The sequence below is a fragment of the Coffea arabica genome, chromosome 1c (genome assembly GCF_036785885.1).
Source record: "Coffea arabica cultivar ET-39 chromosome 1c, Coffea Arabica ET-39 HiFi, whole genome shotgun sequence".
Taxonomy (NCBI): domain Eukaryota; kingdom Viridiplantae; phylum Streptophyta; class Magnoliopsida; order Gentianales; family Rubiaceae; genus Coffea; species Coffea arabica.
In genome coordinates, this window is record NC_092310.1 from 38,886,206 (window position 1) to 38,958,294 (window position 72,089).

Sequence of the window (72,089 nt, forward strand, 5' to 3'; positions counted from 1 at the left end):
ACAGGTTACATTCATGTATTCAACTAGATGCATTTCAAGTATTAGGCAACAAATCATACACTTGACACTCACCAAGTCAAAACAAAAGTGAGTGAGTGACCAATTAAGCCTTTAGACGTCCTCTTCGAGATTCTCTTGAAGATCTCCTTGAGTGCCTGAACAAATAACAAGCACTTTCATTCACAACCATGTATTAACCAATATCGACACTTATTTAGACCAAGTCCATGTCTCAAAAGAGAACCTTAATCATTCAAAATTGGGGTTCAAAAGTGAAGATTTATTAACGAAAAATAAACTGATTTCCTTCATGAAATCAAGTTTAAAACGATCAATCAATATCAAAGGATAGGGAAAAGTTTTCAAAAGCTCACTTCTCATCAAGTCGGAAAATTTCACTTTTTGAAAAATCAGATCTTGCACTCGATAGGTCCAAAAATGGAAAACTCTATACCGTTAAAAACTAAATCCAAAGTACCAAAAATTCTTAGAAGACACTTTTCCAAGATTCTAAACGGAAGGCATTCATTTTTCAACTCAAAGTGGCTGATCTGAACAAGCAAGGCAGTTTCAGTCATGTTTTTTGGCAATATTTGGAAATTCGGCAAAATTCACAGAAAGTGAACTAACCTTTGAAATTTGTAACACAATAAGAGTTCCAAACAAGGTTTCAAACACGATAAACGTAACTAAATTCGGAGTCTTGAGTATCAAGATATAGCAGTCCAAAGCCGGTAAATTTTCACTACTAGAACATTGAATTTTCAGATTTAAAAAGCTATCTTTGTAGCATCATTTGGATATCGAAAGGTTGTTGAAATAACAGCAAATTTGGTACAATTAATCCTCTATATATGGGCTACCTCTGTATCAAATTTCACTGAAAAAATTATGTGGGAAGGCAGTTAACAAAATAACTAAAGTTTGTAAAATGTTTCAAGGCTAATCTGTCTTCTTGCTTTTATTTCTTTTCCAAATATTTTGCACAATGAAATCAGTCCAAATTTGATCCATTTTTGAAACCAAGGTCCTAGAAACCTTTAATAAACACTTGATGGTTGATTGACATCAAAATATTTTGAAATAAAACATCCCACAATAAACTAGACTAGTCGGCTAAATAAACTAGACTAGTCGGCTAACAAGAAGGAAAAGCTTTCCAGTTTTCCAGCTTTATTACACTTTGAAAATCAGGCCATATCTCATTCAATAAAAGTTCAAATTAAGAATGGTTGGTGGTGTTGAAAACTAGGTTCAAAATTCTTCATTTCATCAAAAGAAAACATTTCCAAAATCAGTCCACAAGTAGTTCAAATTGAAGCCACAAGTTGCAGCTTCTCATGTCCATTCAAATGGAACAAGCAGACAGAACAGAACAGAATAGCCGACTTTATCAATTCACTGCAGTTCACTTGGATCGAACTAGCAAGTCATTTTTATACTGTTAGAAAGCTATGGATGTCTAGTTTCAAATGCCACAAACAGCATTCAATTTTAACTTCCGTACAGAGAGATATGTTCAATCAAAGAAACACTGTTTGGTTGCCCTGAACTCATTTCCAGGTTTCTTCAAATTTCGAAATTTCAAGTTTTGCTCAATCAAATCAAATGATTTTTGGTAGACACTCTCTATACACAATATACAACATATATCAACCAATTTCACAGCCAAACAACAGACAATATTTTGAAATACAAGCAAGGAAATCACTGGACAGATTCGGCCAACTCTCTTGCACACTTTCCTTCGATTTTCTCTTCGTTTTCTAACCATAATCAACTCGTATAACACGTAAACAACACAAACCACACAACAAATCCTCAAGGCAGCTACCTAAAGGACTCCTCAAGGCCACTATCTTAGAGTTTAAAGCAAGATAAAGTGAGTTCCTCAAGTCCTCTACCTAGTTTCATGCTTAGGGTTTCAAACCTATGCACAACCAACCGTAAAATCTTGATGGAAATGGAAAGATTGAAGAGAGTGACGTATACCTCTTGAATCTTTGAAGAGACCAGAAAATTTCACCACAAAACCTCCAAAAAAAGTCCACTAGATGATGTCTTCCTTTAAGCTAAGATGGATCTCTAAGAAGCTGGATGATTGGGTGAGATTTTGGTGCAAGATTGGAGCTTGAGATGAAGAGTTTTTCTTTCCTTCTTTTCCTTTGCTGGTTCGGTCGAGAGAGAGGTTTGTGTGTTATCTTGTGAGGGAAGCTTGAATGATGAATAGCTAGCAAACTGGAGCCAAAGAATGAAACTTTTCTTTCCTCTTTTACCCTTGTCTGGTCGAGAATGAGAGATGGTGAGGGAGTGGTTGTGTAACAGCCCCACCTTCCCCTAAGGCGAACCAAAGAGGTTAGCGGACTGCCTGCCCAACTCTCGCCAGGACTAACGGTGCAGTATAGAGCGATCTTTCACGTTTCGGAACTTATAACGAGCGCAAATAAGGCAAAAGGGCAAAATAACCCAAAATAAAAGAAAATGAAATCCGGAGTCGGCCATGAATAGTAACCGACTCGTCCGAACCCAACCAAACATCGAATTACATATACCACATAACATTTAGCCTTTACAAACCAAAAATGACATTTAAAAGTGATACAAAAGTCACTACATATATGGTTTGCCAAAACAAAAGTGAAAACGGCCCTAATGATACATTTAGGGTCCCATTTTATATACAATACAAAAGAGTCATTCATCTAGTTCATTCGGCAACCATTTATCAAAATTCATTCCAAAAGAGTCATATTCCTGTAAGGAAAACAAAAGGAACGGGGTGAGCTAATTGCCCAGTGAGAATACAACTCAAGCAACCAAGTTCATGGATACATCAAGTTTAACAGTCCAATTTACCAAAATAAATAAAGCCACACATTAATAATGAGGATAAAAGGATACGGGTGGCTCTCAAGAGCCCTTTTCCTCGTTTGAATTCTTGATCAGGTCTCATTGACTCTCCGTCAATGTCTGAAAGGTAACCAACCGTAGACTCCTCTTAACTTCCATTCCCTTCCTCCTAACATTCCTCAACCGGGCCCGAAATCCAAACACTTGCATTGTGGTATTACTCGAGTAAACCGGAATCAAGAGTCTCTCATACTACAAGATTCCCTATGATGTTGCCCCAAGACACATTAATTGGCACGACCAAGCCCTCGCCGGCTCGATTGAATCAATAACCAATGGGGTTGAGCTCATGGATAATATTTGAAGTCATGTATTTCATTTCATATAACATTTCATATAACTTTCCAATAACATGCGAAACACTAAGTGAAAGTGATAAAGTACACTCTCACTTGGATCAATCAACATTCAACATCTCAAGTACAAAGATCAAAGCCATGTAATAGCACATAAGTGAGTAGTACACTCACCAAGCTAGCACAATGTGGTTTCAAACACTTTAGTCAAAAGAACGTTGTGCACCACCGTCACACCCTAAAAACATGCAAACAAATACAATGAGACTCGATAACGAGTCATAAACCAAGGCCAAACATGACCCCAATAAGGTTCCATAAACATTTGCAAACAATAGAGGAAACCAGAAATTTCGGAAATGTAACTAGCATTGGCCCGGAAAAATACAGTTTTGACGTCATTTTGCGGTAATAGCACAAATTCCACTACGAGTATCGGATGAGGGTACAAGACCCACCATCTCGAAGCTAAAAGATAGGGATACAACAATGTAGAAGGTCACTCAGTCTAAATCCTAGCACAACTAGGTCAAATGTGCCAAATACTCAACCGGAAACACTAAAAACAGGTTTACAAATCACATAATGCTGTAATTACTATAACTCAGTCTATACAGGTCCAAATGCCGAAATTCCAAAGGCATATGTTAGCTAAGACATCCAGCTACATTTCATCAGAAGATACCAACTTCAAAATCCAAACCAATTCCAGTCAAAACAAACGATTACAAGCGCAGTTTTCACATTCTGAGCAACCCAGATCAGCAATAGTAAAATCGACATATCTCACTCCACACAACTCCGATTGACCTGAAATTTTGTAGGCACCTTTGAAATGTCATTCCCTACAACTTTTATGTTTTGAGCTAAGGCCAATTCGGCCTCTATCTAGTACCTAAAATTTCGGACAGAATGTACCCTTAAGAACCCTAGATTTTCCAATTTTCTTCCAAAACAGAAATTAGTTGCAATTAATCACTTTTCCCACCTCCTTAAGTCATTATAGACCATTTCCATACATCATAGATAGCCACACCATCATGCTTGAATTAAAACAGAAAATTCCCCAAAAATAATAAAAAGTCATCAATTCAACCACAAATCAAGAATTAATCCATAAATTTACATCTTCTACTTCCACTAAGCATGATTTGAGCATCAATTAAAGAAGGAGGGTGGTTCTTCACAACTTACCTTTAAAACAAGAGAGAGAGAGCTATGGACCACCTTAACTTTCCAAATAACTTCACCAATCACCTCAAAATCACTAAGTGGAGGAGTTTTATGGAACAATTGGAAGATTAATCGGTTGATTTGAGAGATTGAGCAAGATTGGAGACCAAAATTGTGAAGAGTTTTCTTTCCTTTGAGCTTCAAGAAAGTCGGCCACCCTTGGAGGAATTTTGATGATTTTTGGGTCATTTTTGGTTATTTAAGTCAATGGTAAGAAAGTCTTAAGGTAGCCCAATCAAATGGTGACACTTGTCACCTTTAATTAAATGCTCACCTACCTTGTCTCCCTTATATCAATCCACTTAGCACTCTGTACTTATCTTTTAACACCCGATAAATTAATTCCAGTATTCAAAACTTAATCTAGATGGCCGAATTTTTCCGGACTTATCGCACTAGTGGGTCCCACGTCCGGTATCTGCTCTTAATTTCTCAAAATCTATTTGATACTAGAAAAATCATCTAAAAATTATATATGCTCCTTAAATTTATCTAGAAAAATTTTCGAATCACGAAAATGCAGAAAACAAGTCATGAAAAATAATAAAACTTAGAAAATGAAAATTACGGGTTCTCACACTCTCTCCCCCTTAAAAGAATTTCGTCCTCGAAATTTCTCACCATGGTTCACAAATAGCTCAGGGTATTGTTTTTTCCACCTCCCAGGTAGCCTTTCCTATCCCATGATTTTTTTTTCTTCGCGAACACTATTCTCTCTCCTACCCAAACCCTGCGATCCTTACAAACCATACCAAGACTCGAACGATGATTTTCCCCAAAGGATTACTACTTTCAAGTAGGCGTGATATCTATTTCGTCCATCAGAATTGGGACTGACAAATGGATGAGTAACACCGGGATCTACTAATGTTTCCGCAGAAATACCGTAATCGTACCTTCCTCAATCTCAGGAGAATCGGGGACCTGTTGTGGCTCCAGTGAATACACTCGAGCTGCTACCTTAGGTTTCGTTCCATTCCCCTTATCCGGTCCCGTGTTGGTCTTTGACATAGTTTGAGCTCCCCTTCCTTCTTGCGTCATAAGTAGGCAGGTAGCAAGCTTGTAGTCTGCGCTTCCACAACGCAGACATTTGCCTCCTTTCTTCCAGCAATTGTCTTCAGAATGATTCCACTTTCCGCAATACCCGCAAGGTCCGCGTGCTGCAGAAGCCGAGCCTCCTCTCTGGCTTCTCCCCAACTGGCTGCCTCGTGATGGGTTCTCTCGTGACACTCCCGGTACCCTTTCTTCCCCAATTCCTCGCCCAAACTTGGAAGGGGTACTCTCATTCCCCTGCCCCAAATTATTTCCAGAAAATTCTCGATTTTTCGCCTGGAAATTTCTTACTTGCAATCTGGCACTCTCTACCCATTGGGCCTTCTCAACGGCCTCGCTAAAAGCATTGATTTGAGCCACTGCGAGATCCTTCTGAATCTCCACGTTTAGGCCCTGGATAAAACGCCTAATTCGCCGTTGCTTTGTCACAATCAACTCAGGCGCAAATTTGGACAGGCGGGTGAACTGGCTCTCGTATTCCGCCACCGATTGAGCTCCTTGGCGGAGTCGGATGAACTCATCTTCCTTCCTTTCCTGAACCAGAGGAGGGAAGAATTTCGCGTTAAACTCCCTCATAAAATTTACCCAAGTCCTGGGCGTTTGTTCTCTCTCCCATTTTTGCCGAATGACATTCCACCAGGAGCGGGCCACCTCTTCTAGCTGGAAAATGGCAAAAGTCACCTGCCGTTCTTCGGTATAGTGCAGGGCGGCAAAAATATCGACCATCTTTTCGAGCCACCTTTCGGCAACATCCGGATCAGGTCCCCCGATAAACTTGGGTGGGGCAAACTTTTGAAATCGTTCCAGAGCTCTGTCTTCGCTCTCAACATAATTGCCAGGGTTTCTAGGGTTTCCAGGATTAGGGTTTGGATTCTGGCCTTGTTGCCGCACCACTTGTGCCAACAGGTTTGTCATTTGCTGCATAGCGGCAGCTATCTGTACATTAGGGTCAACTCTCGGTTCAGGATGGGGTCCAGAGGAGGTTTCTCCAGTACCCCGGTCTGGCGTAGGTTGCCTATTCCCGCGCCCACGGCCCCGTCCACTACGTGTGCCGTCCATACAATCTAAGTCGATCTAGGTCACAAAATAAATATACTGTTAATGGGCAATGGGCACCTAACCCCTCCTTTTCGCAGCCCGAAACAGGAACAAGTAAACAAGAACAAATAACTACTCCACTCCCTCGTCGAGCATTTAAACACATAACACATATACAGAGAACACATAACAGTATCAACATGTATACAGAACAGTCAGTCAAGTACATATAAAGTCATCCATAGAATCACCTTTCTAGTTCACCAAATCCTTTCTAACCTAGGCCTTCATATCTTTCGTATCCGGGTGCAAGAATCTCGTTTAAGATAATTCACATCTCGAGCCGGCCGGTCCCAAGAGTAAACCATCCTTGTTAAAGATTCCTACCCGACATACATACCTAGCTTCCTCGAGTCCCATAATAATGATTCATACACTTATCACATGCCCGGTTCATAACTTACGCTCAAACGAGCACTGAGACATATTCATGAAATTAGGACCACAACACCACTTGGCCCAGTCTCACTCCGCGCAGAGACCACGCGACGTGGCTCTGATACCACTTGTAACAGCCCCACCTTCCCCTAAGGCGAACCAAAGAGGTTAGCGGACTGCCTGCCCAGCTCTCGCCAGGACTAACGGTGCAGTATAGAGCGATCTTTCACGTGCCGGAACTTATAACGAGCGCAAATAAGGCAAAAGGGCAAAATAACCCAAAATAAAAGAAAATGAAGTCCGGAGTCGGCCATGAATAGTAACCGACTCGTCCGAACCCAACCAAACATCGAATTACATATACCACATAACATTTAGCCTTTACAAACCAAAAATGACATTTAAAAGTGATACAAAAGTCACTACATATATGGTTTGCCAAAACAAAAGTGAAAACGGCCCTAATGATACATTTAGGGTCCCATTTTATATACAATACAAAAGAGTCATTCATCTAGTTCATTCGGCAACCATTTATCAAAATTCATTCCAAAAGAGTCATATTCCTGTAAGGAAAACAAAAGGAACGGGGTGAGCTAATTGCCCAGTGAGAATACAACTCAAGCAACCAAGTTCATGGATACATCAAGTTTAACAGTCCAATTTACCAAAATAAATAAAGCCACACATTAATAATGAGGATAAAAGGATACGGGTGGCTCTCAAGAGCCCTTTTCCTCGTTTGAATTCTTGATCAGGTCTCATTGACTCTCCGTCAATGTCTGAAAGGTAACCAACCGTAGACTCCTCTTAACTTCCATTCCCTTCCTCCTAACATTCCTCAACCGGGTCCGAAATCCAAACACTTGCATTGTGGTATTACTCGAGTAAACCGGAATCAAGAGTCTCTCATACTACAAGATTCCCTATGATGTTGCCCCAAGGCACATTAATTGGCACGACCAAGCCCTCGCCGGCTCGATTCAATCAATAACCAATGGGGTTGAGCTCATGGATAATATTTGAAGTCATGTATTTCATTTCATATAACATTTCATATAACTTTCCAATAACATGCGAAACACTAAGTGAAAGTGATAAAATACACTCTCACTTGGATCAATCAACATTCAACATCTCAAGTACAAAGATCAAAGCCATGTAATAGCACATAAGTGAGTAGTACACTCACCAAGCTAGCACAATGTGGTTTCAAACACTTTAGTCAAAAGAACGTTGTGCACCACCGTCACACCCTAAAAACATGCAAACAAATACAATGAGACTCGATAACGAGTCATAAACCAAGGCCAAACATGACCCCAATAAGGTTCCATAAACATTTGCAAACAATAGAGGAAACCAGAAATTTCGGAAATGTAACTAGCATTGGCCCGGAAAAATACAGTTTTGACGTCATTTTGCGGTAATAGCACAAATTCCACTACGAGTATCGGATGAGGGTACAAGACCCACCATCTCGAAGCTAAAAGATAGGGCTACAACAATGTAGAAGTTCACTCAGTCTAAATCCTAGCACAACTAGGTCAAATGTGCCAAATACTCAACCGGAAACACTAAAAACAGGTTTACAAATCACATAATTCTGTAATTACTATAACTCAGTCTATACAGGTCCAAATGCCAAAATTCCAAAGGCATATGTTAGCTAAGACATCCAGCTACATTTCATCAGAAGATACCAACTTCAAAATCCAAACCAATTCCAGTCAAAACAAACGATTACAAGCGCAGTTTTCACATTCTGAGCAACCCAGATCAGCAATAGTAAAATCGACATATCTCACTCCACACAACTCCGATTGACCTGAAATTTTGTAGGCACCTTTAAAATGTCATTCCCTACAACTTTTATGTTTTGAGATAAGGCCAATTCGGCCTCTATCTAGTACCTAAAAATTCGGACAGAATGTACCCTTAAGAACCCTAGATTTTCCAATTTTCTTCCAAAACAGAAATTGGTTGCAATTAATCACTTTTCCCACCTCCTTAAGTCATTATAGACCATTTCCATACATCATAGATAGCCACACCATCATGCTTGAATTAAAACAGAAAATTCCCCAAAAATAATAAAAAGTCATCAATTCAACCACAAATCAAGAATTAATCCATAAATTTGCATCTTCTACTTCCACTAAGCATGATTTGAGCATCAATTAAAGAAGGAGGGTGGTTCTTCACAACTTACCTTTAAAACAAGAGAGAGAGAGCTATGGACCACCTTAACTTTCCAAATAACTTCACCAATCACCTCAAAATCACTAAGTGGAGGAGTTTTATGGAACAATTGGAAGATTAATCGGTTGATTTGAGAGATTGAGCAAGATTGGAGACCAAAATTGTGAAGAGTTTTCTTTCCTTTGAGCTTCAAGAAAGTCGGCCACCCTTGGAGGAATTTTGATGATTTTTGGGTCATTTTTGGTTATTTAAGTCAATGGTAAGAAAGTCTTAAGGTAGCCCAATCAAATGGTGACACTTGTCACCTTTAATTAAATGCTCACCTACCTTGTCTCCCTTATATCAATCCACTTAGCACTCTCTACTTATCTCTTAACACCCGATAAATTAATTCCAGTATTCAAAACTTAATCTAGATGGCCGAATTTTTCCGGACTTATCGCACTAGTGGGTCCCACGTCCGGTATCTGCTCTTAATTTCTCAAAATCTATTTGATACTAGAAAAATCATCTAAAAATTATATCTGCTCCTTAAATTTATCTAGAAAAATTTTCGAATCACGAAAATGCAGAAAACAAGTCATGAAAAATAATAAAACTTAGAAAATGAAAATTACGGGTTCTCACACTCTCTCCCCCTTAAAAGAATTTCGTCCTCGAAATTTCTCACCATGGTTCACAAATAGCTCAGGGTATTGTTTTTTCCACCTCCCAGGTAGCCTTTTATATCCCATGATTTTTTTTTCTTCGCGAACACTATTCTCTCTCCTACCCAAACCCTGCGATCCTTACAAACCATACCAAGACTCGAACGATGATTTTCCCCAAAGGATTACTACTTTCAGGTAGGCGTGATATCTATTTCGTCCATCAGAATTGGGACTGACAAATGGATGAGTAACACCGGGATCTACTAATGTTTCCGCAGAAATACCGTAATCGTACCTTCCTCAATCTCAGGAGAATCGGGGACCTGTTGTGGCTCCAGTGAATACACTCGAGCTGCTACCTTAGGTTTCGTTCCATTCCCCTTATCCGGTCCCGTGTTGGTCTTTGACATAGTTTGAGCTCCCCTTCCTTCTTGCGTCATAAGTAGGCTGGTAGCAAGCTTGTAGTCTGCGCTTCCACAACGCAGACATTTGCCTCCTTTTTTCCAGCAATTGTCTTCAGAATGATTCGACTTTCCGCAATACCCGCAAGGTCCGCGTGCTGCAGAAGCCGAGCCTCCTCTCTGGCTTCTCCCCAACTGGCTGCCTCGTGATGGGTTCTCTCGTGACACTCCCGGTACCCTTTCTTCCCCAATTCCTCGCCCAAACTTGGAAGGGGTACTCTCATTCCCCTGCCCCAAATTATTTCCAGAAAATTCTCGATTTTTCGCCTGGAAATTTCTTACTTGCAATCTGGCACTCTCTACCCATTGGGCCTTCTCAACGGCCTCGCTAAAAGCATTGATTTGAGCCACTGCGAGATCCTTCTGAATCTCCACGTTTAGGCCCTGGATAAAACGCCTAATTCGCCGTTGCTTTGTCACAATCAACTCAGGCGCAAATTTGGACAGGCGGGTGAACTGGCTCTCGTATTCCGCCACCGATTGAGCTCCTTGGCGGAGTCGGATGAACTCATCTTCCTTCCTTTCCTGAACCAGAGGAGGGAAGAATTTCGCGTTAAACTCCCTCATAAAATTTACCCAAGTCCTGGGCGTTTGTTCTCTCTCCCATTTTTGCCGAATGACATTCCACCAGGAGCGGGCCACCTCTTCTAGCTGGAAAATGGCAAAAGTCACCTGCCGTTCTTCGGTATAGTGCAGGGCGGCAAAAATATCGACCATCTTTTCGAGCCACCTTTCGGCAACATCCGGATCAGGTCCCCCGATGAACTTGGGTGGGGCAAACTTTTGAAATCGTTCCAGAGCTCTGTCTTCGCTCTCAACATGATTGCCAGGGTTTCTAGGGTTTCCAGGATTAGGGTTTGGATTCTGGCCTTGTTGCCGCACCACTTGTGCCAACAGGTTTGTCATTTGCTGCATAGCGGCAGCTATCTGTACATTAGGGTCAACTCTCGGTTCAGGATGGGGTCCAGAGGAGGTTTCTCCAGTACCCCGGTTTGGCGTAGGTTGCCTATTCCCGCGCCCACGGCCCCGTCCACTACGTGTGCCGTCCATACAATCTAAGTCGATCTAGGTCACAAAATAAATATACTGTTAATGGGCAATGGGCACCTAACCCCTCCTTTTCGCAGCCCGAAACAGGAACAAGTAAACAAGAACAAATAACTACTCCACTCCCTCGTCGAGCATTTAAACACATAACACATATACAGAGAACACATAACAGTATCAACATGTATACAGAACAGTCAGTCAAGTACATATAAAGTCATCCATAGAATCACCTTTCTAGTTCACCAAATCCTTTCTAACCTAGGCCTTCATATCTTTCGTATCCGGGCGCAAGAATCTCGTTTAAGATAATTCACATCTCGAGCCGGCCGGTCCCAAGAGTAAACCATCCTTGTTAAAGATTCCTACCCGACATACATACCTAGCTTCCTCGAGTCCCATAATAATGATTCATACACTTATCACATGCCCGGTTCATAACTTACGCTCAAACGAGCACTGAGACATATTCATGAAATTAGGACCACAACACCACTTGGCCCAGTCTCACTCCGCGCAGAGACCACGCGACGTGGCTCTGATACCACTTGTAACAGCCCCACCTTCCCCTAAGGCGAACCAAAGAGGTTAGCGGACTGCCTGCCCAGCTCTCGCCAGGACTAACGGTGCAGTATAGAGCGATCTTTCACGTGCCGGAACTTATAACGAGCGCAAATAAGGCAAAAGGGCAAAATAACCCAAAATAAAAGAAAATGAAGTCCGGAGTCGGCCATGAATAGTAACCGACTCGTCCGAACCCAACCAAACATCGAATTACATATACCACATAACATTTAGCCTTTACAAACCAAAAATGACATTTAAAAGTGATACAAAAGTCACTACATATATGGTTTGCCAAAACAAAAGTGAAAACGGCCCTAATGATACATTTAGGGTCCCATTTTATATACAATACAAAAGAGTCATTCATCTAGTTCATTCGGCAACCATTTATCAAAATTCATTCCAAAAGAGTCATATTCCTGTAAGGAAAACAAAAGGAACGGGGTGAGCTAATTGCCCAGTGAGAATACAACTCAAGCAACCAAGTTCATGGATACATCAAGTTTAACAGTCCAATTTACCAAAATAAATAAAGCCACACATTAATAATGAGGATAAAAGGATACGGGTGGCTCTCAAGAGCCCTTTTCCTCGTTTGAATTCTTGATCAGGTCTCATTGACTCTCCGTCAATGTCTGAAAGGTAACCAACCGTAGACTCCTCTTAACTTCCATTCCCTTCCTCCTAACATTCCTCAACCGGGCCCGAAATCCAAACACTTGCATTGTGGTATTACTCGAGTAAACCGGAATCAAGAGTCTCTCATACTACAAGATTCCCTATGATGTTGCCCCAAGGCACATTAATTGGCACGACCAAGCCCTCGCCGGCTCGATTCAATCAATAACCAATGGGGTTGAGCTCATGGATAATATTTGAAGTCATGTATTTCATTTCATATAACATTTCATATAACTTTCCAATAACATGTGAAACACTAAGTGAAAGTGATAAAGTACACTCTCACTTGGATCAATCAACATTCAACATCTCAAGTACAAAGATCAAAGCCATGTAATAGCACATAAGTGAGTAGTACACTCACCAAGCTAGCACAATGTGGTTTCAAACACTTTAGTCAAAAGAACGTTGTGCACCACCGTCACGCCCTAAAAACATGCAAACAAATACAATGAGACTCGATAACGAGTCATAAACCAAGGCCAAACATGACCCCAATAAGGTTCCATAAACATTTGCAAACAATAGAGAAAACCAGAAATTTCGGAAATGTAACTAGCATTGGCCCGGAAAAATACAGTTTTGACGTCATTTTGCGGTAATAGCACAAATTCCACTACGAGTATCGGATGAGGGTACAAGACCCACCATCTCGAAGCTAAAAGATAGGGCTACAACAATGTAGAAGGTCACTCAGTCTAAATCCTAGCACAACTAGGTCAAATGTGCCAAATACTCAACCGGAAACACTAAAAACAGGTTTACAAATCACATAATGCTGTAATTACTATAACTCAGTCTATACAGGTCCAAATGCCGAAATTCCAAAGGCATATGTTAGCTAAGACATCCAGCTACATTTCATCAGAAGATACCAACTTCAAAATCCAAACCAATTCCAGTCAAAACAAACGATTACAAGCGCAGTTTTCACATTCTGAGCAACCCAGATCTGCAATAGTAAAATCGACATATCTCACTCCACACAACTCCGATTGACCTGCAATTTTGTAGGAACCTTTAAAATGTCATTCCCTACAACTTTCATGTTTTGAGCTAAGGCCAATTCGGCCTCTATCTAGTACCTAAAAATTCGGACAGAATGTACCCTTAAGAACCCTAGATTTTCCAATTTTCTTCCAAAACAGAAATTGGTTGCAATTAATCACTTTTCCCACCTCCTTAAGTCATTATAGACCATTTCCATACATCATAGATAGCCACACCATCATGCTTGAATTAAAACAGAAAATTCCCCAAAAATAATAAAAAGTCATCAATTCAACCACAAATCAAGAATTAATCCATAAATTTGCATCTTCTACTTCCACTAAGCATGATTTGAGCATCAATTAAAGAAGGAGGGTGGTTCTTCACAACTTACCTTTAAAACAAGAGAGAGAGAGCTATGGACCACCTTAACTTTCCAAATAACTTCACCAATCACCTCAAAATCACTAAGTGGAGGAGTTTTATGGAACAATTGGAAGATTAATCGGTTGATTTGAGAGATTGAGCAAGATTGGAGACCAAAATTGTGAAGAGTTTTCTTTCCTTTGAGCTTCAAGAAAGTCGGCCACCCTTGGAGGAATTTTGATGATTTTTGGGTCATTTTTGGTTATTTAAGTCAATGGTAAGAAAGTCTTAAGGTAGCCCAATCAAATGGTGACACTTGTCACCTTTAATTAAATGCTCACCTACCTTGTCTCCCTTATATCAATCCACTTAGCACTCTCTACTTATCTCTTAACACCCGATAAATTAATTCCAGTATTCAAAACTTAATCTAGTGGGTCCCACGTCCGGTATCTGCTCTTAATTTCTCAAAATCTATTTGATACTAGAAAAATTATCTAAAAATTATATCTGCTCCTTAAATTTATCTAGAAAAATTTTCGAATCACGAAAATGCAGAAAACAAGTCATGAAAAATAATAAAACTTAGAAAATGAAAATTACGGGTTCTCACAGGTTGTGTAGTGAACCTTGGGGAGAAAGAATGAAAAAAAGCTACTTTAAGTTGTATGCAAAAAATCAACTCTCACTAGTGGTCGCACGAGGGTTTCGTACCACCGTTTTCTCTCGGGTTTGATACACTCGTGCACTAATTCTCCAAGGTACTCCCTTTAATATGGTAATTATTCACTCTTAGTAGTCTAGTATAAATTTCTTAAATCTCCACTTAGTCGATTCGACGCGAAATACGCAAACTTCTGCCTCGCGTGCGATAAAGCGAAATTTAAGGGTAAATCACGCAACTAAAATATAATTAACTAACTCTAGGGCAAATAACTTATAAAATGACTATCTTAAGAAATAAAACATAAGTCCTCAAATCTTCAAGGTCATTGCACTCTCGGATTAAATATTACCTCAAAAATCGTGTACTTGTTATTCCTTACTAAACGAGCCTCCGAAAAATTAAATTTGCTAACGGGACGTTTTAAATATATAAGTGAGACATCATTCCATCTAAATGGATTTAAAATGGTTGAAATAAATTAATCGGAAAAAATAGGTGAATAAATAATTAAATAGGCCAGTAAAATAAGATAAAAATAAGAAAATTTTCGGGTTCTCATAAAAAGGATAACCTATTCTAATTATACTATACTAATGAACTAAGAAAAACTTGTGAAGACTATATTTTTGTGGAGTTTCTCTAACCTTCTGAAGTTGTTAAAACGCTGTCCAAGGCTGCTATTTATAGAGGAATTCCATACAAAAGACAAAGTGTTAAATCATGTTAAGATTCTCTTTGAGTCCATAAACAATCTAGAATTGAGTTCTAAAGCTTCTTTGGCAGCTTTTTTGGTTTGTTTCCGAAATTCTTGTAGAAAAATAGATCAAAAAGCTTGTGTGAACATAGCACAAGTTGTAGAGCTAGTTGCAGCCGAAATGGAAGAATACATGACCTCTAAAACGCGACCTTAGAATACATGACCTCTAAAACGCGACCTAAGGTCGCGTTTGGTACCCCACGTTTTGCCTTTTTGCAGGTTTGCTCATCTCTGGTCAAGTCTTCTCTTTGCTCTATTTTTGTACCAAATTCCCCTGATATTTCCTCGATTATGAAGGCCGAACTAACTCTTGTACAAAACATAAAAGTTGTAGTCCTTTGAGTTAGCTTTCCAATGCAACAAGAATCATTCAATTTAGAGCTTTGTGTACCATGAAATGATCAAAATACCCTTGACTAGTCAAAACTCTATTTCAGATTTCGACAATGAAAATGCACTTAAGTATTTCAACATTTTGACTTATAAAACTCATGAACCGGATTTTGATATCTTCCTAAGAAATGTAGAGCTATGTATTAGATTCAAAATGACATAAGAATCACCTAATCTGATGCTTGTAGTTCAAGATATAGCCAAAATATCAGCAGGTGTCAAAGCTGTCTAACTTTTCCTCTTTCATACTTAATTGCATTTCTTCTCTTTAGTATTTGGCACTTCATATTCTTTTTAAATTACTTCAAATCATCATCAACCATCCAATTATATTTTCATTTCGCTCTATTTGATGATTGAATCATTAAACCTATAAAAACACCATTAAAATCCATAGAAATGCAATTTTTGATACTTAAACCATAAAATGTATATTTTCACTAGAAACTTAGTTAATTAGTTATAAAAATAATTAAAACACTCCAAAACTAAGTAATAAAACACACTAAAAACACACAAAATATGCACTTATCAAGAAAAAAGATAGGTTTTGTTTAAGAACTATGAACTGAATTTTGTTTAGAAACTACAAGCCAAAATGACATCGCATCAATTGTTCAAGGCACGTGAATTGCACAAGGGCCGATGCAAAATTGATTCAAAGCTAAAGAGCTCCTCGGCTCTTATACTATTTATATTGATAATGGTCAATCAACGAACTTAAAAAATCCCTCTAAGATTAATTTTTTTAATGTTACCAAACTAATTTTTCTTCTAATGATTCGTGGATAATTAATTGAAGTTTAATAGTGAAGCAAAAGACTTTGACCTTGGGTACTCTAGTTGATAACCTTGATTTTACACTACGATTGGGATTACCATTTCTGGACATCCAAAAGCTAGAGGATGTAAGTGCTATCTTACTTTACATATGTTTTGATATTGAAAAATCCTCCATATCATTTTTTCCATTTTCGTTTTTGGATTTTATGATCGATGTACTTGAGAATTGTTGAAAACTAAAAGAACTTTGACTAGATAACGAGTTGTATTTTTGCAGATATTTTCAGACAAAAACATGACTTAACTTTTTTCATTTCCACTGATCATTATATTTTTTTTTAGATTTCCTGGCAAACTTTCACAAAATTATAACACTTCTATACATACATACAAAAAAAAAACTAGAAGTCTGGACAGTGTTTGTTTAATTACCCTTCACATTCATACATTAGTAATACTTCACATGTTTTGCACGTGATTTTACTGTCACAAAATATAGTATCATTAGACACTAAATTTTTTTTTTAATATAATTTTGATTGTCCAATGCATACTATAGTATTCTGATAATTTGCATTGTCATTAATCATTTCTTTTGAATGCATTAAGTCAAAAACTGACTTTTTTTTTTTAGATTTCAGAGAATTTTTATCTTTTAACTCTAGCAAACAAATATCAATTCAATCATGTTTTATCAAACTTACTGTACATATTTAATATCATTACACTTAAATTGTAAACGTGAAAATGTAACATCAATTTTAAAAAGGAATAAGAGTAAATGAGTTATTTTATATTCATTATCTAATTCTAACTTAACTATCATAATATAAATTTATACTATCCCTCTCTTCCTCCTATTCCTAACAAACTCACTTTCCAGCCAAAATGTGAATTGGAACAATCAAACTATAACACTTTAAAAAAGCAAGATTTCACTAGAATACAAATGATTTATCATAAGCATTAATATTTCAAACAATATGGCAATATCTATAAATTTGCTTAAGTACTGTTTTTTTGCTAAGACAAACAAATTGTAATAATAGAGTTAGAATAGGGTAATTAAATTATAGACTTTGACATAGTATCAATATTTGAAACAATATGGACAATCTGAACACCTTTACTTACCTATTTGTTTGGGGATTAAATTAAAAAAATTGTTATAGGAGAGATTATAGAGTTAGAATAGGTTGATCAATTTATATATGGAATATATGAACAGTTTTATTTTTCCCTTCGACTTGGGTGCCTAAATTCTCATAGTAAAACTTAGGTCTTGCATAAATATTTCCATGTGCTACCATTATTATTTTCATGTAACATGAGTTGAATTTGTAAGTGATTTAATGAAATGGTTCAATATGAAATTAGATGCATGTTTCTTAATTTGAATAGACACAAATTCTTTGCATATGACTCTTTATATTTTTGAGTGTCATTTTTGCTAATAATGGAATATAACCTATACACCACATCTAGTTGTTCCTGTATTAATTTTTGTTAATTAAAATTTTATTGGGATAGATAGTTACACATACCTTTTTTTCACTTTTTTTTTGTTGATTTTACTTCACTTGTATTTTATTTTATTTTTAGTAGACTTCATTAGAAAAGCACACGTAAAGCACAAGCAAGGATTTCTATGTCCTAAGAGCAAATTTTTATAGTAAAGATAATGATATTTGTATTAAATAAAAAATATATATAAAGTAAAATTTTAGGTGGACTGCAATAGTAGTCAAAGAGTTTTATATTTAGATATTTTATCTTAATTACCATCATTATTTATCATAACTCAAATTTAATGTTACGCTTTTGTAAATATTATTGCAATTTAAATACAATGGGGTGTGATTAATGGATGAAGGGTAGTTTGGATATAATGAAAATTAACACAACTTTTTGCTTACACTTTAAAGTATCAAGACTCATGGTATTTTTATATAGAGTATTAGTAATACTACACGTACTTTGCACGTCATTATATTTTCTAATTTTTTATATTTTTGCTTGGTCATAAGTTAATAGCAGCCATGAATGATTTCACGGATTGCATTTCTTCTAGTGGGTTAAAACCTGTGACGGCCACTGGGAGTCGATTTACTTGGACAGGTATTCACCAAGGTCGACATGTCTGGAAACGCCTGGATAGAGTCCTAATGAATGCAGCATGGCAGCAGCAGTTTCCCAATACGATACTCCACTACCTCAACAGGGTAACATCTGACCATAGCCCTCTATTGGTGAATAATGCAAATGATCGTGCAAGGGGAAGGGGATCTTTTAAGTTCCAACACATGTGGATTCGACACTCGAATTTCTTGAATGTGGCAAAGCACAATTGGGCGCAACCCATGGAAGGCTATGGCATGTTTCTCTTCGCGCAAAAGCTGAAATGGTTGGAATGGGCCCTAGGTGAACGGAACAGGCAAGTATTCGGGAACATTTTTGACAATACCTCGGTAGCGGAAGAGCAAGTCGGGCAAAAGGAGATTCGGCTAGAGGAGGAAGACACAAACCAGATGAGAGAACAATGGAGTCTCGCTAAAGCCACCTTACTTAAGTGCCTGATTGATGAGGAGACTTTCTGGCAACAAAAGGCACACGTCAAATGGCTACGAGAGGGAGACTCTAACACACGGTACTTCCACTCTGCGCTTCTCGATAAGCGGGCCAAACTCACCATCCACCAAATCAAAAATTCGCTAGGTATATGCATTTAAGACGAAGAAGAAATTGGCACTGAAGCGGTTAACTACCTCCGGGGCCACTTGTCTACGCCGGTTGCAGTTGATGAGCAAGCTGCTCAAAGCTTATTGCAGAATATTCCACTTTTGGTAACCGAGGTGACAAATGACAGGCTCTTGCAGGAACTTACCTTACAGTCTCTTCTTTACCCACTGCTGGGATATAATAAGAGGCGATATTTTTTCAAGCAGCTAGAGAATTCATGTGCGGAGTCCCCATCCCGAAAAGCATTGGAAGTACTCATATAGTTCTAATCCCTAAAAAAGACTCGCTGCAATCTTTCTCGGACTTCCGGCTGATAAGCTTGTGCACTTTTATCAATAAAATTTTTACGAAGATCCTTAGCAATCATGAAGGTTGTAGGGAATGACATTTTAGAGGTGCCTACAAAATTTCAGGTCAATCGGAGTAGCGTAGAATGAGATAAGTCGAAATTACTATTGCTGTTCTGGTTTTACCCGAAATTGAGAAGTGCGTCTGTAATGGGTTGTTTTGGCTGGAATTGCTTCCGAATTGGTTGTTGAGGCCTTCTAATGAAATTTAGCCCTGTTTCTTAGATTTCAGCTGGTTTTGGAATTTCTGGATTTGGACTTGTAGAGCCTGAGTTATGATGTTTCCGCTAGAATGCGTTTTGGTGAATCTGTTTTACGTTTTTGATGTAGTATATTGCATTTTTGACCTGTTTGCACTCAAAACTGGGTTGAGTGACCTTCTGTGATGTTGTAGCCCTGTCTTTTAGCTTCGAGATGGTGTGTCTTGTACCATCATCCGATAATCGTAGTGAAATTGGTACCATTACCGCAAAATGAGGACAAAAACTGTTTTTTCAGGGCCAAAGCTAGTTACATTTCCGAAATTTTTGGTTTCCTTTAATGTTTGTATATGCTTATGGAACCCTATTGGGGTCATGTTTGGCCTTGATTTATGACTCGTTATCGAGTCTCATTGTATTTGTTTGCATGTTTTAGGGCGTGACGGTGGTGCACAACGTTCTTTTGACGGAAGTGCATGAAACCACATTTGCTAGCTTGGTGAGTGTACTACTCACTTGTGTGCTATTATATGGCTTTGATATTTGAACTTGAGATGTTGAATGTTAATTGATTGGAGTGACAGTGTACTTTATCATTCTCACTTATTGTTTCACATGTTATTGAAAAGTTATTGGAATGTTATATGAGATGTTATATGAAATGAAATGCATAACTTGGTGTCGTTTGGATGAGTCTCCAACGACTACAAATGTTATCAATGAGCTCAACCCCATTGGTAATTGATTGAATCGAGCCGGCGAGGGCTTGGTCGTGCCAATTAATGTGCCTTGGGGCAATGTTATATGGAATCTTGTAGTATGAGAGACTCTCGATTCCTGTTTACTTGAGTAATACCACAATGCAAGTGTTTGGATTTCGGGCTCGGTTGGGGAATGTTAGGTGGAAGGAATGGAAGTAAAGTGGAGTCTACGGTTGGTTATTGTTGAACATTGACGGAGAGTCAATGACGTTCGATCAAGAAATGCAAACAAGGAAAAGGGCTCTTGAGAGCCATCTGTATCCTTTTATCACCATATTTGACGTGTGCCTTTACTTATTTTTATTATATTGATTGAAAGCTTGATGCTTATATGCACTTGGTTGCGTAAGTGATAGTATCTCACTGGGCAATTAGCTCACACCATTTCTTTTGTTTTCCTTACAGGAATATGACTTTTTTGGAATGAATCTTGATAGATGGTTGCCGAATGAACTAAATGTATATTTTTTTGTATTGTGTATGAAGTGAAACCCTAAATGTAACTTTAGGGCCGTTTTCACTTTCAATTTGGCAAACCTTGTATATATTCACTTTTGACAACTTTTGTATGTCACTTTGGATTGTATTTGCTAAAGTTCAAGATGTGAATGTTTGTTCAATATTTGGTTGCGTTCTGACGGGTCAGTTACTATTCATGACCGACTCTGAATTTCATTTTTTTTTATTTTGGGTTATTTTGCCCTTTTGCCTTGTTTACGTGCGTTTATAAGTTCCGGAATGAGATAGATCGCTCTAAACTGCACCGTTAGTCCTGGCGAGAGTTGGGCAGGCAGTCTGCTAACCTCTTTGGTTTGCCTTGGGGGAAGGCGGGGTTGTCATAGGTGGTATCAGAGTCTAGGTTTGAATTAGCCTGGGTGTTATAGAATTGCTTGATTTGAGGGTTCTTTGTTATGGCCTTTAAGCTTATTTATGCTTATTTACACTTTTGGTGTATGATGGACGGATCTAGTGGATCGAGTGATGGCCCTGCAGGCGAGCGACCCCATGTAGCGCTCCCAGTGATCCCGTACCAGATTCGGCTGAGAGGGGCCGTCTTGCGTTGGAGTCCGGCGAGTCGCCTTCGTCGGTGTGAGTGTCGCCACGCCTACGCCTACCCTAACACCTTAGTGTTGGCCGTGGCAAAGGAGCGGAAGGCGTTGGCGAAAGATAACGCTAGGCTTGAGACTGAGGTGAAGCAGTTGAGGGCAGATAATGAGAAACAAGCTAAGCGCATTCAGGATTTGAAGTACGATGTACTAGAGGTTGAGAATAGAGTTAATGATCTCTGTACCCAGCTTAGGGAGGCGCGTGAGCGCGAGTCTAAGAGGGCTCGAAAGGTGAAGAATCGAGCCGCTGCGATCCTGAACCTCTGCGCCGAGGTGGTGGAGGGAGTGAGCGACGAGGACTCCTGTGCGGAGTCTGAGACTGGGGTTGGATCCACTCCGTCGGGTGGGTCTCATAGCTCGTCATCGGTCTAGATTACGACTCCTAGAGTTGTTGTGGATAGTTTTGGTCTTGTATATAGGGCGGATAGGGAGTAGGGCCTTAGCTAATCATTTTGTACGGCTAGATTAGCTATGTGTATATTTTTTTTGATGAGGCCATTCCCTTGGGGATTGTCCATGCTTGTACTTGACTTGACTGATTGTATATATGTGTGTTATTTGTCTTGTTTGTAATGTATATATGTGTGTTTGGAAAGTTTTGAGTTTACTTACATGCATTGTTTTATATTGGTTTAGTATCATTGCCTAGATCATATAAAGTATGGAAGGAACACGTAGTGGACGGGGACGTGGGCGCGGAAATAGACAACTCACACCGGATAGGGGTATTGGGGAAACTTCTACGGGACCTAACTCTGACCCCAATGTGCAAATCGCTGCCGCTATGCAGCAAATGACTAATTTGCTAGCACAAGTGGTGCAGCAACAAGGCCAGAATACAACCCTAATCCTGGAAACCCTGGTAACCACATCGAGAGCGAAGACAGAGCTCTCGAACGTTTTCAAAAGTTTGCTCCACCCAAATTCATTGGGGAACCTGATCCGGATGTTGCCGAGCGATGGCTCGAGAAAATAGTTGATATTTTTGCGGCTTTGCACTACACCGATGAACGGCAGGTGACTTTTGCCGTTTTCCAGTTCGAAGGGGCGGCCCGTTCCTGGTGGAACGTCATACGACAAAAATGAGAACGGGAACAAACGCCCAGGACTCGGGTGAATTTCATCCGGGAATTTAACGCGAAATTCTTCCCTCCTCTAGTTCAGGAAAGGAAGGAAGACGAGTTCATCCGACTTCGCCAAGGAACTCAATCGGTGGCGGAATACGAGAGCCAGTTCACCCGTTTGTCCAAATTTGCGCCTGAGCTGATCATGACAGAGCAACGGCGAATCAGGCGCTTCATTCAGGGCTTGAATGTCGAAATTCAAAAGGACCTCGCAGTAGCTCAGATCAATGCTTTTACCGAGGTCGTAGAAAAGGCCCAAAGGGTAGAGAGTGCTCGATTGCAAGTCCAAAACTTCCAGGCGAAGAAGCGGGGCTTTCCTGGAAGCAGTTCTGAACAAGGGGACAAAGGTACTCTCTCCAAGTTTGGACGCGGAACTGGAGGTGGGCGACAGTCAGGTTCCGACAGAGGGGCTCAGTCTAGGGGCGGCCCAGCCGGGAGAGGCCAAGGTGGAAACTTCCAGAGGGGCTCCGGTTCGGCATCTCGTGGACCTTGCGGGTACTGCGGAAAGCTGAATTACTCTGAAGACAATTGCTGGAAGAAGGGAGGCAAATGTCTGCGTTGCGGAAGCGCAGACCACCAGCTTGCTACCTGCCCACTCATAACGCAAGACGGAAGGGGAACTCAAACCACGTCAAAGACCAATACGGGACCGAATAAGGGGAATGAAGCGAAACCTAAAGTGCCAGCTCGAGTCTATTCCTTAGAACCTCGACAGGTCCCAGAATCCTCAGAGGTCGTAGAAGGTACGATCCCTATTTTTCACCGTTTTGCCAAAGTTTTAATTGATCCTGGTGCCACCCATTTCTTTGTTAACCCTGATTTCATGTGTGGCATCGATATAAAACCTGCTAGTTTACCGTACGACCTAGAAGTTAGTACACCTACGGGGAATCAACGCTTGGTTACTAGTATGGTTTATAAGGATTGTGAAGTGTGGGTAGGAGAGAAAAGATTGTTAGGGGATTTGATAAGTCTGGTCATTAAGGGGTATGATGTGATTTTGGGTATGGATTGATTAGCCAAGTATAATGCCAAACTGGATTGTAAAACGAAAGTGGTGGAATTCCGTATCCCTGGTGAGGCAACCATAAGGTTGGATATAAGGGGTAGGTTAGCCTCATCTGCTTTAATTTCGGGCATTCGGGCTAGGAAATTACTAAGTAGAGGAGCGCAAGGATTTTTGGCCTTTTTGATTAACACCCCCACGGATAAGTTGAAAGTGGAGGATGTGGTCATAGTGAAAGAATTTCCGCCCCACTGATTTCAATTTTGGTGCTGAGGGTATTTTAAAATACCGAAACCGAATAGTGGTGCCGAAGGATGAATCGTTGAAAACGGAAATTCTAGAGGAAGCCCATCGATCCAAGTATACAATCCATCCGGGTAGTAGTAAGATGTATCAAGACCTGAAAGGAAATTATTGGTGGGACAATATGAAGAAGGAAATTGCTCTGTACGTGCAAAAATGTCTCGTTTGCCAACAAGTGAAAGCAGAGCATCAAAAACCATCGGGCTTGTTACAACCCCTTGAGATACCTGAATGGAAGTGGAAAACATCACCATGGACTTCGTTTCAGGTTTGCCGCGAACGCAGCGAGGACACGATGCCGTTTGGGTGATCGTCGATCGGTTAACCAAGTCGGCCCATTTCTTGCCGGTGAACATGAAGTATTCCATGGACAAGTTGGCTCAACTGTACATGAACGAGATCGTAAGGCTACACGGCGTTCCAGTCAGTATCGTCTCTGATCGAGATCCACGTTTTGTATTTCGGTTTTAGCAAAAGTTTCAGGAGACTCTAGGGACGAAACTCAACTTGAACACGACTTATCACCCTCAGACGGATGGACAATCAGAACGAACCATTCAAACTCTCGAGGACATGCTACGAACTTGTATTCTGGATTTTAGAGGCAACTGGGGTCAACACATGACCTTAGTAGAGTTTGCATACAACAATAGCTACTATTCGTCGATTCAAATGGTTCCATACGAAGCATTATATGGACGAAAATACCGATCACCAATTTACTGGGATGAAGTTGGCGAGAGGAAGGCATTAGATCCAACCACTATTCCTTGGATGGAGGAAACTCGAGATAAGGTCAAGTTGATACGGCAACGACTCCAAACAGCTCAAAGCCGACAAAAGAGCTACGCAGACAACGAAGAAAAGACTTGGAGTTCGAGGTTGGAGACCATGTATTTCTTAAAGTCACACCTTTACGAAGTGTCACAGCAGGCAAAGGAAAGAAGCTTCAACCAAGGTTTGTCGGACCTTACAAGATCTTACAGAGGATAGGTGCGGTAGCGTATAGACTAGAACTGCCACCAAGTCTCTCGAGAATCCACGACGTATTTCATGTCTCAATACTCAAGAAGTACTATCCCGACCCAACCCATGTCTTACAATCAGAGGAGATCGACGTGGACGAATCGCTTGCTTACGAAGAAAAACCTGTCCAAGTGCTTGACCGGAAAGTCAAAGAGCTCAGAAACAAGCAAATTCCGTTAGTGAAGATACTGTGGAGAAATCATGGGGTAGAGGAAACTACCTGGGAAGTGGAAGAAGAGATGCGAACGAAATACCCTAACCTTTTCGTGAGTTAAGGTGAGAAATTTCGAGGGCGAAATTCTTTTAAGGGGAAGAGAGTGTGAGAACCCGTAAATTCCTCCTAATATTTTCCTAGGGTTTTTCCCCTTAATGGCATGTTTTCTGCATTTTCTGGCTTAGGAAAAGTTTCTTGGTGAATTTTATGAGTAAATATTGTTTTTAGATGATTTTTCTAGTATCGAATAGGTTTTGAGAAATTAAGAGTGTATATCGGATGTGGAACCCACTAGGGCGAAAAGTTCGGAAAAATTCGGCCAACTAGGTTAAGTTTTGGATACTGGAATTAATTTACCGGGTGTTATGAGATATTTAGAGGTACCAAGTGGATAGGTGTATGAGAGACAAAAAAATTTAGGCAAGTCATTAAATAAGGTGACAAGTGTCACCATTGGATTGGGCTTACCTTAAGACTTTCTTACCATTGACTTAAATAACCAAAAATGACCCAAAAATCTTCAAAAATCCTCAAGAAGTGGCCGGCCCTCTCTTGCTCTCTTTCTCTCTCTCTTACTCCAAGCACAAGGAAGAAAACACTTCAATCTTGTTCCAAATCATCAAAACCAACCATCCAACCTTGATTTTGCTCCATAAAACACCTTCAAGTAGTGGTTGTGAGTTGTTTTGTGGAGTTGTTTGGAAAGTTAAGGTGGTCAATAGCTCTCTCTCTCTTGTTCTTAAGGTAAGTTGTGAAGAACCACCCTCCTCCTTTAATTGATGCTTAAATCATGCTTAGTGGTAGTATAAGATGCAAATTTATGGATTAATTCTTGATTTATGGTTGAAATGATGAAGTTTTATTATTTTTGGGGATTTTTCTGTTTTAATATAAGCATGATTGTGTGGCTAGCTATGATGATTGGAAATGGTATATAATGACTTAAGGAGGTGGGAAAAGTGATTAATTGCAACCAATTTCTAGTTTGGAAGAAATTTCAGAAAACTAGGGTTCTTGAGGTGGCATTCTGTCCGAAATTTTAGGTCCTAGATAGAGGCCGAATTGGCCTTAACTTAAAACATGAAAGTTGTAGGAAATGACATTTTAGAGGTGTCTACAAAATTTCAGGTCAATCGGAGTAGTGTAGAATGAGATAAGTCGAAATTACTATTGCTATTCTGGTTTTACCCGAAATTGAGAAGTGCGTCTGTAATGGGTTGTTTTGGCTGGAATTGCTTCCGAATTGGTTGTTGAGGCCTTCTAATGAAATTTATCCCTGTTTCTTAGATTTCAGCTAGTTTTGGAATTTCTGGATTTGGACTTGTAGAGCCTGAGTTATGATGTTTCCGCCAGAATGCATTTTGGTGAATCTGTTTTACGTTTTTGATGTAGTATATTGCATTTTTGACCTGTTTTCACTCAAAACTGGGTTGAGTGACCTTCTATGATGTTGTAGCCCTGTCTTTTAGCTTCGATATGGTGGGTCTTGCACCCTCATCCGATAATCGTAGTGAAATTGGTACCATTACTGCAAAATGAGGACAAAAACTGTTTTTTCAGGGCCAAAGCTAGTTACATTTCCAAAATTTCTGGTTTCCTTTAATGTTTGTATATGCTTATGGAACCCTATTGGGGTCATGTTTGGCCTTGGTTTATGACTCGTTATCGAGTCTCATTGTATTTGTTTGCATGTTTTAGGGCGTGACGGTGGTGCACAACGTTCTTTTGACGGAAGTGCATGAAACCACATTTGCTAGCTTGGTGAGTGTACTACTCACTTGTGTGCTATTATATGGTTTTGATATTTGAACTTGAGATGTTGAATGTTAATTGATTGGAGTGAGAGTGTACTTTATCATTCTCACTTATTGTTTCGCATGTTATTGAAAAGTTATTGGAATGTTATATGAGATGTTATATGAAATGAAATGCATAACTTGGTGTCGTTTGGACGAGTCTCCAACGACTACAAATGTTATCAATGAGCTCAACCCCATTGGTAATTGATTGAATCGAGCCGGCGAGGGCTTGGTCATGCCAATTAATGTGCCTTGGGGGCAATGTTATATGTTACCTTCTCAGGAGTTAAGGTGAGAAATTTCGAGGGCGAAATTTTTTTAAGGGGGAGAGAGTGTGAGAACCCGTAATTTTCTCATTTTCTAGGGTTTTTCTAGTTAATGGCATGTTTTCTGCATTTTCTTTATTAGGAAAATTTTCCTGATAAATTTTATGACTAAATATAGTTTTTAGATGATTTTCCTAGTATTAGTTAGGTTTTGAGAAATTAAGAGCGTATACCGGACGTGGGACCCGCTAGTGCGGAAAGTTCGAAAAAATTCGGCCAACTAGGTTAAGTTTTGGATACTGGGTTTAAATTATCGGGTGTTATAAGATAATTAGAAGTTGTTATATGGATTGGTGTGAGAGGAAACAAAGATATATGTATGCATTAAATAGGGTGACAAGTGTTACCATATGGTTGGTTGTACTTTATAACCACTATTCATTTTCTTACCAATTGACCAAATAAATCAAAAAATTACCAAAAATTCATCATTTTTCTCCTCATCTTGGCCGGCCACTTCAAGCAAAGAGAAAGGGAAAAGCTCTTCAAATTCTTGCCTCCATCTTGCTCAAATTCAACTAATCAATCATTTGATCTTGCATTTGTTCCATAAAATCTCTTCACTTAGTGTTTGTGAGGTGTTTGGTGAAGTTGTTTGGAAAGCTAAGATGACTAGTTGCTCTCTCTCTTGTGTTGCTAAGGTGAGTTGTGAAGGAACCCCTCTCCTCCACCTAATGATGTTTAATCCATGATTTGTGGTAGTCTAGAATGTAATTTTGTGGATTATATCTTGATTTTTGGTTGAATTGGTGAAGTTTTATAATTTTTGGTGATTTTTCTGTTTTCATATGATTCTTATTATGTGGTCATGTATGATGATTGGGAATGATAATTAAGGAAACTAGAAGGTGGAAAAAGTGGTTAATTGCAGAAAATTTCTGTTTTGGAAGAAAAATTGAAAGTTAGGGTTTCATTATTTACATTCTGCCTGGCACAGTACCTCATAGTTAGAGGCCGAATTGGCCTTGGGTTAAAACATGAAAGTTGTAGGGAATGATATTTTAGAGATACCTACAAAATGTCAGGCTAATCGGAGTAGCGTAGCCTGTGAAAAGACCGAAATACCTGCTACCCTGGTTTCACCCGAACTTGAGAATTGCTTCTGTAATTGGTTATTTTGGCTGGGAATACTTCTGATTTGGTTGTTGAGGTCTTCTGAGGAAATGTATCCTGATGTCTTAGCTTTCGGATGGCTTTGGAATCACTTGATTTGGACTTAGGTAGCCTAAATTATAGTTCGTTAACCAGAATGTGGTTTGTCCACCTATTTTTGCGGTTCTGGTTTAGTATCTTGTATTTTTGACCTAGTTGTGCTATGAACTGGACTGAGTGACCTTCTTCAATATTGTAGCCCTATCTCTTAGCTTCGAAACAGTGTATCTTACACCTCCATCCGATAATCGTAGTGCCATTGGTGCCAAAACTGTAAAATGATGTCAAAAACTATTTTTTTGGATTGAAGTTTAATTCCATTTCCGGATTTTCCTGGTTTACTCTAATGCTTATATATTCTTATGGAATCTTATTTTGAGAGTATTTAGAATTGGTTATGACTTATAATCGAGTCTTATTGTGCTTATTTGACCATGTTAGGACATGATGGTGGTGCAAGACACTCTTAGGTGGAAGTGCATGAAATATCATTTGCTTGATTGGTGAGTGTACTACTCACTTGTTTGTTTACCATGTGGCTTTGCTATATGTGAACGTGATGCCTTGAAGTCTTAATTGTCCATTGAAATTGATTGAAGTGAGGGTGTACTTGATCGCCCTCACCTCCTCTGATATTATTTATGACTGTCTACTGTTTCACTGTGATACTGGAAATGTTCATGGAAAAACTGGTGTTGGTGTCATTTGGACGAGTATCCAACGACCTTTACTGTACTACTGAGTTCAACCCCATTAGTAGTCGATTGAATCGAGCCAGCGAGGGTTTGGTCGTGAAGGTCGACGAGCCATGGGGACTGTTATATGGAATATTGTAGTAGTGAGACTCTTGATTCCAGTATACTCGAGTATTACCAAATTGCTACTGTTTGGAGTTCGGGCCCGGTAGGGGTATGTTGGGTGGAAGGAATGGAAGTAAAGTGGAGCCTACGGTTGGTTACTTTGTAAACATTGACGGAGGGTCAATGAAGTCCGATCAAGTATACGAGCGAGGAAAGGGGCTCTTGAGAGCCGTCCGTATCCTTTTACCATCTTGTTAATGTGTGATCTTGGTTTATTTCTCTCTTGACCACTTTATGCCTATGTGACTTGGTTGCTTATGTGATAGTATACCACTGGGTGTAAGCTCACTCTGTTCCTTTTGTTTTCCTTACAGGAAAATAAATACTTTTGGACCGGATTTGATAGTTGGTTGCCGAATTGAGCTAGATTTACAGAGCTTTTGTATAACTCATTGATTGAAACCCTAAATGTACTTTTGGGTCCGATTTCTCTTTTGATTTGGCAAACCGTATATGTATAAACTTATGGGATAAATTTGTATGCCATTTTGGTTTGTAAATGTTGAATTTCAAGATGTGTATGTTTGCGTGATGTTTGACCGGATTTTGACATGGCCGGTACTATTCATGACCGGCTCCAATTTTCGTTTTTTTTATTTTGTGATTTTGACTAGTTTACGCGCGTTAGTTTGTTCCGGAACGTATTAGATCGATGTGAACTGAACCGTTAGTCCTGGTGAGAGTTGGGCAGGCAATCCGCTAACCCCTTTGGTTCGCCTTAGGGAAACGTGGGGCTGTCACAAGTATGGCCTCTAACCTTAGCATACTCGTATTCCCTCTATTAAAGGAAAAATTGAAGTCACGCGTGTTAGTTCCCCGCATCCATTATGATGCATTCCCTTAAGTTACGTCTACCTATATATTATAATTTTTCTATTTTTTCAAGTCTCATTATTGCATATTCATGACCTCTTCAAAGAATCACTTTTGGGCGTCATAATTAATGCGATTTGCACCAATTAAGCTTCGAAGAGACATATTGACCCTTCTGATAGCCATTTTGTATCGGTTTGTATTCATATAGTAACATCCAAATGTGATAAGTTTTAGGTTAAAATAAGAAAATTTTTTACTAAATCACGCAACTAGCCTTGGCTAGATTGAAAGGGTGCCTTGGATTTATCCTTGCCTTTCTTTATTTCAACCGTGACTCCCGAACTTTTTTCTCTGATTTTCGAAAATTTGGAGTCATTTAAAAAGGGTTTTTCTCTACTTTTTATTTGAAATTCATTTTAACTCAATACCAAGTGGCGACTCCTATTTTTTATTAAAAACCCTTTTTAAACTATTATTTTTGGACCAAAATCGTCACACTTTAAGTCCCATTTTAGGCCCTTTTTCTTTGTTTATTCTCAACAAATCAAAAATTCATTTAATCAATCAAAAATCATTTTTATAAACCCATAATGTTATTTTTTTCATAAAAATGGGGCGCGACACTACGTGTATACATAATTTTTAAAAGGGTAAAGCCTATGACAACTCGAGTAGTAAAAGCTTTGAGTGGAACAACTTATTAAAGAGAAAGGTAAGGCTCACCAAGGCTTTGCCGTTTCTCGTAGCATGGATAGCAATGTTTGAAACGTCTTCCTCCACCATGTCTCCATCTTTTGGATAGCATCTCTACACATTTGTTTTCTTTCTTAGAGTGTTAGACTTCTGTATTTTTTTCATTTTGCATAGGTCTTGATGTTCTTTGAGGTGGCCGTCTTCTTATTCATTACTTTTATTTTTTGTCAGTAAAATCATAGTACTTTCAGTTTCTAGTTTCCATCATGATCAAATGTCAAATTAGTACTCCCTTTGTCCCATTTTGATAGTCCTAATTTTTTTCACACAGTTTAAAAAAAAGTAGTTAACTTTGTTGGAAAAACAAATTTAGATTGCCATTTTTCTAAAATATCCTTACATTAAATAAAGTTGGCTTTTCATATATCAATATGTTTTGAAAAATCTAAATGCATTAAATGGGATAGGTTATATTCAATACTAACAATCTATATTAAATAAGGTAGTTTATAGTAATAACAACTTACATTAAATAAGGGTATTTTAGAGAAATTAAAAGACAACTACATTCTTCAATTGAAAAGTGGATTACAATTTGGGACAGACGAAAAAGGAAAATAGGACTATCAAAGTGGGACGGAAGGAATAATATTTTTTAATAACTTTGAATATCAACTAATTCTTTTTCAGCTCTTGTTTATTTATTCATTTGGTATAAAAATCAGCAATAACTTAAAAAAATAAATTATCCAAAATCACTACTAAACTATGGTAGTTCCACCACTTAATTAATCCACAAACTTTATATATATATATATTTATTGTGACACTTTCTTCTCTATCTTAAAAAGAATCTCTATCTCTAATAAAGCATACTATTAAAAGTAGCCTATCCTAATAAAATTTATTATTGTAGCTAATTATCAAACAACAAATATAGGCATAAAAATCTTGACATTTATTTCTTTGTAATTGTGCTAAATTACTATACAATTGTTTAGAAGAATAAATTGAACTTTATTAGATGAGGGCATTTTAGGATTTTCATTAAGCTTTTTTTTTACCCTATTTTAAGATTTGGTTACTAAAAGTGTCAAATCAAGAGAGTAAGTGTAATTTATAAAACTTTAAGGAAGTTCAGTGAAATTAATTAAAACCTCAAGGGAGGTTTTTGAAATTATCCCTAACAATAAACATATGATCAAACTCGTCTTTTACTACTGATCAAACAAAAGAGAATATAAAAAAGGTGGCTAGGTTGTGGGCTTTTTGACCAATTTCGACAAATTTCTTGCTCTCATAAGTATAAACAACTTAATTAACCGTAGATAGAGATGAAAAAGCTTAAATAAAAATCATTAGCACCAGAACGAGTATCTCCATTCTACTGTTTACTCACGCATTAATTTCAATTAGATATGTAGTGACATACCCATTAAGTTAAGTTAATTGAGACATTACCCAATTGAAAAATGAAAACATAAAATTTCATAGGGTCTATCTATTATGCACTCGTTAGGATGTGTACTAGATGTTAAATTTTTGAAAAAATAAACTTAATTAAGGAGAGAGTATAAATGCAATAGACAGTAATAATTGTTAGTGCATGTGTTCACATAGTAGGTTGGGTCTGATTAAAGTATGTTAAAAAATATCCATTGGGTACCTATTAGAAAACCAATTTCAAATATCATCAATACATAACCACATGCATATATGTTCTGTGTATAGAAACTATATTAGTAGAAAGTATGAAACGGAAATGGTCAAACCGCAATTTGCAAGTTTCAATCAGGAAATTAAGCGCTTGCAACTCAAAAGATTTTCTCAAAAGAAACAAGATGAAGGAAAAACAATTCCCTTGCAAAAGTAAGGTACTTTTTAATGTCAATGAGGTATAATATTTATTTATCCAGCAAGGCCCTCAACCCTGGTTAGAACAACTGCGTCCGTCTGTTGCTCTTTGTCTCCATGATTTATGTCGTTCTGAGGAGATAGAGCTGGCACTACAGTAGCTGCAGATTCAACTGACCTTTTTTCTACTTCACCGTTAGCACGTATAGTCTTGAATATTGCTTTGGTCTCCTTATTCTTTGCCCAAAGGAAAGCGTACAAGCCCACAATGATAAGGAACATACCAAGCAAGCTACAACAATAATTATAATCTCCAATTAATTGTGAAAAAGAAACATATATATACTCCAATTAACTTATAAACTGATGTTTACCTTCCAATGGTGATTGCTTCCCCAAGGAAGAATGCTTCCGCGATGGCCACAAATACAAGAGATAAGGGGTTGAACATAGAAGGATAAGTTGGGCCTCGTTTTGATATAGCCCAAGAAATCAAGCAAAATGATGCAGATGTGGCCAACGATCCCTGTTATGACAATTACGATACTTAATCTTATACTAGTAAGTATATTTATAATTTTCAAGTCCATAGCCTAGAAAATGTTGGAATAAAAGATTTGATTAGACTCTTACCGAGTAAAAGATGGTAACTAACTCTAAATTCCATCCTAAATGCCAAGCTGCTTTGGATCTATCTATGCACAATCCAATAACTACTTGTTGCACTGATGCTATGATGCAAATATAGAATGTTGACCAGAACTTGTAGGGGAATAGTTGGAATAACTTAACCTAACAGAAATCCAACAAAATCATGTCATCACAGATTATAATTCTTATTACTAATCTACTAATCCTTATAACAGTTTATAACATAACATTTTCTGAAACCATGTAGTTAGGTGGATTACCTGTGATATGAACCACAAACTATAGGATAAGCAACTGCAAACTAGAAATATTGTTCCCCGAGTCCACTCGCGAGGCTTAGTGGTTTTCAGTATGGAATGTTTCTCCACGTTAAGGTGAGGGATGTGGAAGGCCTTGCCCATGTAAAAAGCAATAACCAGTGCACCACCAAGGCATAATATTGCAGCCATAGTCTTTATTTTACCAGCTCTGGTATGCAGCCGCAGTTCTTCTATTCTACAACCACTCAATATAAAGCATGCAGATGGGGAAAATCAAAATGGATGGTCATTTTTTCTTCATTTTCTTTTTTGATGGCAAATCCCATTCAACATGGTTGGATGCCAATCCAAATTTTATTAATATAAATAAAAAACGACAAGGAGGGGGACATAAATCAAAATAGATGGTTCTTTGTGCTCTAGAAAGATGGAAAACAAGATGGTTGCCGAGACTACCTCAGAATTGTTGAGAAGAGAAAAGTGACTATGGGAATGAGGTTGAGGAAGTTTGTTGCGTACGTGGCTGTGGTATCCCCTAGGCCATCGCACGCCATGGTTATCCTGAACAAAGTAGACATGTTGTACATTCTTAGGAAGCAATTAACGAAGGACAAAAAAAGCCCTTGGAGATGATGATACGAAAAGGCATGCATGTTTGGGACATTTATTCCTGAGTTTAATTATGTGACACGCATTCATACATTTCTCACAAAGTAATCTAACAAAGATACAATTTATACCTCCAAAAGATCGTGTGCAATGCACCAGTTGATTTAGTGCAAATTTAAACGTAAAATTAAGTCCTAAGAAAGGTACTACGTATTGGTGAGAAAGGGAAAAGGAAAAAAAAAATCCTAATAATGGGTATGTGCTGAATCTTAATTTCTTTGCCACCAATTATGGTACCATGATCTCGCCTTAACATTTGTAGGGTAATTAAGCCACTAGTCGAATGTCAACAAAATTAGCAAATGACCAAAATCTTGCATCTATTTCCTGCTCAAGGCTTTGCAAACTTGAAAATAGTCAGAGTAAGAAGGTTTCTAAAATTGGAGTTAGGATGAAGAAGAAGAAGAAGAAGCAGATTAAAGAAAGAAATGTAAAGGACAAAAATCTTTTCCTTGGATTCCCATAAAATTCTAATTTTGGTTCCGTTTCACATTTATCCTTATCCCATCCTGATATTCTTAAGTGTGAACCAAAAAGTGGTACCACTTATTTAGCTTTTTTTTTTTTTGTGTAGTGGTTTTACTATTAGAACTACATTTCATTTCCCATGAAAAAGAGACCAGGATTGCACTGTCACTATAATAATGTCTAATAAGAATTGTTGCAACTAATTAACTCCTACACTAGTACATTGTAGTACAACTAGCAGGCCGGAATTTTTAATCTCCACGGAAGCACGAAAGGCAAATTATAATTCCATTGACCGTTTTACCAATTAACTTTTGTAACTATTGAACTTTGGTCCAATGGTCATGAGGAGATTCTTAAAGCTCTCCTATGCACCATGTTGAAAATTCAAATTTCACCTGATATAATAGTAGGCTCACCTTTGGCCCCTATACAAGTTCTGTTGGACTAGTGGAGTAGATTGTATACCAATTTACTTTTGTATACCAATCAAATACTGACAGATTAGCTATCTCGACTGGTATGAGAATTGCTTTTTTTTTTCTTGGATTTTGTGGTGCTTTTAAATAATAATAATCTAATCCTCAAAGCCATTGTGAATTAATTATGGGTAACTGATATTAATCTTGCCATTAAAAGTGTCTCATTGTTTAGGAATTTGCCATTTTGGCAGTGGTCTTATCTTGTGAGTGTAAAATTATCACTTAATCTAGAGAACTGGATTTTAACATTTTCGGGACGTAACAAAATAACTAATAAGAAAGAATATAGCTAGTGAATCCAGGAAATACTTTTAATCCTCAGCAGAAAAAAAGAAGGAAACAAGGTAAATTTTGTTTGTTAATTTTAGCGTTAAAAATGCAAGTTATAATCTCACTAGGTTTAATCTTCTATAATCAAATGCTGACACATACTCGGACAGGCCAACCTAACTAAACAATAATATTTATAACTTGGACAAATTACCCTGCTTTTCAAAAGGTTAGTCATCAATACTATTTGTAGGTTCTCCTTTTCAGGCTTCTACTAATTTATATGGTCATATTCTTGAATAAGTTAGTTTACAATAAGGGCAGCTGAAGCTCACAGTTTCCACAAGTAATTTGTCCATTTGTATAGACTATTGCTCTTGTTAGTTGCTATTGAAAGGAAACACATGATTAATTACGAAATGCACTACAAGAGTAGGGATGCATACCCGGTTAGTGCAACCACAAATAGCCAGAAGAAAATCAACCAGCTCAGCTTCTTTCCATTGCCTCTGCATTGTGGTCCAATTATGAGCATCATTTCATGTCACAGAACAGCATGATTAACAAAATCAGGGATTTTGAACAACAAGAAAACCATCGTTATTAAGGAGCTAGAAAGAAAATTGAAGAGGTGAAGTCGGGAGTGGGAGGAGAGTTAGCAAGGGAATTAATTAACAAGAATCAATCAAGAATCATATAACGTTGGTTATATACTGTTAATTCCCCTGCTAGCTCTCCTCCCACTCCTGACTTCAACTCTTCAATTTTCAAAAACAAGCTAAAAATGTTATCAAGATTGATAAAATGGGACGGAGGTAGTACTAGTTTACGACCTTTCCCAGAAAAGAGCAAAAGGAGCAACACAAATAGCACCCACGACATGCCGATAGAACATGTAAGCGAAAATGAAAGAGCCTTGGTTCAATATCAGTCTTGACAGAAGCTGCAACCCTGTGGCGATTGCTTGTACCATGAGCATGCCGGCAGCAAGTCTCCCACCCTGAATCCATTTCTTCTCCGCCATCCTTCCCCACTAAATGTCTTTGTTTCTTTCTTTCAATGCAGTTTCTCCAACTCTCGTTCTCTCTAAATTCAGAGATCAATCAGTTAACACAGGAACCCTAGCTGTTTCTGTTACATGTACAACGCCATCATCACACCCTGGAAATCTAATCTGAAAAAGAGAGCAGAAGTTAATTATGCATGGTTTCTTGGCTTTCTTGATCAGTTCTATTGCTCCTCCTCGACCATGCTGCAAAACTGGCGATTCAAATGTTTAGGATGTTGGGAAGCTACACACTGAAGAAGTACTAGTAGGAGGTAAATACTAGTAAGAGATTATCGGGAAATAGCTAAGGGAACAAACTCTTTAAAGCCAATTGGGAATGGGTGATAATTTTTATGCCTACTCTTTCGAGTCTTTTCTTGGCTTGTTGAATAGGAGGAGGCAAAATATATGTGTGTGTGAGAGAGAACATTTTGGCTTCTGAGTTTGCTAGGAGTCTAGGACTAGTGTCAGTATTTACGTGTCCAATCTAACATTCTTTTGTCCATTTAGTTGTTACTCATCTTTGCAAGCCTAAATATAAATTGTTTCCTCAGCTTAGACTTCCAAGAAAACAAAGTTCAGAGAACTTTTAGCTAGCTGTTCCAAGTTCCTCATAAATGCACATACAAATTACACTAATTTAAACGATCCACACAAAGTTTAATCAAACACAAAAATATATATATAAGATGAATAAAATGAATTTTCCCCAAAATGATTCAAAACATAACGAAATTATCTATCTACAGTTGGAACATACAAATACTATCTGATTATTTAACTCTACAACAAATAGACCTACAAACTCGAGTTGGGACATGGTGATCAAGCGTTCTTGCGATGGAATGGGGCATCTATACTATAGGAATTCAAGAAAGGAAAGCCAGTACAAACTGCAAGACAAATAGGTCATGTGTTTTAGACTTCAAGAAGGGAAGTTGCATTTTGCATGCTTACATCATAGACATCGTGAGAAACTGGTAACTGGAAATTGTAACAAACTGTCTTGGCTGAATACCCTACATTGAGCAGTTTAGGATAGGAATCGAACTTGATGCTATTGTACCATCTAGGAGAAATTTTCAGTAAGAGTGCCGGGCAAACAATCGATGATTTCTTTTTTTCTTTTTTTTTTAAAAAAAAAAAAAAAAGCGGAGGAAATAAAATATGTGAGAGCGACAAAACAAACGCGACTGCTGTCTTTGGATGTGGTTGATTTCTTGGTTTGATTAGAGATAGTTTTCTGTAGTTGCATCTATATCCATATTCGAATTGACGGAATCTTTAGTTTCGTTCATGTAATTGATGTTATCTTGTGTTTCCTCCGACAAATGGGTTTGTATGACCTTTCCTTCTCTCAAATGGGTTTGTACCATCAATTAATCCTTCCTATTTTTTTTCTACCGCATTTGATTTTCTGATTTCCTAGGATCGGATTCAAGTATAATGGGGTTCCTGTGGTTTTAGTTCTTTTTAATTTTAGTTCACACAAAAAAAAAATTGCAACCAATAAAGCGAAAACAGGGAAATAAGTTGAAAATGTTTAGGTGAAAATGAGCAAGACAAACTAGGAAAGAAAAGAGAAAACGAAGAGGGTAAGCAGCGGGCCCACAAAAATTGATGCCAAATACTTGAGTTTACTTGTGAAGGTACTTTTAACAATTAATGCAAAATCGCTATTGCAAGAAAATTTTTACTTTGACAATATTCCTAGCAATGCACAAAAGATCTCAAGTTGTTCACTTAATGAAGACTCTCTAGACCCTCTGTTCAAGTTATCATGCAATCAAATCTTTTAAGAGTCCCTCTATTCAACTTATAAAGTAATTAAATCTTTAAGGGATCTGCATTTTTTTCAATGGCAATCTTCCATCAATTACAAAATTATTATTTGTGGATCTGCTCCTATATTTTGTCCCTACAATCTATGCTAAAAAAGAAAAAAAAAAAAAAAGCAAGAATTGAGGCAGTAGTTTTATTCATTTCTCCCTAGATTTACAGCAAAAGAGAAAAAAGAGTAAGAATTGAGAGAGTAATTTGACTCAATCGATGAAAGAATTCAGAGTTGTGTACCCTTTTTGTTCCTGATTTTCAGCATCTTTTAGTATACTTGATGTGTTGTGTGAACAGGACCCATTGTCATGCCACAACGCCACCCCTAGCCCCTTCTTCGATCATCGAACTAGCTCTCCTTGTACCAGGAGCCTTCAAACTTTTCGTCACGGTGACTGTGCCCAAACTATATGCACAAAAGATTGTGGTACCTGCATTGCATTTGCTTTTGGTGGCAATGAAGAGTTATGTAACAGTGGAGTTCGGGGAAGGGTACTCCTTAGAGATTGTGCATCAAGTATGAGAGTTATCTGTTTTCAAACTAAATTTTGGAGGAGGCAACAAATGAATAACGCGTCATAATTGCTTACGATCCAACGATCAACTAAGTGGCATTTATAAAACAATTTTTTTTTATTTTGCTATACGATTGTTGTCAAGTGCTATTTTCATTGACATTCGAGCATGACAGAATGGGATGAGTTTAAAAAGTGTATAGTATTTTTATTATTATCTCTACATTGTAAATGCAGTAGTTTGAACTTTGATTATTAATATTGTACTTCTAAAGCTAGAAGTCCATTTAATCCCCGTGGTAAGGAAACCTTTTAATGTACAAATGTGTGAGTCATTGAGTCTCTGTAAGCAGTACCATTCCTTAATTTCAGGTGAGACTAGGGCTGCAAACGAGTCGAGTCGAGTCGAGTTTTGGGCTAATCGAGTCGAGTTTCGACTAAATTTTACCAACCTCGAGCTCGACGAGCCGGCAATTTTCGAGCTCGATCTCGAAAAAAATTTAAAAAAATAATTATTTTATTTTTTAAAAAATAAATAAAATAATATATTTTTTAATAAATAATAAAAATATTAAGGATATATATGTAATTTTACTATTAAAATAAAAAAATAAAAATATATATATACTTAAAAATAAAAATATATATATACTTAAAATAAAAAAATAAAAAATATTATATATATACTTGAGCTCGCGAGCCGGCTCGCGAGCTAACGAGTTTAATATTTTGAGCTCGAGTTCGAGCTCGATTTAGACTCGAGCCACGATTCGAGCTCGATTTTGATCGAGCTCGACTCGAGCTTGACTCAAACGGCTCGATTCGTTTGCAACCCTAGGTGAGACCCAATTATCCCCTTGCTCAAAAATTGATGCCACAAACATTGAATTTATCACTTTGAAAATTATGATTTCTTCTAGGATTATTGGCATGGTAAATCACAATGATACATGATTAATTACAATCTAAAAGCAAACTGCATAATTAATTCCTATTTGTGGTTGTCCAAAATTAATAAGGCACTATGCACCAAGATTACCTTGCGATAAAAAGGAAAGCTTCGATGTACACACAAACATATACTGAAGAACAAGGAAAGGACATAAACAGGATCGACTACATAGATTCAAATAAGAACAACTATATGCAAAATTTCAAATGAAATCATAGACAATGAAACATAAGTAAAGAAGAAAAAAAATACAAGTGATCGTAGACAACGATAAATAAAGCATGATTCTGTTGAGGTCCGGCTAAGAATGGGCTGAACTCGTAGAATTTTTCGAATGTGCCAAATATTCGGGCTCATACTCTATTAAATCATTTTTAACTAAACCTCAACTATAGGCTAAGGAGTAACTGAGCATTGTTTATGCTATTTCTGTAATTTACGCCTTTACCACCATCTTCTGAAAGAAAAAAAAATTCTGTTGACTTGATTTATAGACTAACTTATAGATTATGTGGTGTATTTTTATAGCCACATTGGTATGGTGATATATAGAGGTGTCAAAATCGGTGATTCAAGCGGGTTTGAGCGGATCATAATTAGGTAAATTGGTATAATTGGATCAATCATTTATACTCATTTAAATAAATCAGTATCTATTCGCACTCATTTATTAAATGGGTATGGGAATATCCAGTTATTCACTTATGAGTTATTTAAAATTTTACTTTTTTTTTATTTTTTTTGCATGTTGTTTGACAAAAAATAATGGTATTTTATTGTTATTAGATTAGTAAAAAATTTAAATTTATTTGCTTAACACTCACTAAAAATTGAGTTTAAAAAAATTATTTTTAAATATGTACAAATGGGTCAATGGAATCAATGCATTACCCCCAATTAAATGGGTTAACTGGGTACCCATTTAGACCCATTCAAAATTAATGGGCGAGTTTGGACAGATCAACATAATTAGATTGTGATTGACACCTCTGATCATATTATTATATAGTAGAAATAATATGAATAATAATATATAATGTTTTTTTTTATTTTTTTTATTTTTTTTTTCAACACTAACGCTCAAATGGAAATTAAACGATTAGTTAAGGCACAAAGTCGATCTTTTCAGAATGAAGCGCAAGCTGTTTCTCCGAACAGATAAAGGTACAGAATTATCTAGAATAGGTGAAACTGAAATACCAAAATTCAACATGAACCACTAATCTCAAGTCGAAGTCCAGCAAGAGGGCACTAATAGTAACAAAAATTTGCAAAATCTGATTTTAACAAAATGTTGTCTGCTTTCATGTAAAACACCAAAATCTCTCACAAGCAGTCCTTCCCTAAACCTTAATGGCATACTTTCGCACAGGGAAGTACATCTCCTTCTTTTTCTGTCGCTCTGTCTTCAAAGAGGCCTGATGCTTGGTAAGACGTCTGCGGATAGCCCTTGTTTTCTTGGGGCGCAGGTCGAGGGGCAAGTATTTCTTGTTCTTGTAAGCCTCCCTCAGAGCAGCCTTCTGCTTTTGGGAAATTACAGTCAACACCTGGGCGATGGACAACCTCACTACCTTGATTTTGGAGAGTTTGTTAGGGGCACCGCCGGTGACCTTGGCGACGCGGAGAAGGGCGAGCTCCGCCTTGAGATCCTTCAACTGCGCTAGCAATTCCGTCTTCGACTTGTTACGAAGCTCGTGTACCTTGATTCTAGCCATGGCTTCGGTTCGAGGGAGACTTCCTTCAGAGGCTGCTCAGAAACCCTAGTGGTCCAAATGCAAGGGGATTAATAATAATATATAATGATACAAGAGAATTGTTATAGTTATATTGCATATACGACATAGTCTACAAGTGGACTTAGGGACCAAACTTACACAAGTATTTGCCATCATTTGAAGCTTTACCAACTTGGCAGGAAAGAACTCATTTTCTTCCAATATCAAAAAAAGAAAACTCAATTTCTTCCCTTTTGCCCCTCTCTCTAGAGGAGACCAAAAAAACATATTAAATTATCGTGATCAAGTGCTCTACTATTTTTAGTGTAGACACCAAATTTTTGTTTTAGCTTTGTTTGTTTAATTAATTTGATTTTAACTTTATTTGTTTCGATTTTAGGGTTTTCATTTCATTTTATTTTATTATTATTATTTATTTTATTTATTGTTCTAGTTTATTTTTGTCTTTATAATTAAAATCAAAAAAAAAAACACACAAAGGAAAGAAAAGGTAAAAATGCCAAGTGGAATCTTGCATGTGGGACAAATGTCCTCATTCTAGTTGGACAACAAAGGGGGTTAGGTGTTACACATTCGGGGGCCCAAGGGAAAATCAAAGAAAAAAAAAGGAAAGAAAAAAAGACAATGAGGAAAGAGGCCGACAGGGTTTTTTGGGGGGCAGGTTACAGAAGCAAAGTGGGGGGGGGGCATTTTTTTGACGGCAGCGGCGGAAGACTAAAAAAAAACAGGGCAAGAAAGGCTGAAGAGAAGGAGAAGATAGGAGGACAGCTTCGGCAGGCAGCAAGGAAAAAAAATTTAAAAAAAAAGAAGAAAACAGAGGGTGAGAGGGGCGACGCACAAGATGAAGGCTGGAGCGAGAGAGGGAGCTTCGTGAGGCTACAGAGCAAGAAAAGAAGGAGAAAAACAACAAAAAACAACAAAAAAAGGAGGGAAACGATTTAGAGGGGGGATACGAGAGAAAGGGAAAAAGGGCTTGAGAGCTGAAGAGGACGGCGGCAGAATTTTGGGGACGGAAAAAGGAGAAAACCCAAGAGAGGCTTCGATTGAGCGGATAAATGCAAGGGTTCAGGAGATAGGGGGACTGATTGGAAGGAAAGCCACGGGAAAAGAAGAAAAGAAAAACAAGGGAATCGGGAGAAAGAGTTAGAGGACGAAGCCTGGAGGGGTTCGGAGGAAAAAAAACAGAGAGGAAAAAGACTATCGGGCAAGAAGAGAAAGAAAAGGGAGGCGACGACAAAAGGAAAGCAATAGGAGGCAGGTAGTGACTTCGTCGGACAGTCCGAACAAACCGGTGGGTCTGCTCATCTGCTCTGGCAACCGGAATGTGTTGAGGAGGAACGCGAGCAGGAAGAAGCCGAGACCGGAGCCGCGACCAGAAGCCACTGTCATCCACGAACCTCCACCGTGAGAAATCACTGTAAGTTAATCTTCTCCTTTACATTTCAGTTTTTCCATTCGAATACAAGCTCTGAAAATTTTCAGAGCATGTCTGCCGATGAACATGCTATGCTCGCTGTTAGTTTGATGTTTCAAATTTCATGTCAATTGTTCATTGCCTTTTCTGGGTGTTGATTGGACTGAACTTTTTGGGTTTGCTGAATATTTTGGGGTCAATTGTAGCTTCAATTGAGTAAGGAAGTAGTGAAATTTCCAATTCCCCCCAATCTGTTCGATGAAATGCCCAACCGGGGGTTCAACTTCAAAGACAAATTAATTTCTGTTTTTAACATTCGGCCAGACCACGTTTGTCAAGACAGTTTATTTTCATGAAAGAAATGAAAGTTTTCTCTTTGAAAAATTCGGATGGGCTTGCTTGGCATCTGTGTGTTTGGCGTCTTTTCTGCTGCTCTTTTATTTGGCGTTCTTGTTGAATGAACTCCAATTGATGGCATGAGTTTGTATGAGAGGAGATTCGTGTGGATTTCATTTCTAGAGATGGGTTTTCAGTGTTTTTATTGGCTGCATTTCTCTTGTTGTTTGCTTGTAATTTGCTGAACGTACATGCTTTCATGGACTGATTCGATTAAAATGTCCATGTTCTGAGTAGCTTCTGGATGCTGATTTACAGCAAATTGAGTGAGAATTGGCTGAAATTTTGATGTTCATTCGATGTTAGATGAAATGTCTAACTGAGAGTTGGGTTGTTTTTGGTGTTTTGGGTCATGCACGTTGTCTCATAAACCTCTCTTTCATCGCTGTTTTTCCTTTCGGTTGGGTATATTTGGGTCCTAAGAACCTATTTCTCTTGTTATAATGGAAGGGGGGGATAACTCCGTTGATTTTTTTTTAAGACTAGAGGGCTGCGTTTATGTTTTTTTTCTTTTCTTTTCTTTTTGATTCATCGAGAGGGCATGCTGTCATAGTCTTTCTTTATTTCAATTGCCGTACTTCGTCATTGTGCAAACACGTAAATAGCCATGAGTTGCTGTAACCATATTAACCTCGCCCCTGTGCAAATTTTGTTGTTAAGGCAAGGCCGATACAAGCTCCTTCATTATGTCTCTTTGCTACGTCTTCTTTGTTTTTAAATTTGTCGGGATGTACTTTGAGGTAATGAAATCTGGTCTGTTTAATGGATTGCTCAAGCAGCTCAAAGCTGTTTCTTTTAATTCCCTTTGTGCGTAATCCAGGCTGCTAAAATCATTGGGAATGCGGAGTATAGTATTGGGTCTTAATGATAGAATGCATGGTTGATTTGTTTTGAGTGAAAGAATGCTGTTTGTTTGGTCTTCATTGCTTACGTCTGGCATGACACTAGAAGAATGAAGTTGTAGGATAAATGAAGAAGAAAGCAGGCTTTTCATATGCTTTGCCCGGGAAGTTCTGAAAATCGAAGTTTAAATGTTTTAATCATCTAATATGGCCCAAAATATGGGAAAGCTGAATTTGTTTCATCCCTTAGATTTAATCATCTTTTAATCGTTTCAAATATGTCTTTTGGGTGGATTAATTTTTGATTTTAGGCCATGTTTGTGGTTTAATGAGTTTGTTGATTTAATTATGCTGGTTTTAGTAAAGTAAATGATTTGGGTTAAGAGATTATTTTTGTTTGGGTTTCGGGAATGGGTCATTGATTTGTTTTGATTGAATTCTGATTTGGGTTTAGGAGATAAAAGTCCACTCTTTTGATTGGGCTGGCTTGTTTGATGAAAATTGGGCTAATTCGTCTGTTTTGCTTGGATTTCTGGCCCAAGAAATGAATAAAATGGCCCAATGGCCTGACCTACCAAGAATCTGATTACCAAATTTGCAGATCAGCCCCTGTACTTTTCTTTAATTTCACTAGGGCCCTACAAACTTTCAATGCTGTCAATTGGGTCCTTAAATTAATTGCAAATAGGTCCCTGAACTTTATTTTTCTTTAATGTTGACCTCCAAACTTTGCTAATTATTGCAATCAAGTCCTTCATTGTTTTAATTTCTTGCATGTAGATTGTTTATATGATTTAATTCATTTAATTTCATGATTCATTTTTATCTTTTGTGATTATTTTCTTGATTAAAGTGATGCCTTGATGCTTTTATTATTTTGGAGGGTAAATAAGTTGATTTCACTCCATTAGAGCTTCATTTCAAGGGAGGTATAATTTCTTTTATCCCTTTTGTCTCTCCTATGTGATCCAATGTGCTAAGTGTGAATCGCATGCCTAATTTGCTCTCATTACCATTCTTTAGTTCCATTATTTCATTCATTCTTGCTTTTATTAAATTATTCTTTTAAATGGGGTATGTGTACACCTCTTGGCTTGTAATAGATAGGGCTGTGGCGAGCAATTTGGTCCATTTTCCCCTTCCCCTTTTTGTTTTAGTTAGTGAATGTAATAGGTTCATAAGTTGGTTGCATGCCTACGTGTTAAGTGTTTAATCGCTTTATTAGGTCCTTGCATCTAGTCGAGCATGCTAAATGTTACGTGCTACGTGTTTATGAGTATTTAATATGTCTACTTGCTTTCCATAGTGTGGATGAATGGAATGGATGAATGTACGTCACCACACTAGTCCAACGCTAGTTGTGGCTTCTTTTATCGTTTCCACTAGTCCAACGCTAGTCGGAATTTATAAAACGGGCTAGTCCAATGCTAGACCCTTAGGAATTTTCCCTCGATAGTACATCATTTGCTTGTTCACCACATATCACGTATTTTCCTTAGTTTTATCATTTGGCATGATCCTCAAACCCCTTTTCCTCTCATTTTAGGTTTTGCATCCCATACTAGCTATAGGGTTTATTTTGCTTGAGTGTCCCCTTCCGATAAGGGAAACGAGCGAGTGTGGCTACTCGATAGCCTTAGCACGCTAGTTTTGCCTTCTAATCAAAGGGAAAATCGAAGTCGAAAAAGTTAGGAGTCATTCCCACACCCGACCTGATGCATTCCTTTAGGTTCATTCATTCTCATTTATCACTTACTCATTTTTTTCAATTCACATTTTCTCATCACTTTTCCTTTCCTTATTGTTCATTTTGATTTCTACTTCACAAAATTGCACTTAATTACACCTATATGCACTTATCACTATATTTTATACACTTGCACACAAACACTTGGATTTTTCATACAAATTCACACATGCACCTTTCCATACACTTGCACACAAACACTTGGACTTTTCATACAATTTCACACGTGCACCTTTTTATACACTTGCACACTTGCACTTTAGCCATCATTTGCATTAATCGACCTCTATAAGGTTTTCCTTTATTGGCCGCCACAATTCATGTGGTTGGGATAAAAAACCTTACAAGAGACATTTTAGAATTTAGGTTTGCATTTTTTTTTCTTTCCTTTTGCATTCATGTAGTGCATCCAAATGTAATAAATTCTTTGGTTAAAATAAGAAAAATTTTGATTAAATCACGCAACTAGCCTTGGCTAGGTCGAAGGGGTGCCTTGGATTTTTATCCTTGCCTTCCCCTTCGTCAAATGTGACTCCCGAACCTTTTTCATTGGTTTACGTGGACTAGGAGTCGTTTAAAAGGGGTTTCTTACAACTTTTTCCTAAAAAATTCATTTTTAGGTGACTTGGTACACCTTAACTCATTACCAAGTGGCGACTCCCATTTTTTCAAAAACCCTTTTTAAACTATAATTTTGGGTCAAATCGTCGCATTTTCAAACCCCCATTTAGACCCATTTTTCTTTTAAATCACAATTCATTTTCCAATCACAAATTGAATCAAAAAATACATTTTTTAAACCATTTATTTATTTATCAAAAAATGGGGCGCGACATTTAGTTCGCAACTAAGAATGTCTACTCTAAAATTTAGTGTATTCACGATAAAAAGAGAGTGTAAATTTAAGCAATTTCTTGGTACAAATATGTAAGTTCACATAAAACTTATGTTTGTAATAGTTCAGTTCATGAACTTTATTTGCTTAACACTTACTAAAAGTTGAGTGTAAATATATAATTATTTTTAAATATATATATATATGAATTAGTCGAATCAACGCATTACCCACATATTGAATGGATTTAATTGGGTATTCATTTAAATCCATTCAAAATTAAAGGACGAGTTTGGACGGATCAACATAATTAGGTTGTGATTCACACATCTAATGATATATAATAATTGTCGCGCCCCATTTTTTGATAAATAAATAAAATGAAATGGTTTAAAAAATGTATTTTTGTGATTGAATTTGTGATTGGAAAATGAATTGTGAATTAAAAGAAAAATGGGTCTAAATGGGGGTTTGAGAATGCGACGATTTGACCCAAAATTATAGTTTAAAAAGGGTTTTTTTTTTTAAAACAAAATACGGAGTCGCCACTTGGTAATGAGTTAAGGTGTACCAGGTCACCAAAAAATGAATTTTTAAGAAAAATAGGAAAAAGTAGTGAGAAACCCTTTTTAAACGACTCCTAGCCCACGTAAACCAAAGAAAAAGGTTCGGGAGTCACATTTGACAAAGGGGAAGGCAAGGATAAAATCCAAGGCACCCCTTTGACCTAGCCAAGGCTAGTTGCATGATTTAATCAAAGATTTTCTTGTTTTAATCAAAGAATTTATTACATTTGGATGCACTACATGAATGCAAAATGAAGAAAAAATGCAAACCTAAATTCTAAAATGTCTCTTGCAAGGTTTTTGGTCCCAACCACATGAATTGTGGCGGCCAATAAAGGACAACCTTATAGAGGTCGATTAATGCAAATGATGGCTAAAGTGCAAGTGTGCAAGTGTATAAAAAGGTGAACGTGTGAAATTGTATGAAAAATCCAAGTGTTTGTGTGCAAGCGTATGAAAAGGTGCATGTGTGAAATTGTATGAAAAATCCAAGTGTTTGCGTGAAAATAGAATAATAGATATATAAGGTAAAGTGGAATTCCATTTGTGAGGTGAAAATGAGCGCGTGATAGGGAAAATGTAGTGAGAAAGTATGGTTTGAGAAATGTGAAAAAATGTGGTTAAAAGAGTATGTGGGTGATAAAAATGAAAGTATGACCCTAGAGGAATGCAACAAGTCGGGTACGGGGGTTGACTCCTAACTTTTCGACTTCTATTTTCCCTTTGATTAGAAGGCAAAACTAGCGTGCTAAGGCTATTGAGTAGCCACACTCGCTCGTTTTCCTTATCGGAAGGGGACACTCAAGCAAAATGAACCCTATAGCTAGCATGAGATGCAAAACCTAAAGTGAGGGGAAAGGGATTCGAGGAACATGCCCAATGATAAAACTAAAGAAAGTTGTATGATATGTGGTGAACAAGCAAATGATGCACTAATGAAAAGAAAGGAAAAAGCCTATTGGGTCTAGCGTTGGACTAGCCCTTTCTATGGATTTCTACTAGCATTGGACTAGTGGAAACGGAACAATGAACCACAACTAGCGTTGGACTAGTGTGGTGACGAGAAAGGGGGCCACAACTAGCATTGGACTAGTGTGGTGACGAGAAAGGGGGCCACAACTAGCATTGGACTAGTGTGGTGACGTCCATTCATCCATCACATTCATTCATGACTATAAAAAGCGAGTAGACATGCGAATCACTTATAAACACGTAGCACATAACACTTAGCATGCTTGACTAGATGCAAAGACCTAATAAAGCGATTAAACACGTAGCAACGAAAGCAAGCAATGAACTTATTACATTTGCTAACTAAAACAAAAGGGGGGGAAAGGGAAAATGGACAAGAAAGCTCACCAAGCCCTATCTATTACAAGCCAAGAGGTGTACACATACCCCATTTAAAAGAATAATTTAATAAAAGCAAGAATGAATGAAATAATGGAACTAAAGAATGGTAATGAAAGCAAATTAGGCATGCGATTCACACTTAGCACATTGGATCACATAGGAGAGACAAAAGGGATAAAAGAAATTATACCTCCCTTGAAATGAAGCTCTAATGGAGTGAAGTCAACTTATTTACCCTCCAAAATAATAAAGGAGTCAAGGTGCCAATTTATTTGACAAATAATCACAAAGGATAAAAATAAACATGAATTTGAATCAATTAAATCATGTCAACAACCCACATTTAAGAAGTCAAGAGAAGAAAAGACTTGATTGCAAAAAAAAATTAATAAAGTTTTGGGGTCAAAATTAAAGAAAAATAAAGTTTAGGGGCCTATTTACAATTAAGTTAGGGACCCAATTGAAAGAGGTTGAAAATGTTTAGGGCCACAGTACAGTTAAAGAGAAAGTCAGGGGCTGATTTGCAAATGCCTTTTTTCTGGTTTCTTAGTGGATCAGGCTACTTGGGCCATTTATTTGTTTGTTTGGGCCAAAGCTTCCTTAAGCCCGATCAAAAAAAATCAAAGAAAACAGATGGGCTGGCCTTCACTTTCCAGCAAAGCAAATCCAACCAAAAGAGTGGGCTTCACCTCTTAAGCCCAAACCAGAAATCCAAACAAAAGAAATTAAGCCCACTTTTCAAACCCAACCAAATATTAATACCCAAAAAACCCAACTCATAAAACTAAACCCAACAAGATTAGCAAGTCAAATAAAATTATCAAGCCACAATTATGATCTAAAATCAAGAATTAATCCACCCAAAAGACTGCTTAAAAAATTGAAAGGATAATTAAAGTCTAAAAGGGCAAAATTGGTTTAATTACAAAAGGTTTTAGGCCATATCAGAATAGGGGAAATTCGAGGGATTCAAATGCAACCAAAGCAGGGACCTAATTGAAGGACTTATGCAGGTGTTGGAGGCAAATTATGAAGCTCAGAAAATGCAGGACCAAATCACAAAACAAAAAGAAAATGGAGGGATTGAAACTTCAATTTAAGCAAGTATTCATCTTCCCCAAATGAATTCAACATCAGACCAACATTGCTACTTTCTTACGAAGGAAAAATGTCCGAAAAAAAAAAACTTCGGACTCACATGAATTTCTTCTCATCTGAATTCATATCATTAAATCGATTTTATGCAAGAAGGGAAATTAAGAAAACAAAGCCCGTCAAATACTGCTTTTATTCACGAAAAACGACACCGGCTACTTGTTCTCTTCATCCGAAAAATGCAGATAAATCACCTTGGAATCAGAAATTTCAATCAAGCAATTCGTCGAACAGGTTAGGGGCGTTAGAAAATTCACCAATTCTTTGTTATATGGAAGCAATAATCGGCCCAAAATTTATCAGAAATCAAGCCATTCAGCTCAATCAACGTATGCAGCATGTGTATTCAAAAATGAAGCCAATTAACAGGAGAATTGCACCAAATAAAATCACGGAAAACCCATTTCAAAAGCCGGACAAGAACTGGAAAATTTTTATCTCCACCATGTTTCAGTCCAATTAGCGAGAAAACAAAACATACACAATTACGAAATCACATATAAAGCTATAGGCAACTAATCAATATCAGAAAAATGAACAATAAGCTTCAAAAAATCTAGAACCGAAACTCGAAAATTAAGGGAGAAAGACTTACAGTGCTAATCTCAATGAGCTTCAATGATGGTGGTAGTGGATTTCGGTGGGCAGCCTTCCCTTCTTGCTTCTGGCCCGAAGTTCTTCTGAATGGCCTGCTTGTGGCTTCGTTATGGAGATTGAGGAGAGGGATCGTGAGGCTTTTGGGAGGCGGATTGGGCTTCCTTCCATTTCTGTGAAGCTTTGATAGCTGCAACCAATTCTTTCCCTGGCAAAGCTCGTTTCTTCCTCCGTTCAGCCGAAGCCTCCCTTTTCCTTTTTCTGCTTTTTCCCTTGCCAGCCGACCTTTTCTTCTTCCCAAGCCCAGACCAAATCTCCCATTTTCCATCCGCGGCCCCCCCTATGGTTCGTCCGTAGCTTCTCTTTCTCTGTTTTTGTTGTCTCCTTTCTCCATCAGACGGAAGCCTCTGACTTCCTTGTTTCTCCCTAGCCAGCCATCCCCGATTCTCCCTTTTTGTTTTCTCATTTTTTTGATTTTCCTTTTTCTGTTTTTCTATTCCTTCCCCCCTGGCGTGGCCGAAGCCTTCCTCTTTGTTTTTCTTGTTCTGTTTTGCTCTCTAGCCGCCCCTCAATTTCTCCCTCTCTGCCATTTTCTCAGCCGAAGACCCCTCTCGGTTCTTCCCTCTGCTGTTTTTTCCTTTTTCCGTTGTGTTTTCCCTTGGTCAAAAACTTCCGCCAAACTCCTCTGTTTTCTCTTTTTCTGTTTTTTGCCCCCGCCCCCTGCTGAAGATCCCCTTGTTTTTTTCTTTTCTTTCCCTCTCTTTTTTCTTCCCTCCGATGATGCTCTCTTACTCCTCTAAATGTGTAACACCTAAACCCCTTTGTTGTCCAACTAGAATGAGGACATTTGTCCCACATGCAAGATTCCACTTGACATTTTTATTATTTTCTTCTTTTTCTTTTTTTTTTCCTGAAATTTAGTATGAAGATCAAAATAAACTAAAATGGCCTAAAAATAAAATAAATTAAAATAAAATAAAAATAAAATAAAATAAATAAATAAACCAAAAACTAAAAATTGAACACATAAATCTAAACTTAAATCAATTAAAAACAGAGTTGAAAAAATCAAAAATTTGGTGTCTACAGTTTGCCCCTCTTTGTCTGAGTTTTGGAAAAACTTGAGACAAAGAAATAGACACCAAATACTTACCTGTGTTATTCGGCTGCGAATTACTCAAATGATGAGGACTGACCCTGACAGGAAATTAAACGAGACTGACCCGAATAGAATTTTTAAACGGGACTGACCCGAACAGGAATTTAAACGGGACTGACCCGAACAGAATTTAAACGGGACTAACTGAAGTGAGATGGAGTATTGGTGGGGTTGACCCATGTTTATTGGTGATGCAAATGAAAGAAACGAAACGAAGTGTTAATGGGACTGAGCCACGTTCCAGTGGCTGTGAAACTGAAATGTTCACTGGCGGGACTGACCCACGTTCCAGTGGCTATGAAAATAACATGCTTTGACAATCGGACAGTGGGATCAAACCCGAACCTGCCGTGATGAACTTGATTTGATTTTTGATTTGATTTTTTTTTTTTGATGGATTTTTTTGATTTTTTTGATTTTTTGATTTTTTTGAGAAACTTTCCAAAGATAATTTGCCCCAGTATGAAGAATTGGTCAGTGGGAATCGGTCAGTGGTATAAAGCACGGTCAGCGGGATAAAACCCGGTCCTGCCGAGATTGGCGGGATGAAACCCGGTCCCAATTGATAAAAGCGGTCAGCGGGATAAAACCCGGTCCTACCGAGAGAATTGGCGGGATAAAACCCGGTCCCAATGAAGTAAGCGGTCAGCGGGATAAAACCCGGTCCTGCCGAGGTCGGAGGGATAAAACCCATGCCCAATGAAGTAAGCGGTCAGTGGGATAAAACCCGAGCCTGCCGAGATCGGAGGGATAAAATCTATGCCCAAATGGAAATAAAAGCGGTCAGTGGGATAAAACCCGAGCCTGCCGAGGTCGGAGGGATAAAATCTATACCCAAATGGAAATAAAAGCGGTCAGTGGGATAAAACCCGAGCCTGCCGAGGTCGGAGGGATAAAACCCGTGCCCAAACGAAAATAAAGCGGTCAGTGGGATAAAACCCGAGCCTGTCGAGGTCGGAGGGATAAAACCCGTGCCCAAATGCGATAAGCAATGTTGGCGGCACAAAGTCCAGACCCAGCGTGATGTTTGGAATGTTGGCGGCACAAAATCCAGGCCCAACGTGACTTTTGGAATGTTGGCGGCACGAAACCCAGGCCCAACTTGACTTTTGGAATGTTGGCGGCACGAAACCCAGGCCCAACGTGATTTTTGGAATGTTGGCGGCACCATGTCCAGGCCCAACGTGATTTTTGGAATGTTGGCGGCACCATGTCCAGGCCCAACTTGACTTTTGGAATGTTGGCGGCACGAAACCCAGGCCCAACGTGATTTTTGGAATGTTGGCGGCACCATGTCCAGGCCCAACGTGATTTTTGGAATGTTGGCGGCACCATGTCCAGGCCCAACTTGACTTTTGGAATGTTGGCGGCACGAAACCCAGGCCCAACGTGATTTTTGGAATGTTGGCGGCACCATGTCCAGACCCAACTTGATCTTTGGAATGTTTGTGAATGGTCAGTGGGATAAGACCCAGTCCTGCCATCCAATTGGTCAAGAAACTGAATTTGATTTTCCAAGAAACAAGAATTTGAACTTGATTTTTGACTTTTGAATTTTGAATTTTTCTGATTTTTTTTTTTTGTAAGAATCTTTTTCAAAATAATTTGCCCCAGTGTAGGGCCATTTTCCCTTCTTTTCCTCTTTCTTCGGCATCGGCCTTCCACATCACCAGATGCTCTTTCGTCGATTTCAACAATGAATACCTGCACAGGGGCTTACCAAAATATGACATGCATTCACATTTACATGAAAAGAGCAGCGTGATTGATTCGAAAATGTATCATTTTGACTTTTGGACGAAATCCTCAAATGTATTGCGGAAAATTTTGCCCCAGTGTGGGCTTATTTTATGAAATCTCATGAACAAAATTTTGCCCCAGTGTGGGCTCCCTTGATTGCAACAATTTGTTCAGATGATTTCCCATTTATTTGAACAAAGAGAAACAGCACTTCTAAAATTTAGAAAATAGTCATATATACAATGTGAAGACACTTAACGTCGAGTTTGAACTCATGCAAAAAATTTCATGGTGAATCCCTTAGAATAACACCAAATTCAAGAAGATTTCTTCTTCGCTTTTAGCATCGGTGCTTAGGATAACAGGTCACCACTTTCTGGTTGGCTCATCTGTCAGGACCAATCAAGTGACTTTATTTTTGATTTGAAAATGGCTGAAGGAAATGGGAGGTCAAGATTTGTCTCTTTTTTTTTTTTTTTTTTTTTTTTTTTTGCTCAAAATTGTAATCGATTCAACATCACATCTTAGTGAAAGCAGAGAGTTTGTCACCCTTATTCCTTAAGAAAATTGAGTCAACATATAAGCTTTAAACTTGCAACCAATGGGTAGGAACGATAGCTAAACATGCGAAAACTGGTTATACCCTTATGATCATAAATAATTGATGGATTCCTTACGAGCATAATCCTCACTTTGGATTGTCATGAAGGAATAAGTCAACAATGGACTTTATTAGCTTGTAATGTGGCTTGAAAACGATAGCTAAAGAATAAAACTTTCAAGGACATAGTACCGAAAATCGCATTTTTCTCAAAATTGCCCCTATTTTGAACCCGAAGATTCTAAACTTTGTTTGATCATTCAAAAGGGACTTCACCATCGAATCTTTTGTATTTCATTATTCCTTTTTGCTTTTCCGTTTTCTTTTCTTTGATCTGGTGGGTTTTCACATGGTGAGTAGCGTCAACCCCATACCCAAGCAATTCAGAAATACAGCTAAAATTTTCCGGCATCAGAAATTTTCTTGACAGGGCCATTGCAAAGAACAGAAGTCAGGACTTTCAGCTTTTGTAATGGGGTCTGGTGGGGTGCTAAAAAAAAGTTAAGGCTTGAAAGCGGATTTCAAAAGTGGTTTGAAGAATCTGAGATCGCATTGTTGTGCCAACCCTATTTTAGGGCTAAATCAAAATTTTGCCCCAGTTTATACTCAATTGATGCTTTTTCTTTTTCATTTTCTTTCTTCTTTTGATTTTTCGGCTTTCTGCCATTTTTTTGAAATTTTCACAAAACTTGCCCCAGTTTATTTGTGAACTGAGGTTCTCATTTCTTCTTTTGTCTTTTGATTTTGTGGCTTTTCACTTTTTCACTTCTTGAAATTTTCATTTTCAACTCAAACTTGCCCCAGTGTGGGGTTTGCAATTCTCAGGGGTTGCCAAACGAAATAATTCAATCTGAAGGCTCAAAAGGGATAACTAAGGATAGAATGTTCGCTTGGAAAAGAAGAGGGCCTGACCTTTATCCCGTTCTTTACATTAACTCTGAAAGGAAACTTTCTTTAATGACGAAATTTCTCGCATGTATTCGAATTAATTGACTGAGGAAGACGCCTGTGAAGCATAGATGATCCGCCAGATGAAATTCTTCCTTTTCTTTTTTCAACATTGGAACCCAAGTGGAATCAAATTTCCAATTTGCGGTTCTCTCCCTTTTAGCCTTAGCATTTTGGCTTTTCTCTCTCTTTTGGAAAATTCTCCAATCTTCTTCCCCAGTGTGGGGGGCGATCATAAGTGCTTTGAAAAGAACCAGCAATTTTGGCTCAAATGAGGATGCAAGGGATAAAGCAGTGTTTAAATGGTAGAAACGATGGCCAAAGCATCATTCTTACGCTTCATGACAAACCAAAGTAAAGAAATGCTCATTGAGAATCCATTCCCCCTTTTGATATTCGAAAATTTTCCCATGTAGGGTTGTGATCATCAAGGCGCTTATTTGAAACGAAGTTATTCTTTTAAAGGCTCAAACGGGAGAGCAAATGATAAAATCTGTATGGGTAGAGAAACGAATGCTCAAAGTATCATTCCAAATTTTCAAAACAAATAAGAATAATGCACCCTTTCGCTTTCACTTAGATATGATTTGAGTCTAATTAGACACTATGGACATTTTTCCAAGTAAAGGTTGCCCCAATGGGGTCAATAGAAGTGGCAAAACATGAATTGTTCAGCGAAGGAGAAAAGGTATCTCATTGGGCCTTTTGAAGGACCTCTCTTATTTTTGAGCACTTTTATTGTACAACTCGGATCACCAATCGAGAGTAAGGATCTTAGGAAACATTCACTTGTGAATTTTCAGGCTGGAGATTAAAAATATCTCAATTTGGTCTTATTTCTCAAAATTCATCATGAAATCTCCAATGAGTAAGAATAAAGAATGAAATGTACATAAATATACACAAAACAATAATTGTCCAAAAATTTTATTGCTGAAAAACAATTTGAAACAAAATTTCTCGTTCAATTATGATACAAATGAGAAGAGAATTTATTGTTTCCTTTTCCTTTGGAACAAAATTTAACAAATCAAATAAACAGAACAATTACGACATCTCTCAGAGGCTTTAGCGTAGAGCTTCCAGATGGATCATTTATGTTTTAATCGTAGGATCTGCCCAAGAATCAAATAACACTTATAATCTTCAAACTTTATGGGATTAAAATTAGCATCAGATATAGAAGAATATTTTCGTCTTATTGAAACATTTTTATGAATGCAGGGGAGGGGGAAAACAAAAGAAAAATACCCAGAGTTAGTAGGCAAAACTGCAAAATCGGTATGCATGTCCTATGGGGGAACCCTTTTTGTGCCAAGGGTAGGCCTAGCATGAAAATGCAATCCGCTAGAGTAGGCACTATACAATACCTGATGGATCTGATCAATTCATTGAGTGAAAAATAATTTTGAAGAATTTGGTCAATTGGAGAGACGAAAGACACTGTCAAAAAGAGGACCTCGTCCGAAGGGATTGATCACCTTTGATCGATATTTGCAAAAACGCACGGGTTTGACCTTGACGAACTTCCTATCGAAGAAATTGGAATTCGTTTTGACAACTTTTCTCAGTGAAACACGGGTCAAAACTCCAACTGATCAAATGGCTGGATGCAATGGATGTTTTTTTTTCTCAAAATCGACTAGGTTTTCCATTTTGAAATTTGACATTGAAATCTTAATTGGTCAAATGAAATTAACAATTTATTAAAAATCGACCGGATGACCCTAAAAAGGGTAGATTGGTCAAATGAATTGATTGAAATTGATAATTTATTCAAAAATCGACCAATCACCCTAAAAAGGGTAAATTGGTCAAATGAATGAAATTGAATTAGTGATTTATTCAAAAATCGGCCGAATGACCCAAAAAGGGTAAATTGGTAATTGACGATTTATTCAAAATCGACCGGATGACCCTAAAAGGGGTAAATTGGTCAAATGAATTGATTGAAATTGATGATTTATTCAAAAATCGACCAAATCACCCAAAAAGGGTAAATTGATCAAATGAATTGATTGAAATTGATGATTTATTCAAAAATCGACCAAATCACCCAAAAAGGGTAAATTGATCAAATGAATTGATTGAAATTGATGATTTATTCAAAAATCGACCAAATCACCCAAAAAGGGTAAATTAGTCAAATGAATTGATTAAAATTGATGATTTATTCAAAAATCGACCAAATCACCCAAAAAAGGGTAAATTAGTCAAATGAATTGATGATTCATTCAAAAATTAACCGGATGACCCTAGAAAGGGTAAATTGGTCAGATGAATTGATTGAAATTGATAATTTATTCAAAAATCGACCAATCACCCTAAAAAGGGTAAATTGGTCAAATGAATTCAAAAATCGACCAAATCACCCAAAAAGGGTACATTGGTCGAATGGATTGAACAAAATTTATGGTTGGATTGAATTGCCCACCCATTGGTAATTTCCAAAAATTCATTGTGATGCATTAGTCTATGAGCCTTCTAAAATCAGATTTTGGCCTCAATTCATTTATCGTCTCAAGAATGAAGGATCATTTGTGAATTTCTTTAAGTCAATGTCCTTTAAGCAAGGGATTTTTACCAATTATGTTAAAACGGCCAAAAGATGATTGTTAGATGCTCATATTCTAATGGTTCAAAATTGCTTTGCCGTCTTTTGAAAAGATCGGATCCTACCTTACCTTGTGCACTACTCCTTTGGATGGTACAAAATGTAAACGTGCAAGTCTCGTTGGATTAAGTATCCGAGACACAAGGTGGTTTATTCCTAAATACGGGATTCCCTATGTGGCATTCCCTTTCTATGGTTTATGCATGATGCCATTTATTAAAACGATGTAAATATGTGACAAATACGGCCTAAAGGACATGAATAATGCATCGGGGGGAAAAAGTCTAAAAATGAAATGTATTTATTGAAAATTAAGTGTAATGACTGAAATTTAAACATGTGAGTTATCTAATGGGGTAGGTCACTAAAAGAGTGCCAAAGTGGCCTCTTATTGCTAAGGCATATGGATGCAAGCCAAGAAAACAAAAGAATGGTTAGTACACATAACATATTGAGAGCAATTAAGAAAAGAAATACAAATAAAAACAAGTAAAAGAGGTGGAACCCCTTCCCTCGTGCCTAATGTGCTTAATAGGGTAAGGTCGACTCTACCCTAGGCGAGTCTAACATGGATGCATGAGGCTGGGGCTCACTAATGCAACTAGACTCGATAAGGTTTCGGCTCCCAAGCCTTCAGACCTAAAGGCGAAGGGTCATCACCCCCAGGGCCCTTGGTCGGTGGCTCGAGTGATCCCTTAGGTAGCGCTATGGGCGCAGCGCACACCAGCCGCCTACCCAAGGCGATCGATCCTAATCCTACAAGGCGGTGTGGGAAACGCCCACGAAAAAATAAAATAAAGTGGGATAACAATAAGTAAACGTGCACGTATGAAGTGTTTCCTATTTTGAGGGAAGAGGTCGAGAACCAATCGCAAGGCTCTAACGGTGACACACACCCCCCCAAAATGCAATGCATAGCGCGAAATCATACATAAATAAATCATCCACCCATCCAAACAATCGTAGGCGAATGTGTGAGGAAGTGAGGTGATACGCGAAATGCAAAAATCCTAAAAAAAGGGAAAAATGCAATCCTAAACATCCAATGTGATAAATGAAAAGGTTAAAAGAAGAAAAGAATTGACTAAATCGATTGCTCGGACTCTCAAGTCCCCAGTGGAGTCGCCAACTGTCGCGCCCCATTTTTTGATAAATAAATAAAATGAAATGGTTTAAAAAAATGTATTTTTGTGATTGAATTTGTGATTGGAAAATGAATTGTGAATTAAAAGAAAAATGGGTCTAAATGGGGGTTTGAGAATGCGACGATTTGACCCAAAATTATAGTTTAAAAAGGTTTTTTTTTTTAAAACAAAATACGGAGTCGCCACTTGGTAATGAGTTAAGGTGTACCAGGTCACCAAAAAATGAATTTTTAAGAAAAATAGGAAAAAGTAGTGAGAAACCCTTTTTAAACGACTCCTAGCCCACGTAAACCAAAGAAAAAGGTTCGGGAGTCACATTTGACAAAGGGGAAGGCAAGGATAAAATCCAAGGCACCCCTTTGACCTAGCCAAGGCTAGTTGCATGATTTAATCAAAGATTTTCTTGTTTTAATCAAAGAATTTATTACATTTGGATGCACTACATGAATGCAAAATGAAGAAAAAATGCAAACCTAAATTCTAAAATGTCTCTTGCAAGGTTTTTGGTCCCAACCACATGAATTGTGGCGGCCAATAAAGGACAACCTTATAGAGGTCGATTAATGCAAATGATGGCTAAAGTGCAAGTGTGCAAGTGTATAAAAAGGTGAACGTGTGAAATTGTATGAAAAATCCAAGTGTTTGTGTGCAAGCGTATGAAAAGGTGCATGTGTGAAATTGTATGAAAAATCCAAGTGTTTGCGTGAAAATAGAATAATAGATATATAAGGTAAAGTGGAATTCCATTTGTGAGGTGAAAATGAGCGCGTGATAGGGAAAATGTAGTGAGAAAGTATGGTTTGAGAAATGTGAAAAAATGTGGTTAAAAGAGTATGTGGGTGATAAAAATGAAAGTATGACCCTAGAGGAATGCAACAAGTCGGGTACGGGGGTTGACTCCTAACTTTTCGACTTCTATTTTCCCTTTGATTAGAAGGCAAAACTAGCGTGCTAAGGCTATTGAGTAGCCACACTCGCTCGTTTTCCTTATCGGAAGGGGACACTCAAGCAAAATGAACCCTATAGCTAGCATGAGATGCAAAACCTAAAGTGAGGGGAAAGGGATTCGAGGAACATGCCCAATGATAAAACTAAAGAAAGTTGTATGATATGTGGTGAACAAGCAAATGATGCACTAATGAAAAGAAAGGAAAAAGCCTATTGGGTCTAGCGTTGGACTAGCCCTTTCTATGGATTTCTACTAGCATTGGACTAGTGGAAACGGAACAATGAACCACAACTAGCGTTGGACTAGTGTGGTGACGAGAAAGGGGGCCACAACTAGCATTGGACTAGTGTGGTGACGAGAAAGGGGGCCACAACTAGCATTGGACTAGTGTGGTGACGTCCATTCATCCATCACATTCATTCATGACTATAAAAAGCGAGTAGACATGCGAATCACTTATAAACACGTAGCACATAACACTTAGCATGCTTGACTAGATGCAAAGACCTAATAAAGCGATTAAACACGTAGCAACGAAAGCAAGCAATGAACTTATTACATTTGCTAACTAAAACAAAAGGGGGGGAAAGGGAAAATGGACAAGAAAGCTCACCAAGCCCTATCTATTACAAGCCAAGAGGTGTACACATACCCCATTTAAAAGAATAATTTAATAAAAGCAAGAATGAATGAAATAATGGAACTAAAGAATGGTAATGAAAGCAAATTAGGCATGCGATTCACACTTAGCACATTGGATCACATAGGAGAGACAAAAGGGATAAAAGAAATTATACCTCCCTTGAAATGAAGCTCTAATGGAGTGAAGTCAACTTATTTACCCTCCAAAATAATAAAGGAGTCAAGGTGCCAATTTATTTGACAAATAATCACAAAGGATAAAAATAAACATGAATTTGAATCAATTAAATCATGTCAACAACCCACATTTAAGAAGTCAAGAGAAGAAAAGACTTGATTGCAAAAAAAAATTAATAAAGTTTTGGGGTCAAAATTAAAGAAAAATAAAGTTTAGGGGCCTATTTACAATTAAGTTAGGGACCCAATTGAAAGAGGTTGAAAATGTTTAGGGCCACAGTACAGTTAAAGAGAAAGTCAGGGGCTGATTTGCAAATGCCTTTTTTCTGGTTTCTTAGTGGATCAGGCTACTTGGGCCATTTATTTGTTTGTTTGGGCCAAAGCTTCCTTAAGCCCGATCAAAAAAAATCAAAGAAAACAGATGGGCTGGCCTTCACTTTCCAGCAAAGCAAATCCAACCAAAAGAGTGGGCTTCACCTCTTAAGCCCAAACCAGAAATCCAAACAAAAGAAATTAAGCCCACTTTTCAAACCCAACCAAATATTAATACCCAAAAAACCCAACTCATAAAACTAAACCCAACAAGATTAGCAAGTCAAATAAAATTATCAAGCCACAATTATGATCTAAAATCAAGAATTAATCCACCCAAAAGACTGCTTAAAAAATTGAAAGGATAATTAAAGTCTAAAAGGGCAAAATTGGTTTAATTACAAAAGGTTTTAGGCCATATCAGAATAGGGGAAATTCGAGGGATTCAAATGCAACCAAAGCAGGGACCTAATTGAAGGACTTATGCAGGTGTTGGAGGCAAATTATGAAGCTCAGAAAATGCAGGACCAAATCACAAAACAAAAAGAAAATGGAGGGATTGAAACTTCAATTTAAGCAAGTATTCATCTTCCCCAAATGAATTCAACATCAGACCAACATTGCTACTTTCTTACGAAGGAAAAATGTCCGAAAAAAAAAAACTTCGGACTCACATGAATTTCTTCTCATCTGAATTCATATCATTAAATCGATTTTATGCAAGAAGGGAAATTAAGAAAACAAAGCCCGTCAAATACTGCTTTTATTCACGAAAAACGACACCGGCTACTTGTTCTCTTCATCCGAAAAATGCAGATAAATCACCTTGGAATCAGAAATTTCAATCAAGCAATTCGTCGAACAGGTTAGGGGCGTTAGAAAATTCACCAATTCTTTGTTATATGGAAGCAATAATCGGCCCAAAATTTATCAGAAATCAAGCCATTCAGCTCAATCAACGTATGCAGCATGTGTATTCAAAAATGAAGCCAATTAACAGGAGAATTGCACCAAATAAAATCACGGAAAACCCATTTCAAAAGCCGGACAAGAACTGGAAAATTTTTATCTCCACCATGTTTCAGTCCAATTAGCGAGAAAACAAAACATACACAATTACGAAATCACATATAAAGCTATAGGCAACTAATCAATATCAGAAAAATGAACAATAAGCTTCAAAAAATCTAGAACCGAAACTCGAAAATTAAGGGAGAAAGACTTACAGTGCTAATCTCAATGAGCTTCAATGATGGTGGTAGTGGATTTCGGTGGGCAGCCTTCCCTTCTTGCTTCTGGCCCGAAGTTCTTCTGAATGGCCTGCTTGTGGCTTCGTTATGGAGATTGAGGAGAGGGATCGTGAGGCTTTTGGGAGGCGGATTGGGCTTCCTTCCATTTCTGTGAAGCTTTGATAGCTGCAACCAATTCTTTCCCTGGCAAAGCTCGTTTCTTCCTCCGTTCAGCCGAAGCCTCCCTTTTCCTTTTTCTGCTTTTTCCCTTGCCAGCCGACCTTTTCTTCTTCCCAAGCCCAGACCAAATCTCCCATTTTCCATCCGCGGCCCCCCCTATGGTTCGTCCGTAGCTTCTCTTTCTCTGTTTTTGTTGTCTCCTTTCTCCATCAGACGGAAGCCTCTGACTTCCTTGTTTCTCCCTAGCCAGCCATCCCCGATTCTCCCTTTTTGTTTTCTCATTTTTTTGATTTTCCTTTTTCTGTTTTTCTATTCCTTCCCCCCTGGCGTGGCCGAAGCCTTCCTCTTTGTTTTTCTTGTTCTGTTTTGCTCTCTAGCCGCCCCTCAATTTCTCCCTCTCTGCCATTTTCTCAGCCGAAGACCCCTCTCGGTTCTTCCCTCTGCTGTTTTTTCCTTTTTCCGTTGTGTTTTCCCTTGGTCAAAAACTTCCGCCAAACTCCTCTGTTTTCTCTTTTTCTGTTTTTTGCCCCCGCCCCCTGCTGAAGATCCCCTTGTTTTTTTCTTTTCTTTCCCTCTCTTTTTTCTTCCCTCCGATGATGCTCTCTTACTCCTCTAAATGTGTAACACCTAAACCCCTTTGTTGTCCAACTAGAATGAGGACATTTGTCCCACATGCAAGATTCCACTTGACATTTTTATTATTTTCTTCTTTTTCTTTTTTTTTTCCTGAAATTTAGTATGAAGATCAAAATAAACTAAAATGGCCTAAAAATAAAATAAATTAAAATAAAATAAAAATAAAATAAAATAAATAAATAAACCAAAAACTAAAAATTGAACACATAAATCTAAACTTAAATCAATTAAAAACAGAGTTGAAAAAATCAAAAATTTGGTGTCTACAGTTTGCCCCTCTTTGTCTGAGTTTTGGAAAAACTTGAGACAAAGAAATAGACACCAAATACTTACCTGTGTTATTCGGCTGCGAATTACTCAAATGATGAGGACTGACCCTGACAGGAAATTAAACGAGACTGACCCGAATAGAATTTTTAAACGGGACTGACCCGAACAGGAATTTAAACGGGACTGACCCGAACAGAATTTAAACGGGACTAACTGAAGTGAGATGGAGTATTGGTGGGGTTGACCCATGTTTATTGGTGATGCAAATGAAAGAAACGAAACGAAGTGTTAATGGGACTGAGCCACGTTCCAGTGGCTGTGAAACTGAAATGTTCACTGGCGGGACTGACCCACGTTCCAGTGGCTATGAAAATAACATGCTTTGACAATCGGACAGTGGGATCAAACCCGAACCTGCCGTGATGAACTTGATTTGATTTTTGATTTGATTTTTTTTTTTTGATGGATTTTTTTGATTTTTTTGATTTTTTGATTTTTTTGAGAAACTTTCCAAAGATAATTTGCCCCAGTATGAAGAATTGGTCAGTGGGAATCGGTCAGTGGTATAAAGCACGGTCAGCGGGATAAAACCCGGTCCTGCCGAGATTGGCGGGATGAAACCCGGTCCCAATTGATAAAAGCGGTCAGCGGGATAAAACCCGGTCCTACCGAGAGAATTGGCGGGATAAAACCCGGTCCCAATGAAGTAAGCGGTCAGCGGGATAAAACCCGGTCCTGCCGAGGTCGGAGGGATAAAACCCATGCCCAATGAAGTAAGCGGTCAGTGGGATAAAACCCGAGCCTGCCGAGATCGGAGGGATAAAATCTATGCCCAAATGGAAATAAAAGCGGTCAGTGGGATAAAACCCGAGCCTGCCGAGGTCGGAGGGATAAAATCTATGCCCAAATGGAAATAAAAGCGGTCAGTGGGATAAAACCCGAGCCTGCCGAGGTCGGAGGGATAAAACCCGTGCCCAAACGAAAATAAAGCGGTCAGTGGGATAAAACCCGAGCCTGTCGAGGTCGGAGGGATAAAACCCGTGCCCAAATGCGATAAGCAATGTTGGCGGCACAAAGTCCAGACCCAGCGTGATGTTTGGAATGTTGGCGGCACAAAATCCAGGCCCAACGTGACTTTTGGAATGTTGGCGGCACGAAACCCAGGCCCAACTTGACTTTTGGAATGTTGGCGGCACGAAACCCAGGCCCAACGTGATTTTTGGAATGTTGGCGGCACCATGTCCAGGCCCAACGTGATTTTTGGAATGTTGGCGGCACCATGTCCAGGCCCAACTTGACTTTTGGAATGTTGGCGGCACGAAACCCAGGCCCAACGTGATTTTTGGAATGTTGGCGGCACCATGTCCAGGCCCAACGTGATTTTTGGAATGTTGGCGGCACCATGTCCAGGCCCAACTTGACTTTTGGAATGTTGGCGGCACGAAACCCAGGCCCAACGTGATTTTTGGAATGTTGGCGGCACCATGTCCAGACCCAACTTGATCTTTGGAATGTTTGTGAATGGTCAGTGGGATAAGACCCAGTCCTGCCATCCAATTGGTCAAGAAACTGAATTTGATTTTCCAAGAAACAAGAATTTGAACTTGATTTTTGACTTTTGAATTTTGAATTTTTCTGATTTTTTTTTTTTGTAAGAATCTTTTTCAAAATAATTTGCCCCAGTGTAGGGCCATTTTCCCTTCTTTTCCTCTTTCTTCGGCATCGGCCTTCCACATCACCAGATGCTCTTTCGTCGATTTCAACAATGAATACCTGCACAGGGGCTTACCAAAATATGACATGCATTCACATTTACATGAAAAGAGCAGCGTGATTGATTCGAAAATGTATCATTTTGACTTTTGGACGAAATCCTCAAATGTATTGCGGAAAATTTTGCCCCAGTGTGGGCTTATTTTATGAAATCTCATGAACAAAATTTTGCCCCAGTGTGGGCTCCCTTGATTGCAACAATTTGTTCAGATGATTTCCCATTTATTTGAACAAAGAGAAACAGCACTTCTAAAATTTAGAAAATAGTCATATATACAATGTGAAGACACTTAACGTCGAGTTTGAACTCATGCAAAAAATTTCATGGTGAATCCCTTAGAATAACACCAAATTCAAGAAGATTTCTTCTTCGCTTTTAGCATCGGTGCTTAGGATAACAGGTCACCACTTTCTGGTTGGCTCATCTGTCAGGACCAATCAAGTGACTTTATTTTTGATTTGAAAATGGCTGAAGGAAATGGGAGGTCAAGATTTGTCTCTTTTTTTTTTTTTTTTTTTTTTTTTTTTGCTCAAAATTGTAATCGATTCAACATCACATCTTAGTGAAAGCAGAGAGTTTGTCACCCTTATTCCTTAAGAAAATTGAGTCAACATATAAGCTTTAAACTTGCAACCAATGGGTAGGAACGATAGCTAAACATGCGAAAACTGGTTATACCCTTATGATCATAAATAATTGATGGATTCCTTACGAGCATAATCCTCACTTTGGATTGTCATGAAGGAATAAGTCAACAATGGACTTTATTAGCTTGTAATGTGGCTTGAAAACGATAGCTAAAGAATAAAACTTTCAAGGACATAGTACCGAAAATCGCATTTTTCTCAAAATTGCCCCTATTTTGAACCCGAAGATTCTAAACTTTGTTTGATCATTCAAAAGGGACTTCACCATCGAATCTTTTGTATTTCATTATTCCTTTTTGCTTTTCCGTTTTCTTTTCTTTGATCTGGTGGGTTTTCACATGGTGAGTAGCGTCAACCCCATACCCAAGCAATTCAGAAATACAGCTAAAATTTTCCGGCATCAGAAATTTTCTTGACAGGGCCATTGCAAAGAACAGAAGTCAGGACTTTCAGCTTTTGTAATGGGGTCTGGTGGGGTGCTAAAAAAAAGTTAAGGCTTGAAAGCGGATTTCAAAAGTGGTTTGAAGAATCTGAGATCGCATTGTTGTGCCAACCCTATTTTAGGGCTAAATCAAAATTTTGCCCCAGTTTATACTCAATTGATGCTTTTTCTTTTTCATTTTCTTTCTTCTTTTGATTTTTCGGCTTTCTGCCATTTTTTTGAAATTTTCACAAAACTTGCCCCAGTTTATTTGTGAACTGAGGTTCTCATTTCTTCTTTTGTCTTTTGATTTTGTGGCTTTTCACTTTTTCACTTCTTGAAATTTTCATTTTCAACTCAAACTTGCCCCAGTGTGGGGTTTGCAATTCTCAGGGGTTGCCAAACGAAATAATTCAATCTGAAGGCTCAAAAGGGATAACTAAGGATAGAATGTTCGCTTGGAAAAGAAGAGGGCCTGACCTTTATCCCGTTCTTTACATTAACTCTGAAAGGAAACTTTCTTTAATGACGAAATTTCTCGCATGTATTCGAATTAATTGACTGAGGAAGACGCCTGTGAAGCATAGATGATCCGCCAGATGAAATTCTTCCTTTTCTTTTTTCAACATTGGAACCCAAGTGGAATCAAATTTCCAATTTGCGGTTCTCTCCCTTTTAGCCTTAGCATTTTGGCTTTTCTCTCTCTTTTGGAAAATTCTCCAATCTTCTTCCCCAGTGTGGGGGGCGATCATAAGTGCTTTGAAAAGAACCAGCAATTTTGGCTCAAATGAGGATGCAAGGGATAAAGCAGTGTTTAAATGGTAGAAACGATGGCCAAAGCATCATTCTTACGCTTCATGACAAACCAAAGTAAAGAAATGCTCATTGAGAATCCATTCCCCCTTTTGATATTCGAAAATTTTCCCATGTAGGGTTGTGATCATCAAGGCGCTTATTTGAAACGAAGTTATTCTTTTAAAGGCTCAAACGGGAGAGCAAATGATAAAATCTGTATGGGTAGAGAAACGAATGCTCAAAGTATCATTCCAAATTTTCAAAACAAATAAGAATAATGCACCCTTTCGCTTTCACTTAGATATGATTTGAGTCTAATTAGACACTATGGACATTTTTCCAAGTAAAGGTTGCCCCAATGGGGTCAATAGAAGTGGCAAAACATGAATTGTTCAGCGAAGGAGAAAAGGTATCTCATTGGGCCTTTTGAAGGACCTCTCTTATTTTTGAGCACTTTTATTGTACAACTCGGATCACCAATCGAGAGTAAGGATCTTAGGAAACATTCACTTGTGAATTTTCAGGCTGGAGATTAAAAATATCTCAATTTGGTCTTATTTCTCAAAATTCATCATGAAATCTCCAATGAGTAAGAATAAAGAATGAAATGTACATAAATATACACAAAACAATAATTGTCCAAAAATTTTATTGCTGAAAAACAATTTGAAACAAAATTTCTCGTTCAATTATGATACAAATGAGAAGAGAATTTATTGTTTCCTTTTCCTTTGGAACAAAATTTAACAAATCAAATAAACAGAACAATTACGACATCTCTCAGAGGCTTTAGCGTAGAGCTTCCAGATGGATCATTTATGTTTTAATCGTAGGATCTGCCCAAGAATCAAATAACACTTATAATCTTCAAACTTTATGGGATTAAAATTAGCATCAGATATAGAAGAATATTTTCGTCTTATTGAAACATTTTTATGAATGCAGGGGAGGGGGAAAACAAAAGAAAAATACCCAGAGTTAGTAGGCAAAACTGCAAAATCGGTATGCATGTCCTATGGGGGAACCCTTTTTGTGCCAAGGGTAGGCCTAGCATGAAAATGCAATCCGCTAGAGTAGGCACTATACAATACCTGATGGATCTGATCAATTCATTGAGTGAAAAATAATTTTGAAGAATTTGGTCAATTGGAGAGACGAAAGACACTGTCAAAAAGAGGACCTCGTCCGAAGGGATTGATCACCTTTGATCGATATTTGCAAAAACGCACGGGTTTGACCTTGACGAACTTCCTATCGAAGAAATTGGAATTCGTTTTGACAACTTTTCTCAGTGAAACACGGGTCAAAACTCCAACTGATCAAATGGCTGGATGCAATGGATGTTTTTTTTTCTCAAAATCGACTAGGTTTTCCATTTTGAAATTTGACATTGAAATCTTAATTGGTCAAATGAAATTAACAATTTATTAAAAATCGACCGGATGACCCTAAAAAGGGTAGATTGGTCAAATGAATTGATTGAAATTGATAATTTATTCAAAAATCGACCAATCACCCTAAAAAGGGTAAATTGGTCAAATGAATGAAATTGAATTAGTGATTTATTCAAAAATCGGCCGAATGACCCAAAAAGGGTAAATTGGTAATTGACGATTTATTCAAAATCGACCGGATGACCCTAAAAGGGGTAAATTGGTCAAATGAATTGATTGAAATTGATGATTTATTCAAAAATCGACCAAATCACCCAAAAAGGGTAAATTGATCAAATGAATTGATTGAAATTGATGATTTATTCAAAAATCGACCAAATCACCCAAAAAGGGTAAATTGATCAAATGAATTGATTGAAATTGATGATTTATTCAAAAATCGACCAAATCACCCAAAAAGGGTAAATTAGTCAAATGAATTGATTAAAATTGATGATTTATTCAAAAATCGACCAAATCACCCAAAAAAGGGTAAATTAGTCAAATGAATTGATGATTCATTCAAAAATTAACCGGATGACCCTAGAAAGGGTAAATTGGTCAGATGAATTGATTGAAATTGATAATTTATTCAAAAATCGACCAATCACCCTAAAAAGGGTAAATTGGTCAAATGAATTCAAAAATCGACCAAATCACCCAAAAAGGGTACATTGGTCGAATGGATTGAACAAAATTTATGGTTGGATTGAATTGCCCACCCATTGGTAATTTCCAAAAATTCATTGTGATGCATTAGTCTATGAGCCTTCTAAAATCAGATTTTGGCCTCAATTCATTTATCGTCTCAAGAATGAAGGATCATTTGTGAATTTCTTTAAGTCAATGTCCTTTAAGCAAGGGATTTTTACCAATTATGTTAAAACGGCCAAAAGATGATTGTTAGATGCTCATATTCTAATGGTTCAAAATTGCTTTGCCGTCTTTTGAAAAGATCGGATCCTACCTTACCTTGTGCACTACTCCTTTGGATGGTACAAAATGTAAACGTGCAAGTCTCGTTGGATTAAGTATCCGAGACACAAGGTGGTTTATTCCTAAATACGGGATTCCCTATGTGGCATTCCCTTTCTATGGTTTATGCATGATGCCATTTATTAAAACGATGTAAATATGTGACAAATACGGCCTAAAGGACATGAATAATGCATCGGGGGGAAAAAGTCTAAAAATGAAATGTATTTATTGAAAATTAAGTGTAATGACTGAAATTTAAACATGTGAGTTATCTAATGGGGTAGGTCACTAAAAGAGTGCCAAAGTGGCCTCTTATTGCTAAGGCATATGGATGCAAGCCAAGAAAACAAAAGAATGGTTAGTACACATAACATATTGAGAGCAATTAAGAAAAGAAATACAAATAAAAACAAGTAAAAGAGGTGGAACCCCTTCCCTCGTGCCTAATGTGCTTAATAGGGTAAGGTCGACTCTACCCTAGGCGAGTCTAACATGGATGCATGAGGCTGGGGCTCACTAATGCAACTAGACTCGATAAGGTTTCGGCTCCCAAGCCTTCAGACCTAAAGGCGAAGGGTCATCACCCCCAGGGCCCTTGGTCGGTGGCTCGAGTGATCCCTTAGGTAGCGCTATGGGCGCAGCGCACACCAGCCGCCTACCCAAGGCGATCGATCCTAATCCTACAAGGCGGTGTGGGAAACGCCCACGAAAAAATAAAATAAAGTGGGATAACAATAAGTAAACGTGCACGTATGAAGTGTTTCCTATTTTGAGGGAAGAGGTCGAGAACCAATCGCAAGGCTCTAACGGTGACACACACCCCCCCAAAATGCAATGCATAGCGCGAAATCATACATAAATAAATCATCCACCCATCCAAACAATCGTAGGCGAATGTGTGAGGAAGTGAGGTGATACGCGAAATGCAAAAATCCTAAAAAAAGGGAAAAATGCAATCCTAAACATCCAATGTGATAAATGAAAAGGTTAAAAGAAGAAAAGAATTGACTAAATCGATTGCTCGGACTCTCAAGTCCCCAGTGGAGTCGCCAACTGTCGCGCCCCATTTTTTGATAAATAAATAAAATGAAATGGTTTAAAAAAATGTATTTTTGTGATTGAATTTGTGATTGGAAAATGAATTGTGAATTAAAAGAAAAATGGGTCTAAATGGGGGTTTGAGAATGCGACGATTTGACCCAAAATTATAGTTTAAAAAGGTTTTTTTTTTTAAAACAAAATACGGAGTCGCCACTTGGTAATGAGTTAAGGTGTACCAGGTCACCAAAAAATGAATTTTTAAGAAAAATAGGAAAAAGTAGTGAGAAACCCTTTTTAAACGACTCCTAGCCCACGTAAACCAAAGAAAAAGGTTCGGGAGTCACATTTGACAAAGGGGAAGGCAAGGATAAAATCCAAGGCACCCCTTTGACCTAGCCAAGGCTAGTTGCATGATTTAATCAAAGATTTTCTTGTTTTAATCAAAGAATTTATTACATTTGGATGCACTACATGAATGCAAAATGAAGAAAAAATGCAAACCTAAATTCTAAAATGTCTCTTGCAAGGTTTTTGGTCCCAACCACATGAATTGTGGCGGCCAATAAAGGACAACCTTATAGAGGTCGATTAATGCAAATGATGGCTAAAGTGCAAGTGTGCAAGTGTATAAAAAGGTGAACGTGTGAAATTGTATGAAAAATCCAAGTGTTTGTGTGCAAGCGTATGAAAAGGTGCATGTGTGAAATTGTATGAAAAATCCAAGTGTTTGCGTGAAAATAGAATAATAGATATATAAGGTAAAGTGGAATTCCATTTGTGAGGTGAAAATGAGCGCGTGATAGGGAAAATGTAGTGAGAAAGTATGGTTTGAGAAATGTGAAAAAATGTGGTTAAAAGAGTATGTGGGTGATAAAAATGAAAGTATGACCCTAGAGGAATGCAACAAGTCGGGTACGGGGGTTGACTCCTAACTTTTCGACTTCTATTTTCCCTTTGATTAGAAGGCAAAACTAGCGTGCTAAGGCTATTGAGTAGCCACACTCGCTCGTTTTCCTTATCGGAAGGGGACACTCAAGCAAAATGAACCCTATAGCTAGCATGAGATGCAAAACCTAAAGTGAGGGGAAAGGGATTCGAGGAACATGCCCAATGATAAAACTAAAGAAAGTTGTATGATATGTGGTGAACAAGCAAATGATGCACTAATGAAAAGAAAGGAAAAAGCCTATTGGGTCTAGCGTTGGACTAGCCCTTTCTATGGATTTCTACTAGCATTGGACTAGTGGAAACGGAACAATGAACCACAACTAGCGTTGGACTAGTGTGGTGACGAGAAAGGGGGCCACAACTAGCATTGGACTAGTGTGGTGACGAGAAAGGGGGCCACAACTAGCATTGGACTAGTGTGGTGACGTCCATTCATCCATCACATTCATTCATGACTATAAAAAGCGAGTAGACATGCGAATCACTTATAAACACGTAGCACATAACACTTAGCATGCTTGACTAGATGCAAAGACCTAATAAAGCGATTAAACACGTAGCAACGAAAGCAAGCAATGAACTTATTACATTTGCTAACTAAAACAAAAGGGGGGGAAAGGGAAAATGGACAAGAAAGCTCACCAAGCCCTATCTATTACAAGCCAAGAGGTGTACACATACCCCATTTAAAAGAATAATTTAATAAAAGCAAGAATGAATGAAATAATGGAACTAAAGAATGGTAATGAAAGCAAATTAGGCATGCGATTCACACTTAGCACATTGGATCACATAGGAGAGACAAA

At 38.0% G+C, this 72,089-nt stretch overlaps 3 protein-coding genes across 4 annotated transcripts; 1 reads left to right on the forward strand and 2 right to left on the reverse strand.

The window, feature by feature from the left end:
- Positions 1-18,571: 18,571 nt before the first annotated feature.
- LOC140005256 (uncharacterized) lies at positions 18,572-19,534 on the forward strand. The gene is made up of 2 exons (XM_072045965.1): positions 18,572-19,247; positions 19,329-19,534. Exons 1-2 carry the CDS (start codon positions 18,572-18,574, stop codon positions 19,532-19,534), a joined length of 882 nt encoding a protein of 293 aa, XP_071902066.1.
- A 13,247-nt stretch (positions 19,535-32,781) lies between these two features.
- LOC113739386 (WAT1-related protein At5g64700-like) lies at positions 32,782-37,051 on the reverse strand. 2 transcript variants are annotated; one of them, XM_072048406.1, is made up of 7 exons: positions 36,492-37,051; positions 36,105-36,167; positions 34,226-34,330; positions 33,770-34,004; positions 33,492-33,650; positions 33,233-33,384; positions 32,782-33,150 (listed from the first exon to the last, which is right to left on the reverse strand). In XM_072048406.1, the coding sequence occupies exons 1-7, from the start codon at positions 36,680-36,682 to the stop codon at positions 32,913-32,915; spliced, it is 1,143 nt and encodes a 380-aa protein (XP_071904507.1). In that variant the 5' UTR covers positions 36,683-37,051; the 3' UTR covers positions 32,782-32,912. The 2 variants fall into 2 exon arrangements, with proteins under 2 accessions (XP_071904507.1, XP_071904509.1); XM_072048408.1 differs by lacking the exon at positions 33,492-33,650 and having other exon boundaries at positions 36,492-37,050.
- Positions 37,052-41,178: 4,127 nt separating this feature from the next.
- Positions 41,179-41,804, reverse strand: LOC113720738 (large ribosomal subunit protein uL29). Its single transcript, XM_072064417.1, has one exon. The coding sequence runs from the start codon at positions 41,719-41,721 to the stop codon at positions 41,350-41,352; it is 372 nt and encodes a 123-aa protein (XP_071920518.1). The 5' UTR covers positions 41,722-41,804; the 3' UTR covers positions 41,179-41,349.
- Positions 41,805-72,089: the final 30,285 nt, after the last annotated feature.

Bases quoted from the DNA above. Each gene is read 5' to 3' on its own strand.
- LOC113720738 (XM_072064417.1), bottom strand. From the start codon at position 41,721: ATGGCTAGAATCAAGGTACACGAGCTTCGTAACAAGTCGAAGACGGAA.
- LOC140005256 (XM_072045965.1), top strand. From the start codon at position 18,572: ATGAATGATTTCACGGATTGCATTTCTTCTAGTGGGTTAAAACCTGTG. The intron at 19,248-19,328 runs GTATATGCATTT...CGCCGGTTGCAG, and splicing joins CCAAATCAAAAATTCGCTAG to TTGATGAGCAAGCTGCTCAA.
- LOC113739386 (XM_072048406.1), bottom strand. From the start codon at position 36,682: ATGGCGGAGAAGAAATGGATTCAGGGTGGGAGACTTGCTGCCGGCATG. The intron at 34,005-34,225 runs GTAGTCTCGGCA...GAGTGGTTGTAG, and splicing joins CTCTTCTCAACAATTCTGAG to AATAGAAGAACTGCGGCTGC. The intron at 33,385-33,491 runs GTAAGAGTCTAA...TTGTCATAACAG, and splicing joins TAGTTACCATCTTTTACTCG to GGATCGTTGGCCACATCTGC.